Source organism: Ovis aries, chromosome 6 (assembly GCF_016772045.2).
Source record: "Ovis aries strain OAR_USU_Benz2616 breed Rambouillet chromosome 6, ARS-UI_Ramb_v3.0, whole genome shotgun sequence".
Taxonomy (NCBI): domain Eukaryota; kingdom Metazoa; phylum Chordata; class Mammalia; order Artiodactyla; family Bovidae; genus Ovis; species Ovis aries.
In genome coordinates this window covers 54,503,010-54,575,098 of record NC_056059.1, presented here as the reverse complement: position 1 = coordinate 54,575,098, position 72,089 = coordinate 54,503,010, and positions in this window count along the sequence as shown.

Sequence of the window (72,089 nt, the reverse complement as noted above, 5' to 3'; positions counted from 1 at the left end):
TAGGGCAGTGACACAAACTTTCATTCCTGAGATTCTTGTGTTAGTATGTGGATGAAGAGACTTCCCATAACCTTTTACACCACATAAGCAGAATATGAAAGACATAAGAGATTCCTTTTGTTCTATTCATGCTGCTTTCTGTTGCTGTTTTAGTCATTCCCTTCCCTGAGTTCAGTCACTCAGTCCCCTGTGACACTAAGTCACCTCACCCCCTACCTTTATTTATTTATTTTTTTCCTTATGTATATATAAGAGACAAGAAGCCTGAAAGACCTGGGTGGTTCTGTGTGTGCTCAACCACTCAGTTATGTCTACCTCTTTGTGACCCCATGGACTGTAGCCCACCAGGCTCCTCTGTTCATGAAATTTTCCAGGCAAAAATCTTGGAGTGTGTTGCCATTTCCTCCTCCCTTCCAAATTAGTAGGAATAGTATCATCTCTTGTTGGGAACATTCCTTCCTTACTTGCTAAAACATTTAAGTCAATAGCATGCCTGGATACTGGGACAGGAAACAATAATTTTGAAAAAGGATCATTAGAGAAAATCATGTAATATATTAGGCTTCCCTGGTGGCTCTGCATACAATGCAGGAGACATGTGAAGAATTCTCAGGTTCAATCCCTGGGTTGGGAAGATCTCTGGAGAAAGGTAATGGCAGCCCACTCCAGTATTCTTGCATGGAGAATCCCATGGACAGATGAGCCTGGGGGGCTACAGTCTGTGGGGTTGCCAAGAGGTAGACATGACTGAACAACTGAGCATGCATGCATGTAATGTATTAACTATTTAATACATTTCCACCCCTTGTGTTACATACTCAGGTATTTGAGATGTGGGAAAAGTAGCACCAATTTGCCCATAATATCCTGTGGGACAGTATCAAAAACTAACCAGAAACTGTAAGTAGAATATCTTATCTTTTTCATGAGTTAACCTCATTGGATGAATGAAAAGAACGGTACATTCCTTGAAGATGGTAACCAGGTTTACCTGATGTAAGGAAGTGTATGGTTTCTATCTCTTACAAAATGTCCACTTGTATCTTTATAATCACATGTTTATTGACTTCACAGAGCAAAAATTAGATAGCTGTGGAAGAAGGGCAACTCACATCTGTAAAAAGGTCATTTTGTCCTGCTTTATTGGGAATCTTTTATAATCATTCAGATAGACAAATATTCTCATGCTTTGTGAAATGTAAAAAAAAAAACCAACAATTTTCATGCATTTCTCCCCCCCACACCAATTTTAATCAGCTAATTGGCAATCTTCCTCTTGTTCCCTCTTTTATAGACATGAATTTTTGAAGGAACCAGAAAGGAGGAAAAAACTTCTATTTGCTATAGATGACCATTTCAAATATGTACTCAGAAATTATTGAAAAAATATTTGTTGGCATTCTATTAGTCCTAGGTGCCATATTCCTCAGTTTAACCAGTGGAAAGTAGCAAGTAGAAGCCTTTGGATCCCCAGAAATCAATGTCAATTTTCAGGAGAGATCGGAAGATTTTCCATCCATAGTTTATAGTGAAATGGTAAATAACTGTCATTGTTTAGTTGCTAAGTTGTGTCTGACTCTTTTGCAACCCCATTGACTGTAGCCTGCCAGGCTTCTCTATCCATGAGAATTTCCCAGGCAAGAATACTGGAGTGGGTTGCCATTTCTTTCTTCAGGGGATATTTCCAACCCAGGGATTGAACCGGTGTTTCCTGCATTGGCAAGTGAATTTCTTACCACTGAGCCACCTGGGAAGCCCTAAATAACCATAAATTATCATCATTCAAGTTATTTGGGCCCGGTAAACTGGTTGAGATTGGATCTGCACACAGAGTAAGAAGCCATGGTTCTCTGCAACAGTGGTTCAAAGCCATGTCTAATTTCCAAAACTGATTTTTGTTTCTTTTCATAACAAATAAAATAGGAATTTGCTAGATTGTCCTTATATTTTGTTCTAACTGGCTACAAGAGTAAATTTAGTTCAGTTCAGTCGCTCAGTCATGTCCCACTCTTTGTGACCCCATGAATCGCAGCACGCCAGGCCTCCCTGTCCAACATCAACTCCCAGAGTTCACTCGGACTCATGTCCATCGAGTCAGTGATGCCATACAGCCATCTCATCCTCTGTCGTCCCCTCTCACTCCTGCCCCCAATCCCTCCCAGCATCACAGTCTATTCCAATGAGTCAACTCTTTGCATGAGGTGGCCAAAGTACTGGAGTTTCAGCTTTAGCATCATTCCTTCCAAGATCCCAGGACTGATCTCCTTTAGAATGGACTGGTTGGATCTGCTTGCAGTCCAAGGGACTCTCAAGAGCCTTCTCCAACACCACAGTTCAAAAGCATCATTCTTTGGTGCTCAGCCTTCATCACAGTCCAACTCTCACATTCATACAGGACTGCAGGAAAAACCATAGCCATGACTAGACAGACCTTAGTCAGCAAAGTAATGTCTCTGCTTTTGAATATATTACCTAGGTTGGTCATAACTTTTCTTCCAAGGAGTAAGCGTCTTTTAATTTCATGGCTGCAATCACCATCTGCAGTGATTTTGGAGCCCCCAAAAATAAAGTCTGACACTGTTTCCGCTGTTTCCCCATCTGTTTCCCATGAAGTGATGGGACTGGATGCCATGATCTTCGTTTTCTGAATGTTGAGCTTTAAGCCAACTTTTTCACTCTCCTCTTTAACTTTCATCAAGAGGCGTTTTAGTTCCTCTTCACTTTCTGCCATAAGTGTGGTGTCATCTGCATATCCGAGGTTATTGATATTTCTCTCTGCAATCTTGATTCCACCTTGTGTTTCTTCCAGTCCAGCGTTTCTCATTATGTACTCTGCATATAATTTAAATAAGCAGGTTGGCAATATACAGCCTTAACATACCCCTTTTCCTATTTGGAACCCGTCTGTTGTTCCATGTCCAGTTCTAACTGTTGCTTCCTGGCCTGCATACAGATTTCTCAAGAGGCGGTCAGGTGGTCTGGTATTCCCATCTCTTGAAGAATTTTCCAAAGTTGATTGTTATCCACACAGTCAAAGGCTTTGGCATAGTCAATAAAGCAGAAATAGATGTTTTTCTCGAACTCTCTTGCTTTTCCCATGATCCAGCGGATGTTGGCAATTTGATCTCTGGTTCCTCTGCCTTTTCTAAAATCAGCTTGAACATCAGGAAGTTCATGGTTCACGTATTGCTGAAGCCTGGCTTGGAGAATTTTGAGCATTACTTTACTAGCATGTGAGATGAGTGCAATTGTGCCATAGTTTGAGCATTCTTTGGCGTTGCCTTTCTTTGGGATTGGAATGAAAATTGACTTTTTCCAGTCCTGTGGCCACTGCTGAGTTTTCCAAATTTGCTGGCATATTGAGTGCAGCACTCTCACAGCATCATCTTTCAGGATTTGAAACAGCTCAACTGGAATACCATCACCTCCATTAGCTTTGTTAGTAGGGATGCTTTCCAAGGCCCACTTGACTTCAAATTCCAGGATATCTGGCTCTAGGTTAGTGATCACACCATCATGATTATCTGGGTCGTGAAATCTTTTTTGTACTGGTCTTTCATGTATTCTTGCCACCTCTTCTTAATATCTTCTGCTTCTGTTAGGTCCAGACCATTTCTGTCCTTTATCGAGCTCATCTTTGCATGAAATGTTCCCTTCGTATCTCTAATTTTCTTGAAGAGATCTATAGTCTTTCCCATTATGTTCTTTTCCTCTATTTCTTTGCATTGATCACTGAAGAAGGCTTTCTTATCTCTTCTTGCTATTCTCTTGAGCTCTGCATTAAGAGCTGCATTATCTTTCCTTTTCTTCTTTGCTTTTTGCTTCTCTTCTTTTCACAGCTATTTGTATGGCCTCCCCAGATAGCCATTTTGCTTTTTTGCATTTCTTTTCCATGGGGATGGTCTTGATCCCTGTCTCCTGTCCAATGTCATGAACCTCTGTCCATATTTCATCAGGCACTCTATCTATCAGATCTAAGCCCTTAAATCTATTTCTCATTTCCACTGTATAATCAAAAGGGGTTTGATTTAGGTCATACCTGAATGGTCTAGCAGTTTTCTCTACTTTCTTCAATTTGAGTCTGAATTTAATAATAAGGAGTTCATGATCTGAGCCACAGTCAGCTTCTAGTCTTGTTTTTGTTGCCTGTATAGAGCTTCGCCATCTTTGGCTGCAAAGAATATAATCAATCTGATTTTTGTGTTGACCATCTGGTGATGTCCATGTGTAGAGACTTCTCCTCTGTTGTTGGAAGAGGATGTTTGCTATGACCAGTGCATTTTCTTGGCATAACTCTATTAGTCTTTGTCTTGCTTCATTCTGCATTCCAAGGCCAAATTTGCCTGTTACTCCAGGTGTTTCTTGACTTCCTACTTTTGCATTCCAGTCCCCTATAATGAAAAGGACATCTTTTTTGGGTGTTAGTTCTAAAAGGTCTTGTAGGTCTTCATAGAACCGTTCAACTTCAGCTTCTTCAGCATTACTGGTTGGGGCATAGACTTGGATCACTGTGATATTGAATGGTTTGCCTTGGAGACGAACAGAGATCATGCTGTCATTTTTGAGATTGCATCCAAGTACTGCATTTCAGACTCTTTTGTTGACCATGATGGCTACTCCATTTCTGCTAAGGGATTCCTGCCCACAGTAGTAGATATAATGGTCATCTGAGTTAAATTCACCCATTCCAGTCCGTTTTAGTTCGCTGATTCCTAGAATGTCGATGTTCACTCTTGCCGTCTCCTGTTTGACCACTTCCAATTTGCCTTGATTCATGGAATTGACATTCCAGGTTCCTATGCAATATTGCTCTTTACAACATTGGACCTTGCTTCTATCACCAGTCAAATCCACAGCTGGGTATCGTTTTTGCTTTGGCTCCATCCCTTCATTCTTTCTGGAGTTATTTCTCCACTGATCTCCAGTAGCATATTGGGCACCTACTGACCTGTGGAGTTCCTCTTTCGGTATCCTATCATTTTTCCTTTTCATACTGTTCCTGGGGTTCTCAAGGCAAGAATGCTGAAGTGGTTTGCCATTCCCTTCTCCAGTGGAGTAAATACCTCAAACCAAAAATCACTGTGAGTCATAATTTTAGTTTACTCTTCTCTGTCCACTGCCTCTTATGTAATTGTTCAAACCATACCTATAGCAAGCAAGTACCATTATTTTCCTTTTAACATCTAAGAATTTTCTTTCATATCCATTGAAATCCCTGACCTAAAATACTTCTGAAAGTTGTTGCATCCCTTCCCTATGTATTTATTGGGATCTTCACAAGAGATTGTTCACTTTCCCTCTTGTAATTTATCATCATTATCACTTTGAGTACTAGCATGATTATTGCTAACAGTTATATATGACTAAATATGTACCAGGAAATTGTCTCAACTCTTTAATGATATTATTTATTTCTCATAATAATCCTATAAGAAAAGCACTATTAAAATTCCATTTTTCAAAGAGGAAATGCAGTGACTTGCAAAAAGTTACTTATTTGAGGAGTGTTTGGTCATGTAATAAGTGTTAAAATCACTACTGCATTTTCATTTCCATACTCTTTGGAGTCTTTACTAATATCAAGGAATGTTTGGCATCTCAACTTAGTTTACTTGGTGACATGGCCGAAGCTAGGTTTCATTCAACAACCAAGCAAAAAATTAAAATCATTCCCAGATGATTGAATTTGCCTAATAATGGAAACAAAAACAACAACAAACATGAAAGCCTGTCTGAGTCAGTGAATCCCAACCTTGGCTTCACATTACCTGGGGACCTTGTAAATATTATTGATGACAAGGCCCCACCCAAACCAATTAAATTAGCCTCTTGGATAGATACTTAAGCATATTTTTTTAAAGGATTTTCTAGAAAGACGGAAACAGCCTGATCAACTAGATAAAAATGACTGTGTTTAAGGGATAAGAGGATGAGTTGAGTGTGGCTATGCAGTCTTCAGAATCGCTCAGATAATCATTTTGATTTTAAGACTATTTTCCATTCTTCAACAGTGTGTGTCTTGTTACATTAAACATCTGGTTAAGACTGTGAGTTCAACTGATGACATTCATCCATCAGTAGGAAAAAATGATGCATTTGGATTTTGGTTAATCATCCCTGTAGCTGCAAGAGCTAGACTATTTTAGCACAGATATAAAATGTCTCAGAGCCTCAGATAACAATATTTTAAAAGGTGTGTTTATCTTTTAGAAGCAGCCACTCTGACCCGTTGTCTTTGAATTACTGGTATTCTTTATTTTTTATGACAATGATGCCAATAGACACTTGTTCCTCAGAGTTTTGCTGTTAATAGACAGTTCATTTTAGTGTCCATTAGCAATAATTTATTTTGCCATTTCATAACTGTATGCAATGGGATGGCAGTACCTTTTACTACTAATTGATTTCTTATTGCCTTCAACAGCAACTAAGCCAGATAATCAAGCCCAGATCAGTTTTCCCACTTCTTCCTGGGGTTATGTTGACTATAAACCCAATACATTTCAAATCATCATGTTACAAAAATAGAGCTTTTTATTACCTTAAACAAATTGCTGCTCATATATTGTGTCTCCCTAAAGGTTTTTCTTGATAAACTTTCAAATGCAAGTTCTCTATTTTGTCTTCCATAATTATACCCACTTTACATTTATTTGATTCTTTTTTTTTTTTTTTTGTATTATAAACTAACTGTCTCTTCCACTGGATTATTAGTTCATGAGGATAACATAAGTGCCTAATTTTCTCATATCTACATCTCAGATACCTATGAATAGTGTATCATTCTGCTCAATCATGCTTAATATATACAAGCGCACATAACACATGCATATAGATGCATAATTTATTAAGTACCATGGAAAATATGTCCAAAGACAGCCAATAACAACTCTTTTTCATTTTGGTACCTAGATGCTCCTCTTTCCATCAAGAAATGGAGTCCATTTTCTTCCCTTTGAATTTAGACTGGGCTCATGACTTGCTTTGACCTATAGATTGCAAAGAATGTGAAAATTCCACTCTTAGATGTTAAGAGTAATGATACCTCTTTTTCTGTTTTCATGGAACCCAGCTACCATTCTATAGGGAAGTCCAGGATATTCTGCTATATAGAGATGCCACATGATGATAAAAATATAGTTTGTGTGCTATATTGAGAACAAATAGTATTCTTAGTATGCTATAATGTGTTTCCAAAATACTAAATAAGAGTTCAGAAGAGGGAGAGGTAGAAAAAAAGATAAATGTTTACTACAGATATACTATGAACATACATTTTATATTGACCTCATATTTTAGTTAATATTTTAAATATTAAATTTCCAAAACTATATTACAGAAAGCATTTATAAACAAGCTACTGAACATCATTTTCCCATTTTCTGTAGCTGTGTTCTACTCTGAATCGAACTAACTTTTAGGCTAACAAACATTTCATATAGTTTGGGGGTAATTAGGAAGTAGAAAGCAAACATGTTTTCTCTTCTAAAGTTGTTGATATTCTAATATAAAGATAAGCAAGTTATCAGTCTTGGTAGCGCAATGTGATAAAGTTCGTTGATCAGAAACACAGGTACCATGGGACTTCTAGGAAGGGCACCTTGGTAAGGTTTAGGAATTTAGAGAAGGTCACTGAAGGAGAGATCTCAGTGATTAACGAGGGAAAATGTGATGGAGGAGAAAAGTGAAGGAATAAGGCAAGTAAGAATCTCTCCTCGTGGCTCAGATGGTAAAGAATATGCCTGCAATGCAGAAGACCCAGCTTCAATCCCTGGGTCGTGAAGATCCCCTGGAGAAGGAAATGGTGACCCACGCCAGTATTCTTGCCTGGGAAATCCCATGGACAGAGGAGCCTGGAAGGCTACAGTCCATGGGTTCACAAAGACATGATTGAGTTCACTCGGACATGACTGAGTGACTAACAAGTCAAGTAAGGACATACCCATATGTGAAGGCCCAGTATTGAGCAAAATAAAAGAGTCAGGTCATAAGGAAACACCTAAAAATAGTTTTCAGGAATTTTGTGACTGTGATAGGAAATTATTGAGGGTCTTAGATTAAAAAAGAGACATAATTATGTCTACAAATTTTAAAATATAACCTTTCTATAGGGTGGAGTATGAACTGGTGAAAGATAAGACTACAAAACTCTGTTGTATCAGTTCAGACAAGAAAGAGTGTTTGCCTAATATAAAATAGCAGCAGTAAGGATAGACATTCACATGAATAATTATCCTATTTTAAGGAAGTAAAAACCTATCAGTCTTGGTGATTAGATGTAGGAATGAAGGGGATGAAGGGGAAGGATGAACTCAGATTTCTGGCTTGAGTAACGGGGTGTATGATCTTGAATTTAATGATCAAAGAAAACTGACATAAGGAGAGTAATTTCTTTGTAAAGTTTTCTATCTTTATTGAATTTAAATATCTAATTAAATGTATTCCTTTAAACTTACTACTACAGCTTGCATAGATGAGTGACCATCTTCCACACATAAGTAGATCTTTGCATCATGTAGCTTAATATTCACAGAGAAGTTCTGCCTGATTTTTTTTTGTCATACATAATCTCATAATTGAGGGCAAAATTAATTTTTCCTGAGTCTTTGTGAGATCTTAAATTGATTGTCTAAAAGTTTTTCATAGAGGTAAAAATTTTAACTATAAGTGAATAGGGAAAACCCACTTTTGTCTTCTCTTACGTCAACATGAAGTACTGGTTAGTTCTTCACAAACAGACTAAATGAATTGACCTTGTGACATTATCTCCAGTAATCTCTTCATATTTTTATATATCTTGTATGATTTTTTCTTTTACAGTATTGTATTATGACTTTTAATTATTGTATTATATAAAAATATAGACATTAATAGATAAAATTTTATTATTCTAGAGAAAATAATCTATATGAGTGTACTTGAAGTTGGAAACAAACAGAAAAAAATGACATGTACACTATTAATTCTCAAGAAAACTGATAGAGTATATGTTTTATTCTAAAACAAAGAAACTATATGAAACAACCTTAATATTTCATGGCAGTAATCTGTTATTTCCATAACAAATGATTGGTGAAAGCCATTTCCTTTTCTTTTTGAAATACTGTTAAAATAGAGAAAGTTTTTCTACTCTCAGAACTCTTGTAGTACTATTTTAGAAATTATTAATTTGCTTTCACTACTCAAGAGAATTAGTGTACCAATGATGATGACTTCCGGTTTTGTATCTCTAACCAAGATCCCTAATAACTATCAGATTCATACATCCATTTAGACATTCAAATGGATATTTCACAAGAACTTTGACTTTAACAGCATCTCTAAATTTGCAAGGTTGACTATTCCCTATTTCTTTTCCTGGTAAAAACATTCATCTTACACTCAATAACTTTTGAACAGTGGAGACATACTAATTTTTCTTTTGGGACCCATGTCAACAAATTAATATTATCCTAGTTTTCTCTGTCTTAACTCCCTTATAGATCTCATTTACTAAGCATCTTATAATAATGCTCCTACCATTCATCTTTTTTCTTTCTAAATGCTATTTGCCTATTAAGAATTTGTCATTTATCACTTCATCTATTCAAAATTACATCCTTCTTAGTTATCCACTTTTCCCATTTCCAATTTATCCTTTATAATGTTTCCAAAATTATCACTCTCTACAGGGAAAGCTAATCATAGTAAAACTATCCCCAGTCAATAATCTTCATTAGTTTGCAGTTACTTAAAGGCTGAAATCTCAATCCCACTGCAAAATAAAAAGGATCATTTGTTTTTATCCCTTGCCACATTGGTGACAATTTATTAGATGATTATGTTGAACTCTTCATGCCAATGCATTTGTTGCCTTTTCTATCAGAAAGTTCGTACTCCATTAGTTGGTTGAATGCATGGGTGGAAATGCCTATTTATTTATTTAAATTTCAACTCAATACCTTTCTGATTCTCCCTCTTAAAGATCTTTTTAAACCACACATAATTCCTTCAGATTTTCCACTGAATCATTTATTAAATTATTATTTAAATTTTTAAATATATTTTGTCAGAACACATATATGTATGTTCATATATATTATATATACACATGCATATAGACATATTTTGCTATATTACACATATGTCTAAATCTATATATGAATTTTATATAATTATATACATCAAATTTATTGAGTTCAAAATGTAGATTTTGGGAGAATGGGGCAAAAAGTTTGCCATGTCTTATTGTTTGATTTCTTAGAACCCAGGACAATGACTGCCATGAAATATGTATATGGTAAATGTTAACTGAATGAGTAAATCAGTGAATAATTTTAAAATAATAGTAGTCAATAAAGCAGGAACAGATGTTTTTCTGGAACTCTCTTGCTTTTTCCATGACCCAGCAGATGTTGGCAATTTGATCTCTGTTTCCTCTGCCTTTTTTCTAAAACAAGCTTGAACATCTGGAAGTTCACAGTTCACGTATTGCTGAAGCTTGGCTTGGAGAATTTTGAGCATTACTTTACTAGCATGTGAGATGAGTGCAATTGTGCGGTAGTTTGAGCATTCTTTTGCATTGCTTTTCTTTGGGATTGGAATGAAAACAGACCTTTTCCAGTCCTGTGGCCACTGCTGACTTTTCCAAATTTGCTGGCATATTGAGTGCAGCACTTTGACAGCATCATCTTTCAGGATTTGAAATAGCTCAACTGGAATTCTATCATCTCCACTAGCTTTGTTTGTAGTGATGCTTTCTAAGACCCACTTGACTTCACATTCCAAGATGTCTGGCTCTAGATTAGTGATCACATCATCATGATTATCTGGGTCTTGAAGATCTTTTTTGTACAGTTCTTCCATGTATTCTTGCCACTTCTTCTTAATATCTTCTGCTTCTGTTAGGTCCATACCATTTTTGTCCTTTATCGAGCCCATCTTTGCATGAAATGTTCCCTTGGTATCTCAAATTTTCTTGAAGAAATCTCTAGTCTTTCCCATTCTGTTGTTTAAAGCTCAACATTCAGAAAATGAAGATCATGGCATCTGGTCCCATCACTTCATGGGAAATACATGGGGAAACAGTAGAAACAGTGTCAGACTTTATTTTTTTGGTCTCCAAAACCACTGCAGATGGTGACTGCAACCATGAAATTAAAAGACGCTTACTCCTTGGAAGAAAAGCTATGACCAACGTAGATAGTATATTCAAATCAGAGACATTACTTTACCGACTAAGGTCCATCTAGTCAAGGCTATGGTTTTTCCAGTAGTCGTGTATGGATGTGAGAGTTGGACTCTGAAGAAGGCTGAGCGCTGAAGAATTGATGCTTTTGAACTGTGGTGTTGGAGAAGACTCTTAAGAGTCCCTTGAACTGCAAGGAGATCCAACCAGTCCATTCTGAAGGTGATCAGCCCTGGGATTTCTTTGGAAGGATTGCTGCTAAAGCTGAAACTCCAGTACTTGGGCCACCTCATGCGAAGAGTTGACTCATTGGAAAAGACTGTGATGCTGGGAAGGATTGAGGGCAGGAGAAGGGGACGACTGAAGATGTGATGGCTGGATGGCATCACTGACTCGATGGATGTGAGTCCGAGTGAACTCCGGGAGATGGTGATGGACAGGGAGGCCTGGCGTGCTGCGATTCATGGGGTCGCAAAGATTTGGACACGACTGAGCGACTGAACTGAAGTGAACCAAAGTAAATATTTACTAAGCGCTCAATTAACTTCTGCCTGTTTTATGGAGTGATGTGAATCTTAACTATGTAATTTGATTTTAGCTGCCATTTATGCCTCATTCATTTTTAGTTACATTATCTGGGAGAAAAAGCAGTAAACAAAAACAATTCCACAACTAACCAAAATTTAACAAATACTGTTTCTCTACAAATTGTCTCCATAGATTTTAAGGTGAAACCAAGTTACCTTCAGGCTTTGCTGTGCTTAGTCACTCAGTTGTGTCCAGTTCTTTGAGACCCATTGAGTGTTACCCACCAGGCTCCTCTGTCCATAGAATTATTCAGGCAAGAATACTGGAGTGGGCTGCCATTCCATTCTACAGGAGATCTTCCCAAGCCAAGGATAGAACCCAGGTCTCCTGCATTGCAAGCAAATTCTTTACCATCTGAGCCACCAGAGAAGCCCAAGAATATTGGAGTGGGTAGCCTATCTCTTCTTTATCCCCTCTCCAGGAGATCATCCTGACCCAGGAATTGAACTGGAGTCTCTTGCATTGCAGGCAGATTATTTACCAGCTGAGCTCTTGGGAAGCTGAACTTCAGGAATTTGTGTTAAGTCATCCACTGAATTCCAGAGGTGTATAATTACTGCTTCTGAAGTTTTGTATGTTTCTGAACTATAAGCACAAATATATCTACCCTTTCTTTATGTGGCATCACATCATACATCTTCCTCACAAAGGAGTGGTGGGGTAAAGAACAGTAATGGGTTTGTATATGATACCTTAATTTCAAACTAAGAAAGGCTGATAATGATAAATTCTGTTTCACATGTGAAACAAGAATGTTTCATATGTTTCCTCAAGTTGAAACAAGATGGGGATATTTTGTAGTTGTGTCTGTGCTTATTCAAAACTAGGTCAGCTGAGAATGAATAAACATCAGACTCTGTGAAGTAAATAGAAAAATACAATGTCTCATTTGCAAAAGGGAAAAAATTGGACTTTTTACAGAATCAGTAAATGCTAATAGGTTATGTACAGTAATAATAGTGAAACATCCAATTAATTACTTTCTTTCTGTTTCTTCCCTTTGTTTTTCTTTTCTTTCCTAAATATCTCCCTATATATAGTCTTTCTAAATTTTACCCCAAGGATGCATATTTTTTCAGGGGGTGATTAAAAAATAGACCTAAATTTAAATAGTGACATATCCTAAGGAATCTAGAACTAACCTCAGATTCTTTAGAAGAATGGATATTTCTAGGAATGACAGTTTTGGATTAAAAAAAAATTAAATAATTAGTGCTTAGTCTCTTAGTAAGATGCATTCAATATATAAAAGAAATTTGCCTTAATGAATATTGTGCTATTGAAACTGATAGTATTATTAGGACCTATATCTTTGATTAGTAACGTATCTTCACCTGTTTTCAGTTCACACAGCAGACTATAATCACAAGGAGTTGAAAAATTGTCCCTAAATCAGGCAACTGAGAAGTGGCCAGAGGAACACTTGGTAGAAGGTTTTCTGAATCCACATTCACTCTCTGCCTCCATAGTATTGAACTAATCTAAATGGTCAGTTGACCATTTCTCCAGGTACTTGTGAAGATGGCATACAGTTTGAGAATGGTTTCAGGAAAGAGAATAGCTACAAAGTATTGCTGGAGTTCTGTGTCTTGGTTTGTTTATGGAAGAAGAGTAGAAAAAACACTAGTTTTTTTTTTTTTTTCCCCTCCAGTAGAAATAAGTAGGGAGGGGGGGAACAGTTGTACCTTTAGTACATAATAAGATAATAATGTGTTTCATACTTTCTATATTCCTTAGGAATATATAAAACAAAACAAAATCTTTACATAAGACAGGTAGTAAAAAGAAAAGAAAAACTTCGAATTCTTTCCTGCAGCTTTAGTTTATCCCTCCCTCATTTAGTATGTGTTGTCTACGTTATCCTGTTTAATTATTTATTATATTTATTATCTTTCTGTTTTTTTAATTTTAGCCATTTTGTATAATTGATTTTAGAGTGGAGTAAGATATTTGATAATCCTTGCTTTTCATGTTTATAGAAGGAGCTCAATTTGTTTTGTGTCAAGGCCAATTTTTTCCTAGAAACTATTTTGAGGATAATTATGCATGGTAATATTTTGTACTTTATAAAAATTAAATATTTGCTGCATACAATATTCTATACTCAAGTTTTTGAGTGATTTATAAATATTAACACATTACATCTTGATGTACAGTTAACAAGTTTAACATAAATCTGATTTTGTTCCTTTAGAAAGAATCTTCTATTTATATTATTTGGATATTATAAATTTTATCATGTTTTGTACATTTTGAGTCATTTTAATTTGAAATTTTTCATCTTTTATTCTGATGTTTTTATTATTACTTCAAATATTTTATCTCATTTTCAAAGATAATTTTCTTTTATTTGGTCATCTGGGCATAAGTACATGTTCTTCAATGTTTTTTTCTATATTTTCTATTGCTTTATTCTTTTTAGCTATTATTCTCAAAAAGTTCTATGATCTAATCTTTTAAACTGCTCATTTATTTTCGTTATACCCATTCTACAATGTTTCATATATTTCTGTCTCCATCTATTTATCTATATCTATCTATCATCTTTTATGTGACAGTTTAAGACAAACTATGAAAATGAAGTTTTGGCCACAGCAATCAGAGCAGAAAAAGAAATAAAAAGAATCCAAATTGGAAAAGAAGAAGTAAAACTCTCACTGTTTGCAGATGACATGATCCTCTATATGGAAAACCCTAAAGACTCCACCAGAAAATTACTAGAACTAATCAATGAATATAGTAAAGTTGCAGGATATAAAATCAACACACAGAAATCCCTTGCATTCCTATACACGAATAATGAGAAAGTAGAAAAAGAAATTAAGGAAACAATTCCATTCACCATTGCAACGAAAAGAATAAAATACTTAGGAATATATCTACCTAAAGAAACTAAAGACCTATATATAGAAAACTATAAAACACTGATGAAAGAAATCAAAGAGGACACTAATAGATGGAGAAATATACCATGTTCATGGATTGGAAGAATCAATATAGTGAAAATGAGGATACTACCCAAAGCAATTTACAAATTCAATGCAATCCCTATCAAGCTACCAGCCACATTTTTCACAGAACTAGAACAAATAATTTCAAGATTTGTATGGAAATACAAAAACCTTGAATAGCCAAAGCAATCTTGAGAAAGAAGAATGGAACTGGAGGAATCAACTTGCCTGACTTCAGGCTCTACTACAAAGCCACAGTCATCAAGACAGTATGGTACTGGCACAAAGACAGACATATAGATCAATGGAACAAAATAGAAAGCCCAGAGATAAATCCACACACATATGGACACCTTATCTTTGACAAAGGAGGCAAGAATATACAATGGAGTAAAGACAATCTCTTTAACAAGTGGTGCTGGGAAAACTGGTCAACCACTTGTAAAAGAATGAAACTAGATCACTTTCTAACACCGCACACAAAAATAAACTCAAAATGGATTAAAGATCTAAATGTAAGATCAGAAACTATAAAACTCCTAGAGGAGAACATAGGCAAAACACTCTCAGACATAAATCACAGCAGGATCCTCTATGATCCACCTCCCAGAATGCTGGAAATAAAAGCAAAAATAAACAAATGGGATCTAATTAAAATTAAAAGCTTCTGCACAACAAAGGAAAATATAAGCAAGGTGAAAAGACAGCCTTCTGAATGGGAGAAAATAATAGCAAATGAAGCAACTGACAAACAACTAATCTCAAAAATATACAAGCAACTTCTGCAGCTCAACTCCAGAAAATAAACGACCCAATCAAAAAATGGGCCAAAGAACTAAATAGACATTTCTCCAAAGAAGACATACGGATGGCTAACAAACACATGAAAAGATGCTCAACATCACTCATTATTAGAGAAATGCAAATCAAAACCACAATGAGGTACCACTTCACACCAGTCAGAATGGCTGCGATCCAAAAATCTGCAAGCAATAAATGCTGGCGAGGGTGTGGAGAAAGGAACCCTCCTACACTGTTGGTGGGAATGCAAACTAGTACAGCCACTATGGAAAACAGTGTGGAGATTCCTTAAAAATTGCAAATAGAACTACCTTATGACCCAGCAATCCCACTGCTGGGCATACACACCGAGGAAACCAGAATTGAAAGAGACACATGTACCCCAATGTTCATCGCAGCACTGTTTATAATAGCCAGGACATGGAAACAACCTAGATGTCCATCAGCAGATGAATGGATAAGAAAGCTGTGGTACATATACACAATGGAGTATTACTCAGCCGTTAAAAAGAATTCATTTGAATCAGTTCTGATGAGATGGATGAAACTGGAGCCAATTATACAGAGTGAAGTAAGCCAGAAAGAAAAACACCAATACAGTATACTAACACATATATATGGAATTTAGGAAGATGGCAATGACGACCCTGTATGCAAGACAGGGAAAGAGACACAGATGTGTATAATGGACTTTTGGACTCAGAGGGAGAGGGAGAGGGTGGGATGATTTGGGAGAATGACATTCTAACATGTATACTATCATGTGAATTGAATTGCCAGTCTATGTCTGACGCAGGATGCAGCATGCTTGGGGCTGGTGCATGGGGATGACCCAGAAAGATGTTATGGGGAGGGAGGTGGGAGGGGGGTTCATGTTTGGGAATGCATGTAAGAATTAAAGATTTTAAAATTTAAAAAATAAAAAACTAAAATAAATAAATAAATAAATAAATAAATTTGAGTCTATTGGTTTCAGTACTTCTGCTTCAGACGGAATGCATATTACTTTTGTTATCTTTCTTCAGAGCATTTTCTTCTGGCTTTTAGTTATTTTAGTGTGAGCTCATATTGCCCTTGGAGAAATCAGCTATCCTATACACATGGGACATAGTATTAAGCCCGGGTTCCCATCCATGTCTCCTGATGAATTTAAAGATGTGGAAAGTAAAGAGGCATATGCATCATACACATAATACAGAATTTTCGTTGCCATGCTACCAAGTACCTCCTCAGATTAGGTCTTTAAACTTATAGCCATTACACTTAAAATCTATAATTCTTTAGAGATTAGAGATGAAAATTCGGAAGGCAGCTAGATAGGAACACATGTTTTCATTAGTTCTTCTCTCCATAAGAATGCCTGATATATTCAGTTAGCTTACAAATTGGGCTATTGCTGTTGATTTCAGTAGTAAAGGTGTATGCAGTGATTTTCTGAAGACAATGTAAGGCATTATCAAAACTCAACAAGCCTCATCTCAACATATCTAATCCTTGATCCACTTGTTCACCTCTGTACCACATCTTCCAGGTTAACAACAAAATAATTCAGACACCTTTAGAACAGTCACCCTTTCACTTGAGGATACAAGATAAGATAAGAGCTATGGAGAGTCTTTTCACCAAAGTCTAGAGAATAATAATGATGAGAGTGGCTATGTAAGGTTACAGGTGTTTCCTGTACCAGAGTTTAGTTTCAGATTCCAAGTAAAAAGTCACACATTTGTTCTTTATTTATTTATAATGCATTTGTGATATGTGAGGACCTCTAAAGTACTTTGTCTTCTTGTATGAATCTAAAGGGAGTGCTAATTCTTTTTAAATATAAATTTCAAAGTGAAGCATTTGTAGCAATGCTTAGCACATGGTAGTTAATCAACATGTATTGCTGAATAAATGTTATAATCTTAATGTTATTTTAGGTATAATGTCTAATTGATAGGCTCTATTATACCTGTTTCAGATTTTAAATTTTACATTATTAATATTTATGCAATTTGATATTGAGAATTCTTCATGAGTCTCTCACATGTTTGTATCTCTTACAAACCAAAATACTGTCTGTCTTTTCTTATATCTTTTCTGAAATATTTACACAACAAATAGCTTTAGAAAATAGATAATACCTCCCTTTGGAGAAAAAAGTAGGTTTATTTATTCTTCAGTTATCATAAAAATAGCATCTTCTTCTAGAGTAAAGGATAGACATGCTAACTCCTATTATAAAAGATCTCATACCCTAACCTCAATATTTGTTCTTCTGTAATGCAATTTCTTGTATATGTAGATGTCATCCAGCCTTTTTCATCTTTTCCTGTGGGTAATAAATGGTGCATAAAGAAATGACAAATTTTTTTCTCCGTGACCAAACTCTGGTTCAGTTCAGTTCAGTTCAGTCACTCAGTCGTGTCCGACTCTTTGCGACCCCATGAATTGCAGCATGCCAGGCCTCTCAGTCCATCACCATCTCCCAAAATTCACTCAAACTCACGTTCATTGAGTCGGTGATGCCATCCAGCGATCTCATCCTCTGTCGTCCCCTTCTCCTCTTGCCCCCAATCCTTCCCAGCATCAGAGTCTTTTCCAATGAGCCAACTCTTCACCTGAGGTGGCCAAAGTACTGGAGTTTCAGCTTTAGCATCATTCCTTCCAAAAGAACACCCAGGGCTGATCTGCTGTATTTTTTTTTTTCATTCTTTTATTTTTATTTTATTATTTTTTTAATTTTTATTTTTGCTTTATTTTACTTTACAATACTGTATTGGTTTTGCCATACATTGACATGAATCCGCCACGGGTGTACATGAGTTCCCAATCCTGAACCCCCCTCCCACCTTCCACCCCACATCATCTCTCTGGATCATCCCGTGCACTAGCCCCAAGCATCCCGTATCCTGTATCGAACATAGAATGGCGATTCGTTTTTTACATGATAGTATACATGTTTCAATGCCATTCTCCCAAATCATCCCACCCTCTCCCTCTCCCTCTCCCTCAGAGTCCAAAAGTCCATTCTATACATCTGTGTCTCTTTTGCTGTCTTGCATACAGGGTCATCATTACCATCTTTCTAAATTCCATATATATGTGTTAGTATACTGTATTGGTGTTTTTCTTTCTGGCTTACTTCACTCTGTATAATCAGCTCCAGTTTCATCCATCTCATTAGAACTGATTCAAATGTATTCTTTTTAATGGCTGAGTAATACTTCATTGTGTATATGTACCACAGCTTTCTTATCCATTCATCTGCTGATGGACATCTAGGTTGTTTTCATGTCCTGGCTATTATAAACAGTGCTGCAATGAATATTGGGGTACATGTGTTTCTTTCAATTCTGGTTTCCTTGGTGTATATGCCAAGCAGTGGGATTGCTGGGTCATAAGGCAGGTCTATTTGCAATTTTTGAAGGAATCTCCACACTGTTCTCCATAGTGGCTCTACTAGTTTGCATTCCCACCAACAGTGTAAGAGGGTTCCTTTTTCTCCACACCCTTTCCAGCATTTATTGCTTGCGGACTTTTGGATCACAGCTATTCTGACTGGTGTGAAATGGTATTTCATTGTGTTCTTGATTTGCATTTCTCTGATAATGAGTGATGTTGAGCATCTTTTCATGTGTTTGTTAGCCTTCCGTTTGTCTTCTTTGGAGAAATGTCTATTTAGTTATTTGGCCCATTTTTTGATTGGGTCGTTTATTTTTCTGGAATTGAGCTGCATAAGTTGCTTGTATATTTTAGAGATTAGTTGTTTGTCAGTTTAGAATGTACTGGTTGGATCTCCCTGCAGTCCAAGGAACTCTCAAGAGTCTTTTCCAACACCACAGTTCAAAAGCATCAATTCTTCAGTGCTCAGGCTTCCTCACAGTCCAACTCTCACATCCATACATGACCACTGGAAAAACCATAGCCTTGACTAGACAGATCATTGTAGGCAATGTAATGTCTCTGCTTTTCAATATGTTATCTAGGTTGGTCATAACTTTTCTTCCAAAGTTCTTCTAAACTTTCTCCTCAACTAAGCCCTGACTTTTGGATTTCTGTGTTCATTTCTGCATTCTCCAGTTTAGCAAGAATCCTAGCATATTTATTTATTTAATCTAGCTAAAATCCCCCACCCTTGATATCTGATCACTCTCATATTTGATCAGGTACCTAATCCTCCATAATCCCTTAGGTGATGTTTGTCCTCATTCTGGTCTGCCCTCAATAATAATCCTGTTATATAGATTTAAACACAATCCTTCCTTACCTCTGATGTTTCTTCTCCTCAATTGTCTATCCACTGACCGCTCACTGCTTCCCAACTATAAATTCCCACTTTTCTTTGTTGTATTTGGATTTGAGCCTAAGCTTCCTCCATTGCAAAACCCCATTGAAGTGAAGCGCACCTATCACAATAGTCCTGAATAAATTCTTCCTACTGTTCTTTAACAGCTGTCATTGAATGAATAATTTATTCTTTTATAGAACCAGCAGAAATCTGATATCTTTATTACTGCTAATATTGTGAGTAGTAAAGTCCATTGACTCAGATGTCTTTCATGAAACTAGGGCAGGCTAACTTGCTAGCAGGGATGTGGGGTTAGATTACAAAAAAAACCATAATTCCAGATTTTTGGTGGTGAAGATGGATACTGGTAGAGTGATGGCTTTCTGGAAAAGGAAAGGTAAGGGCTTCATAGGCATTTGAGGAAATCATAGGAATCACTATAGAAAATGTGGACAAAATTTTATGCTCAATTGGGCATAAATGGTACTCCACTTGATTGCATGATAAACAGGTGGAATTGAGGAAGGTTTCAGGCTGAGTAATTGGGTAGGTTAAACAACTGACCAAATGTTTCCCTGTATGTTATTAAATCTTAAACAAGTACGAGGATTCCCATGCCAATCTTTTGGTAAGACTAACTCAAGATCCTCAGATATATAATATGAGGAGAAAAGTGTAGAATGTGTGAAAACAGAAAAAAAAAAAAAGAGAGAGAACTAAAACTATCTGTATTTGAAGGCTGTGTCAATATATGTATGATATGATATATAGTATATCCCAAAGAAAATATAAGAAAAGCTCATAGATTTATTGATTAATAAGTAACTTGAGTAAATTAAAAATAAGACTTACAATATGAATCAATCACAGTTCTATAAGAGAAACAGAGCTAGAAGAGAGAGTCTGAAACAGAGACAGAGAGGGAATTGACTTACTGATTGAAGAGCTGGCTAAACAAGTCCAAAATTCATAGGAGCACACTGGAAACTCTCAGGCAGGAGCTTATGTTGTAGCTCAAAATAAACAATCGTTTGTTTTTAAGCCCTTTCAACTGATTGGATCAGATCCACCCAGATTATCCAGGATAATTTCTTTTAGAAAGTCAACTGATTATAGATATTAATCATATCTACAAAATACCAGTATTTTTATGTTTGAACAACTGGATACTAAAGACTCACTGAGTTGACAAAACTATCACACAATATTATCCAAAACTAAATTGAAAGTGTTAGTCACTCAGTCATATCCAACTCTTTGCCACCCAATGGATTGTAGGCTGCCAGGCTCCTCTGTCCATGGAATTTTCCAGGCAAGAATGCTGAAGTGGTTAGCCATTCCCTTCACCAGGGGTTTTCCCATCTCAGGAATTAAACCTGAGTCTCCTACATTGCAGGCAGATCATTTATTGTTTAAACCACCAGGGAAGTTCCCATCCAAGACTAGGTATATATTTAATAAGATATGTGCAAGATCTCTATATAAAGCTATAAAATTTTGCTGACAGATACTGAAGCAGACAGATAATTGAATATATGTATTTTTCCATATTTGAAAGATAATATTTTTAAGACAATAGTTCTTCTAAAATTGATTTATCATATCAGTGTGTCTGCATGAGTGCTCAGTAGTATCTGACTCTTTGAGACCCCACGGACTGTAGCTTCACAGACTCCTCTGTCTGTGGAACTTTACAGCCAAGAATACTAGAGTGGGTTGCCATTTCCTACTCCAGGGGAATCTTCTCAATCCAAGGATGGAACCTGACTCTCTTGCTTCTGCTGCATTGGCAGGCATATCCTTTACCACTGCACCACCTGCAAAGCCTCATATCAGTGTAATTCCAATCAGAATATAAGCATATTGATAGACTGATAGGATGATTACAAAATGTATATGAAAGTGAAAAGTAATTAGATAGACAAAAAATGAGTTTTGGAAAACTCATTTTACTCGCTATCTGACTTGAAGATTTATTTGCTATGTTAATCAAAACAGTGTGGTATTGACATAAAAATAGAAATATGAAACAAAGAAGAGGGTCGGGAAATAGATCTACACACAGGTATTCCATTGATGAAGAACAGTGATGCAAAGATGCTTGAACAACTGTGTATCCATATGGAAAAGCAAAAATTAACACTTACCTGTACCCTCCCCCATGCAACAGAATTCAATTAAAATGGATCTTAAATCTATATATGTGTGTTAAACCTATTAAAATTTTTTAAAAATATATAAAGTTTGTGACCCTGGGGTAGACAAGTTTTCCCAACTAGAAAACAGCTATCTATCTATCTTTAACATAAAAACCCACCAATTCTACTTTTGTTTATTTGCCTAAGAAAATGTAAAAATATGTCCATATAGACTTGTTCAAAATGCAGTCTAGACAAATATAGGTGAATAGATATATGGAGGATAGAAAAGTAGATATAGTGGGTTGGCCAGAAAGTTCATTTGTGTTTTTCCATAATATCCTATGGAAAAATATCAACAAACTTTATGGTGAACCCAATATGTATTTTTCAGTTAGAAAAAGATTCCATATAATCTGTCTCTTAGAACATATTTGTCTATCCTATCTGAAATTTGTCACAAACCTCATGTAGTTTTCAAAATATATGCATATCTTTCAACTCAGTAATAAAAGGACAACCATTTTGATTAAAAACAAGCAAACAGTTGAAGAGATGCTTCACAAAGTAAAATATATTAATGGTCCCAAAGCAACTGAAAAGACATTCAGAAGAACATTAGAAATTAGTAAAGTTCAAATTGAAACTATAACACGGTATGACTATATAGCCAATAGAACGTTTAAATTAAAAGACTGAAAATACCTAGTGTTGACATTTTCATTTGTTGGTGGGAATACAGCTAATTTCTTACTTATATACACTTAACATACAATCCACCAATTCCACTTTTATTCATACACTCAAAAATATGTCCATACAAAAACTTGTACAAAATTGTTTGTGTCAACTTTGTTTATAATACACAGAAATTGGAAACCTCCCAAATGTGCATCAGTAGGTAAAAGAATAAACAGATTGTTTTCATCCAAACTTGGTCGGCTGCCCCAAAATAATTAGGAATGAACTACTGGTTCGCATAACAACATACATGAATCTCAAAAATATGCTGAATGAAAAATGCCAATCACAAATAAGAGCTCCCTGGATGATTCCATTTGTATGATTTTCATGATTATAGGAAAGACAAAGCTAATCTACAGTGACAAAAAATAGATCAGTAGATACCTGGGTGGTCTGAGAATTTACTACAAAAAGACCTACGGGTTTTAGGTTGACATAGATACTCTATATTTTGATTTTCGTGGTGCTGTATATTTGTCAATACTCATTAGACTTTTCTGCTTAAAGCATATATTATTACATTAGATTATACATCAAAATTTTTGTTTTTGAATGAAAATAAATTGAATCAGTTTATGTCAATAAAATGCAAGGTCCAGAAAAGAAATGACAATTAAGGAGGATAGAGTTTCTTTTCAATAATTTGTTTGTAGTCAAAAACAAAAAAATAGACTTTACATTTTATTCTCAACACAAGCAAAATATAATTTAGAAGAAATAAAAGGCTATCATACTTAGCCAAAAGGAAGATCCCTTAAAAAATTATGCAGCACATAGGAAAAATGTTGACATGTAGAAATAATGAAAATACCAAGATTTACATGTTCATATTTTTTTTTTAATTTAATATCTGTTTCCTTCAGTGAGACTACAACTGTCTGAGGTCAGAGAACTTTGTCTCACATTTGTCCCCAGTGCTTGGTACACGACTTAACACGTAGTAGGAAATCAAATAGGATTTGTCACCTGAATGGATATCTCAGTATCTAACTTTACTTCTACTAGAGAAATAGTGTTTCTTGGCATCACAAACAGAGTTTCTTTCTAGACCAATTTTAAGAAACGGTGTCAGTTAAATTGTTCAGATTTACCTTCATTATGTGTAGGCATTCAGCAGCTGCTAAGACCACTTAAAGGTCACTGCAAAAGTTCATAGACACTGACACCTGTCACAGACTTGTGAGTCCATGTGTTTGACCATCAGCCCAACAGAGTTACAAAACAATGGACAGCATCTGCAATAATTGATTCTCAAGTAAGACTTGAACTGAAGATAAAAAATAATATGAAGATCAACAGTTCATAGTGAATATAATTACACTTGCATGTGATGAAAGAAATGGCACAATAGTGAGGTTTTCCATTATCTTTCATCTTGTCTTTATGACGTCAGTGCTCATTTCACTTTTGACAAGTTATAAAATTGACAGAACATTTGCTACGAATTGCATGGCATTTCAGGAGATGCAATTTTTAGATAGTTTTTTTTCTGAGTCCTTGGTTGAGTTACTATAGAAAAAAACATAGGCTAGGTAATATGTTCAGAACTGGCAAATTATCAAAATTACTAAATAGACTTTCACTGTGACTAGAAAGTAGCCTTAAATGATGGGCTAAAATATGTAATGTAGATCGAATGGGAAGAATATATTTTTTTTTTCAGTCAGCTTAAGAAAATAGAGCAAAAGGGAAACCCTTCACTAATATATTTACATACAAAGAAAGATCTACAAAAGCATCTAAAACAAGGATTAGTGCAACTGAAGGGATTCTTCTTGAAACTTAACTGGATTATATTTGTATTATCTCACATTTGGAACTGAACCAGTAAACCAGGTTTCAACAACTCTGATTTAAGGACTCAAATTTGAGAATGTAGCTTCCTGAGATAAAAGTATTCTTTTTCAAACAGCTTTAAGAGGGGAGTGAGACCACTTTTAACAGTGTGGTTTTCATCCATTGTCACATCTTACTTAAATCACTGGAATTCTCTAAACAAGTATTTGAGGTTTATTTTAGAATTTTTCTGAAACACCTCGATTTCCATTGAACTTGTCATCCCTTGTGGGGATGAGAAAGCAGAAAGGGCAAGACAGGCCGCCAGCAAAACTGGAAATGTGTGTCCTTGAGGTCGCCAGTTTGTATGCTTACAGGCTTCATCCCATTAATAACACGTGTTCATCCGTCTCTCTCACTGTCTATCACCCAAAGCTTACTCCACTGATCCTACCTTCAAAACCTGCTATTGTCAAATGATCTGAAGAAACTCATTCACATGTAGGCATGCATGAATACTACATACAGCTCTTTTCAGAATATGTTATTAAGGAATTTAGATTTCAGCTGAATGTATAAAGTGAGAATAGTTTGCTTTCAGATATTAGTGACATGCAAGTTTCTGGTACAATCATAATGTAGCTATTCACTACTACAGAAATGTTGTCTCATGAAAAGGTAGTGTGTCTCATGAAAAGGGGGCCTATCAAGAAAGGATTAGAATTGGATAACTCTCATTCAATGTATATATTTTGGGACAGATGACCCTGGCGTTAACCCTTTTCATTTACACTCCATTTGCTATCCCAAACCGACTTTAACCACAAAAGGGAAGATTTTTATCTTTTGAATATGTCTATAGCAAAAATCTCTAGTCTTTCCCATTCTGTTGTTTTCCTCTATTTCTTTGCACTGATCGCTGAAAAAGGCTTTCTTATCTCTTCTTGCTATTCTTTGGAACTCTGCATTCAGATGTTTGTATCTTTCCTTTTCTCCTTTGCTTTTCACTTCTCTTCTTTTCACAGCTATTTATAAGGCCTCCTCAGACAGCCATTTTGCTTTTTTGCATTTCTTTTCCATGGGGATGGTCTTGATCCCTGTCTCCTGTACAATGTCACGAACCTCCGTCCATAGTTCATCAGGCATTCTATCTATCAGATCAAGTCCCTTAAATCTATTTCTCACTTCCACTGTGTAATCATAAGGGATATGATTTAGGTCATACCTGAATGGTCTAGTGGTTTTCCTACTTTTTTCAATTTAAGTCTGAAGTATTCAATTTAAGTCTAAAGTATTCAATTTAAGTCTGAAGTTTTCAATTTAAGTCTGAAGTCTTCAATTTAAGTCTAACAGAAGAAGAAGATATTAAGAAGAGGTGGCAAGAATGCACAGAAGAACTATACAAAAAGATCTTCACAACCAAGATAATCACGATGGTGTGATCATTCACCTAGAGCCAGACATCTTGGAATGTGAAGTCAAGTGGGCCTTAGAAAGCATCACTACAAACAAAGCAGGTGGAGGTGATGGAATTCCAGTTGAGCTATTTCAAATCCTGAAAGATGGTGCTGTGAAAGTGCTATACTCAATATGCCAGCAAATTTGGAAAACTCAGCAGTGGCCATAGGACTGGAAAAGGTGTGTTTTCATTCCAATCCCAAAGAAAGGCAATGCTGAAGAATGCTCAAACTACCGCACAATTGCACTCATGTCAGATGCTAGTAAAGTAATGCTCAAAATTCTCCAAGCCAGGCTTCAGCAATACATGAACCGTGAACTTCCAGATGTTCAAGCTTGTTTTAGAAAAGGCAGAGGAAGCAGAGATCAAATTGCCAACATCTGCTGGATCATGGAAAAAGCAAGAGAGTTCCAGAAAACATCTATTTCTGCTTTATTGACTATGCCAAAGCCTTTGACTGTGTAGATCACAATAAACTGAGGAAAATGATGAAAGAGATGGGAATACCATACCACCTGACCTGCCTCTTGCGAAACCTATATGCAGGTCAGCAGGCAACAGTTAGAACTGGACATGGAACAACAGACTGGTTCCAAATAGGAAAGGGAATCCATCAAGGCTGTATATTGTCACCCTGCTTATTTAGCTTCTATGCAGAGTACATCATGAGAAACGCTGGGCTGGAAGAAACACAAGCTGAAATCAAGATATCTGGGAGAAATATCAATAACCTCAGATATGCAGATGACACCACCCTTATGGCAGAAAGTGAAGAGGAACAAAAAAGCCTCTTGACGAAAGTGAAAGTGGAGAGTGAAAAAGTTGGCCTAAAGCTCAACATTCAGAAAACGAAAATCATGGCATCCAGTTCCATCACTTCTTGGGAAATACATGGGGAAAGAGTAGAAACAGTGTCAGACCTAATTTTGGGGGGCTCCAAAATCACTGCAGATGGTGATTGCAGCCATGAAATTAAAAGACACTTACTGCTTGGAAGAAAATTTATGACCACCCCAGATAGCATATTCAAAAGCAGAGGCATTACTTTGCCGACTAAGGTCCATCTAGTCAAGGCTATGGTTTTTCCAGTGGTCATGTATGGATGTGAGAGTTGGACTGTGAAGAAGGCTGAGCACCGAAGAATTGATGCTTTTGAACTGTGGTGTTGGAGAAGACTTTTGAGAGTCCCTTGGACTGCAAGGAGATCCAACCAGTCCATTCTGAAGATCAGCCCTTGGATTTCTTTGGAGGGAATGATGCTGAAGCTGAAACTCCAATACTTTGACCACAACATGCAAAGAGTTGACTTATTGGAAAAGACTCTGATACTGGGAGGGATTGGGGGCAGGAGGAGAAGGGGACGACCGAGGATGAGATGGCTGTATGGCATCACTGACTCGATGGACGTGAGTCTGAGTGAACTCTGGGAGTTGGTGATGGACAGGAAAGCCTGGCGTGCTGCGATTCATGGGGTTGCAAATAGTCGGATACGACTGAGGGACTAAACTGAACTGATAGCAAAAATCTCTAAACTTTAAAACAACAGGATTAGGAGAATCACTGAACAACCATTTGAAGGAAGAAATACTGTATTTTTTTTTCTTGAAATATATGAAGATAAAGTATAAATGTGTAGATAAAAAAAGTATAAAAATTTGGACTGCCTCAATATAATCCTGATGGTATGATTATTACTAGTATTGTAACATTGGCTATATTATTACATAAACCACTTGTGTCTCAGGGCCTCATTCTTAAAATTCTTACTTAACTGCTTTAGTAAACTGAGAGTAGCAGTAGAATACACATAATTGAATTTTTGCTGCTGCTGATAAGTCACTTCAGTCGTGCCCAACTCTGTGTGACCCTGTAGACAGCAGCCCACCAGTCTCCCATGTCCCTGGGATTCTCCAGGCAAAAACACTGGAGTGGGTTGCCATTTCCTTCTCCAATGCATGAAAGTGAAAAGTGAAAGTGAAGTCGCTTAGCTGTGTCCGACTCTTCGTGACCCCATGGACTGCAGCCTACCAGGCTCCTCCGTCCATGGGATTTTCCAGGCAAGAGTACTGAGTAGGGTCCATTGCCTTCTCCTAGGAGAATTATATATGTTCAGTTCAGTTCAGTTCAGTCACTCAGTCGTGTCTGACTATTTGTGACCCCGAACTGCAGCACGCCAGGCCTCCCTGCCCATCACCAACTCCCAGGGTCCACCCAAACCCATGTCCGTCGAGTCAGTGGTGCCATCCAACCATCTCATCCTCTGTCGTCTCCTTCTCCTCCTGCCCCAATCCCTCCCAGCATCAGAGTCTTTTCCAGTGAGTCAGCTCTTCGAATGAGGTAGCCAAAGTACCGGAGTTTCAGCTTCAGCATCAGTCCTTCCAATGAACATGTTAATCCATATGAAATGTGTTACAAGTTTCTGAGAGAAACAAAACATTGAATTCATGTTAATTCTTGTCTTTCCTGGTCAGGATTCCTTTAATACTGAGTCGAAGGGGCATAGCTACTAGCTTCCGAAAAACTGAGATGACTGATAAAGTAAACCTACATTAATGGCTAATAAACAGCTGAGTCATGACTTGAACGTTACCATTTCTAGGCTAAGATCTCTTCTTGTGAGTCACAATTGTTGTTTAGTCGCTCAGTCATTTCCGACTCTTTTGCGAACCCATGGACTGTAGCCTGCCAGACTCCTATGTCCATGGGATTTCCCAGGCACAAATACTGGAGTGGGTTGCCATTTCCTTCTCCGGAGGATCTTCCTGACTGAGGGATTGAACCCACATCTCCTGCATTAGCAGGCATATTCTTTACCAGTTTAGCCACCATAGTTGTTACCTTATAAATTTCTACCCTGCAGAACTAGGAATGGAGGGAGAAGTCTTACAAATGGGAGACTCTCTGATGGTATGTCAAGGATTCTAATGTACCAGACACACTAGATTTTACCTAGAGGTGTGCTTATCCTCCAAATCTGATCGAATTCCTGGGGTGATTACTGGCTGAATGTGACCACTAACCTTCAAGACCCATAAGCCAGTTACACACCTTTCTGTGCTCAGCACTCATAAGAATCACATTTAGATTCTAGCTGCAGTCAGAGAAAACTAAGTTAATAAGACAGTACTAAGCTCAAAATGTATCTAAGAAATTGAGTTACACTTTGATGTGAAGGTTAAATTGACCTTCAACAGAACTGTTCTCTAATTTTTCTTCTTTCCCTTTTGTGTGTGTGTGTGTGTGTGTGTGTGTGTGTTGTTTCAATCTACCTTTCTGTTTCTCATTGTCTGAGGGCATTATCTTCATCTTTTTTCTAAGCCTTTCTGTCTTTCACCATCTTTCAACCTAGCCTTCACATATTTTACTTTTCTTTTGAACCTTTATTCTGTGAACTATCCTTCCATATTATATTACACTTTGAGTCTTATATTCCTATTATATTTCACAGCCCTGGGCACTTAGTTAGTTTTAAGGAACACTGGTTTTAAGATTTCATCATTTTAAATCTTGAGAGGTATTTGGAGATTATTTAGTTCATCTTTCTATTTTACCTACTAGGCTGCAAAAGTTGAATAATATTTTTAAGGATAAATACTTGGCAGGAGGTTAATTACCTAATTTACTTATATTTCTATAATCCTATTGATGTGTTGAATTGGATGAATTTCTTCATCATATATACATTCACTTAAACTTGATTTTGGTGTCTGCCTTAGTATCTATTATTATCTACCTTTATTTTTTGTAGTTACATATTTTAAAAATTAGAAATAATCTTAGTGACATACTCCCATGCTGCTCTTTACAAATGAAGTCCTTGTTTTTTTGTTATCCTTCTCAGAGACATGGTCAATGGTTTTAAAGTAAAGAACTTTACTTTTTAGAGTAGTTTTCGGTTCTCCACAAAATTGAGCAGAAAGTACAAAGAGTTCTTATATAACCCTATGTCCACATATTCATACTCTCCCCCAGTGCACACAGAGTGGTATATTTGTTACAATTGATGAGAGTATTTTGACACATCATTATCATCTAAAGTTCATAGTTTACATTAGAGTTCATTCTTGGTATTGTGCAGTCTGTGGATTTGGACAGATGTGAAATGATACATATCCATCATCAGAGTATCACACAGAGTATTTTAACAGCCCTGAAAAATCCTCCGATATTGTTCATGTCCATCTCTTCCTTCCCCTTTACCCCTGGTACCCACTTGATTTTTTGTTGTCTCAGTGATTTTGCCATTTTCAAAATGTCATATGGTGGGGCTTGTGTAGTATGCAGACTTTTCAGATAGATTTCTTTCACTTAGTAATATACATTTAAGCTTCTTCCATATTTTTCATGGCTTAATAGCTCATTTCTTTTTAGTCTTTAATAATACTATACTGTATGGATGTATTGTATTTTTCACCTCACCTACTAAAGGACATCTCAGGTGCTTCCAAGTTTTGGCAATTATGAATAAAGCTTAGTAGGAGAGTTTCAAGTTTTCCACCATTAATGATGACGTTAGCTGTAAGTTTCTTACAGATATTCTTCATTAAGTTGAGAAAGTTGTCTTCTTTTCCTAGATTCTTGAGATTTTTTAAAAATGGGTGTTGGATTTTGCCAAATGATTTTTCTGCATCTGTTGTAACATCATGTGATTTAACTGCTGTAGTCTGTTTCTGTGATGGATTGCATTAATTGGTATTCAAATGTTGTAACAGCCTTGTATCACTGGGATAAATCCCACTTGGTCTTGATATATAATTTTTTAATGTATTGTTGGATATGGTTTGCTAATATTTTGCAAAGGAATTTTTCACATATGTTTATGAGACATATAAGTCTGTAGTTTTTTCTAATGACTGTTTTTTTCTAATGTCTTTGGCCAGAGTAATGCTGACCTCATGAGTTAGGAAATACAGCCTCAGTTTCTATCTTCTGAAAGAGGCGATGTAAGTAATTGGTTTAAATTTTTCCTTAAACGCTTGGTAGAGTTCACCATCCATTTGTGACTGGTGCTTTATATTTTGGAAAATGGCTAATAATTTATTCTATCTTGTAAAGGGGGCAGGAGAGCCATTCAGATTGTCTTATTTCTTCCTGTCTGAGCAGTCATCAGTTTTTATACATGCTTTTTTTCTTTCATATATGTAGATACATATATATATATATTCTCTATTCTCATTATATTCATTTGCTGATAAATCTATAGAAAACATGGTATACAAAGTAAAGACCTAAATATATGTACAAGTTTCACATACTTCTATGTTTGATGAAGGCAAAAATATATCATGCAGTTTCCTGTCTTAACATAGAAAAATAGTTTTGTGGGAGAATATAACAGAAGAAATTTAGTAATGATAGTGATGGTGGTGGCTGTGGTTATATGTGTTGGAATATCAAAAACTAAAAGGAGACCTGTGAGTAAATGTTAATTATATAGGTTAAGAGTGAAGGGAAAATGATAGAAAATTCAACAATTCAAGTGTAAGAGACAAATAGTACATATAAGGTCTTGAATTTTGCAAACATTAAAGACTGCTATAGCTTTTATTCTTAGAGGACATAATGCTAAAAGTAAAAATCTAAAATATTTAAGTATGGGAAGATTATTCTAGCCCACCATCTATTTAAGGATTTTTCAGTACATTACAAACTGAATTAGAGGTCATTTTAAAGAATTTTGATTGGGGGAGTGAATGGATTTGATTTAGTCATAAAAAAAAAAAAGATTACTCTAGGTGCTATTTGAAAATGGACATAGAGGAAGGGAGCAGGAAAGGCACAAGAGAGTTTGAATTTCTTTTCATGACTAAAAGCTAAATAATTTGCCAGAAGAAAGGTGTTTCCTGCAGAGATTTTTTTCGTTGTTCTTTAGAAAACAGCATTTTGTTATTAGCAGAGTTCTATTACTGCAAACAGTAAATAACAATGCAAATAAAATTTATAAAAGTAAAATATTTACAAATTGAATGTATTAGGAATTGAAAATTAGAATTCAGTGAAGTCTAGTATCACTAAAATATGAAATTTTATCTGATGAGTAAGTAAATACTGCAACTGTCAAATTTTAAAACCTATTTAAATTTCAAGAATGATATTTAGTAAATTAATCTTCTGTGCCACTAAATATGCATTAGCTCAATGAATATATTATGATCTCACTGGAAGGACTGTTCTCCGTGAATGCAAAAACTAACAATAAAAAATGATTTTAAATACTGGAAGGGGTTCAAATTACAGTTTTAGAGATGGAAAGCACATTTGACAGTGTTATAAACCATTCCAGGCAGCCATATTTGACTTAATGTAAGGCATGGATAAAATTAGCATTTGATATCTGCAAGTATCATTAATACGATGGTTTATTTATCTGTTTACTTTGTTAGCAAGATGAAGACATCTCAAGTATATATTATTATTATTCATTTATTTCCAACAATAAAGTCTCTGTCTTGGACTAGGGGAAGTGATGAAGCAAGTACTTAAATTATTGCAGAGTATGTCTCAGTAAGGAATCTGGTTCCAGTGACTAGTAATTCTGGCAGGTATTCTCTAAGGTAATTAATCATCATCCCTTATTTTTAGTAGTAACTAATTTACATTGTCAGAGATGGACTGTGGTTTGGCATGTGATAAAGTGATTTTAAACTATTCTTCCTGATACTGCAGACAAGTTCAAGTAATTATGACATGTTTTGTGAGTCTAATTTTTAGAGAATATGAAAGGCATGGCCTGTACAAGCATGAGGGACTGCCTTATTTTCTTGTCATTTAAGAAAATATTATATTATATTGTTTTTATTAATGCTACTTCTGAAATTGCTAAATTAAATTGTATTCTAAGAACTATAGCAGTGACTGTTTTCCTGCATGTTATGTTTTAAATTTTTAATGTAGTGTGGCTAATTTAAGTTTATTATAAAATGAAAAAAAAACCCGACAAGTTAAAAAATAACAAAGTAACTCACCAATAAAATATTAAGTGAGAGCTCATGTTTATAAATGAAATTTTCTGTTGAATTTTTCTTTTAACTCAAGTATCTTCAATTCTATTTTCATTATATAACCTCTAGTTTAGTAACAGGCACCTCAAAAATGACTGTGTTTTTTTTTTGTTTTTTTTTTGCTTGTTTTTTTTAAGAAGGAAGAAAATGGCATAATGGCATTGTTTTACAGTTGAATGCAAATTCATTTCCAAGTACATTAATCTTTTGCTTTTAATTTAGTGGAATTTTTCCTCTGAGGCATTTTCAGTTTGTCAGTTCTTCACTAAAGCAGATATATGTTGTGCAATGTAATATGATTTCCTGACTGGATTTCAAATTAACCTTTTTCTAAAATGCAATACTTGACCACTAAAGGTATTGTTAACACCTCACAAGTTCAGGGTGTTATTAAACTTAAGTAAATCAACGAAATTCATATTAAGATCAGATTAAAGATTTACATTTGGTAAAAGGTTAAGCAAATCTCCATGCATTTTGATATTTTTAATTTGCATCTTTAATAAGCTGTAGCACAACAGAGTTGCTGGTCTCACTTCTTACATATTTCATAAGAGGAAAAATTGTTCTTTTCCCACAATGTCAAATTATTCTATGTTGGACATCAAAAGTCTTCAGCATATCAACATGTTTAAGCCACCAAAGCTTAATGCTTTAAAGTGCTTCAGCCTTGAGGATGGTGCTGAGAGATCCCATCATTGTGATCATCATCTCTCCTTATCTAATGCCTCTGCACTCACTGTTACTGGTGGATTTTATGCCTTCTGACCTGGAAGCAGAAGCCCCTACTAAACTCCTTACTCTAAAGAAAGTGACTCGCCTTTAGCAGAAACTTCAACATTAATTCCATCAGGCCTCTAGAGAATCTCTCCATACATTTTTCTACTTAGTTAACACAGCTTTCAAAATTGTCATTTTCCCCTTGAGGATAATTTAGACAACAGAGCAGTCTGTGATTTAAATTTTCTTCAGTAGCTAAATTACCCCTTCCCACCCTAGGTGTTCAAAGATGCACTTCAACATGGACTGCTTGGGATCACTAGGGCATCCTAGAACCAATTTGCAGTGGGAAGGTGTTAGAGTATATTAACTTTTCAGTTTATTAGGGTGCCTTTCATATGTACAACCCAACATGCTCTCCAAAATACCTAATTTTCCACCAGAAAATTTTGCAGTCTAGCTGGGATAAAGAGTTAAGTGAGTGTTTCACTTTTTAAAGACTCTGTTCTAAAGTGACAAAGATGTGATTTCAAAGAAGTATTTATGGGTGTGTGTGGTGGGTTGAAGGGTAAACTGAGGGGTTTTATGCATATTCATGATTTTTGTGTTTGTGGAAATTATAGGTTCTTCATATTCATTATTAGATTTCTAGTTTCTAGGACTGTTGTAATATTCATTTGGAGCAAAACATTTAGATGGAATCTGTAACTGTAAATTAAAGACAAAGGAAAACATTATGATCAAATTGTTTCTTGGAGACACTATTCTGTTAAGTTCAGTTCAGTTGAGGCACTCAGGTGTGTCCTACTCTTTGTGACCTCATGAATCACAGCACGACAGACCTCCCTGTCGATCACCATCTCCTGGAATTCACTCAGACTCACGTCCATCAAGTCAGTGATGCCATCCAGCCATCTCATCCTCTGTTGTCCCCTTTTCCTCCTGCCCCTAAACCTTCCCAGCATCAGAGTCTTTGCCAATGAGTTGACTCTTCATATGTGGTGGCCAAAGTACTGGAAGTCCAACTTTAGCATCATTCCTCCAAAGAAATCCCAGGGCTGATCTCCTTCGGAATGGACTGGTTGGATCTCCATGCAGTCCAAGGGACTCTCAAAAGTCTTCTCCAACACCACAGTTCAACAGCATCAATTCTTCAGTGCTGAGCCTTCTTCACAGTCCAACTCTCACATCCATACATGACCACTGGAAAAACCATAGCCTTGACTAGACGGACCTTTGTTGGCAAAGTAATGTCTCTGATTTGAATATACTATCTAAGTTGGTCATAACTTTTCTTCCAAGGAGTAAGTGTCTTTTAATTTCATGGCTGTGATCACCATCTGCAGTGATTTTGGAGACCAAAAAAATAAAGTCTGACACTGTTTTCACTGTTTCCCCATCTATTTCCTGTGAAGTGATGGGACCAGGTGCCATGATCTTCATTTTCTGAACGTTGAACTTTAAGCTAACTTTTTCGCTCTCCTCTTTCACTTTCATCAAGAGGCTTTTTATCTCCTCTTCACTTTCTGCCATAAGGGTGGTGTTATCTGCATATCTGAGGTGATTGATACTTCTCCTGGCAATCTTGATTCCAGCTTGTGTTTCTTCCAGCCCAGTGTTTCTCATGATGTACTCTGCATTTAAGTTAAATAAGCAGGGTGACAATATACTGCCTTGATAGACTCCTTTTCCTATTTGGAACCAGTCTGTTGTTCCATGTCCAGTTCTAACTGTTGCTTCCTGCCCTTCATATAGGTTTCTCAAGAGGCAGGTCAGGTGGTCTGGTATGCCCATCTCTTTCAGAATTTTCCACAATTTATTGTGATCTACACAGTCAAAGGCTTTGGCATAGTCAATAAAGCAGAAATAGATGTTTTTCTGGAACTTTCTTGCTTTTCCATGATCCAGCGGATGTTCATAATTTGATCTCTGGTTCCTCTGTCTTTTCTAAAACAAGCTTGAACATCTGGAAGTTCATGGTTCACGTATTGCTGAAGCCTGGCTTGGAGAATTTTGAGCATTACTTTACTAGCATGTGAGATGAGTGCAATTGTGTGGTAATTTGAGCATTCTTTGGCATTGCCTTTCTTTGGGATTAGAATGAAAACTGACCTTTTTCAGTCAAGCTGATAATTAAATACTAACTGTAGCAATTGAAGGCAAGTGTACCAGTAACAAGTAATCAACGAATGCAGTCCTCCTCTGCATCCATTTACAACAGTAGGCACAATAGGGTAGCATCACCTATTTTGAAAACCAAGTATTAACTGAACAGTTCAGTTCAGTTCAGTTACTCAGTCTGTCCGACTCTTTGCGACCCCATGAATTGCAGCACGCCAGGCCTCCCTGTCCATCACCAACTCCCAGAGTTCACTCAGACTCACATCCATCGAGTCAGTGATGCCATACAGCCATCTCATCCTCTGTCGTCCCCTTTTACTCCTGCAGCCAATCCCTCCCAGCATGAGTCTTTTCCAAAGAGTCAACTCTTCACATGAGTTGGCCAAAGTACTGGAGTTTTGGCTTCAGCATCATTCCCTCCAAAGTAATCCCAGGGTCGATCTCCTTCAGAATGTACTGACTGGATCTCCTTGCAGTCCAAAGGACTCTCAAGAGTCTTCTCCAACATCACAGTTCAAAAGCATCAATTCTTCAGTGCTCAGCTTTCTTCACAGTCCAATTCTCACATCCATTCATGACCACTGGAAAACACCAAGAGGCTAAATATTTTCTTGAATTTGAATAATATATTGAAAGATGAAAGACCATGGATTTTCTAACTTCATGTTTGTTTGTTTTTTAATAGATAAAACAATAAAAATTTAACATTGTTCAAAATGACTATATCTGTCTAGTGACTGCCTTAATATTGTATATGCATGGGAGTGAAAAAAACATTGTGCAGGGTGAAAGAGATGTTCATGTGACTTTTTCATTTCTCTTTATAATCTCACTATTTTTTATCTCTAAGAATAATTCAGTTTCAATTGCTTCCTTAACCTCTGAAGATCTTTCACAAAGGGATCCCTAAAAAATTCCCTCTATATACATTTCTGTGTACCATGTTCCTTTGAAGACAAACCTAAGCAGCTATTTGAAGACAAACCTAAGGAAGCAATGACAAACCTGAGCAGCATATTAAAAAGCTGAGATATCATTTTGCCAACAAAAGTCCTTATAGACAAAGCTCCGGTTTTTCCAGTAGTCATGTAAGGATGTGAGAGTTGGACTGTATAGAAGACTGAGCACCGAAGAACTGATGCTTTCAAACTGTGTTGCTGGAGAAGACACTTGAGAATGCCTTAGACAGCAAGACGATCAAGCTGGTCAAACCTAAAGGAAATCAACCTTGTATATTCATTGGTAGGACTGATGCTGAAGTTGAAGCTGAAACTCCAATACTTTGGCCACCTGATGCAAAGAACTGACTCACTGGAAAAGACCCTGATGATGGGAAAGACTAAGGCAGGAAGAAAAACAGGTGACAGAGGATGATATGGTTGCATGGCATCATCAACTCAATGGACATGAGTCTGAGAAAACTCCAGTGAAATTGTGAAGAATAAGAAAGCCTAGTGTGCTACAGTCCATGGGGTAGCAGTGTTGGATGAGGCTGAGTGACTGAACAATATGTATCTTTCAGTATTCAAAGTAATCACATTTACTGGATGACAAAGGCATTCTCAAATTAGAAGCTATTATGGAGGTAATACTAAATTGGGTTGTTGGCATGTCTAATGTGAGGGCTTCCCTGGTGGTTCAGTGGTAAAGAATCTGCTTGCCAATACCTGAGATGTGGGTTTGATCACTGGGTCAAGAAGATCCCCTGGAGAAGAAAATGGCAACCTACTCCATTTTCTTGCCTGGAAAATCCCATAGACAGAGGAACCTGGCAGGCTACAGTCTATGAGGTCACAAAAATTTGGACACGACTTAGTGACTAAGTAACAACAATGTCTAATGCGGGATATGGGTATGAGTGCTTTTGGTTAAAGCTTTAACCTCTTAAACTAAACAACAGGATTCAAAACCACTTCAGTGACTTGGTAGCCAAATGACTTAGTCATCAACTATTAATATCTCCTTTATGCTTGTTTTCTCATTTGCCAAATGATGGTCCAATCCCTGAGTCAGGAAAATCCCATGGAGGAAGAAATGGCGACCCACTCCGGTATACTTGCCTGGAGAATCCCGTGGACAGAGGAGCCTAGCAGACTACAGTTCTCAGGGTTACAAAACAGTCAGATATGACTGAACAGGAACACATAAGGATAATACTCTAGGGGTTGAATAGCCTTGCAGTATTGCTGTGAGAATTAAATGAGTTAATGCTTGTAAAACATTTATGTCTGACCCATAAAAATCAGAGTTATTAAGTTATGGTGTCCAACTCTTTGCAACCCCATGGATGTAGCCCACCAAGCTCCTCTGTGCATTTGATTTCCCAGGCAAGAATACTGGAATGCATTGCCATTTGTTTCTCCAGGGGATCTTCCCAACCCAATGACTGAACTTGGGTCTCCTACATTGCAGGCTGTTTCCTGCATTGCAGGCAGAGTCTTTACTGATTGAGCTACCGGGAAAGCCCCTTATTAAGATATGAAAAATGATCGATAAATATTAGTACAAATTCTAAATACTTCTCTATATTTTGTTATTCCCTGATTCTTTTCATTTCAATGGCATTCTCAGATTTTAATTGAAAAAAAAAAGAAACATAATCTGTTGCCTCTATTTGATATTACATCATAGACAAATGGGATTGCCAGTGGCTCAGACGGTAAAGAATCTGCCTGCAATGGGGAAGACCTGGGTTTGATCCCTGGGTTGGGAAAATCCCCTGGAGGAAGACATGGCAAATCACTCCAGTATTCTTACCTGGAGAATCCCCATAGACAGAGGATCCTGGCAAGCTACAGTCCATAGGGTCTCAAAGAGTAGACACAAGAAAGCAACTAAGCAGAGCAGAGAAGAGCTCAGATTTTATTATACAGCTCAGGTAACATATTGTAGCCCATAAAAAGCCTTCCTTATTTTTTCCAACCAAGTTAAATTTTCTTTCACAGACTGGATCCAAATAGGAAAAGGAGTACGTCAAGGCTGTATATTGTCACCCTGCTTATTTAACTTATATGCAGAGTACATCATGAGAAACACTGGGCTGGAAGAAACACAAGCTGGAATCAAGATTGCCAGGAGAAATATCAATCATCTCAGATATGCAGATGACACCACCCTTATGGCAGAAAGTAAAGAGGAACTAAAAAGCCTTTTGATGAAGGTAAAAGAGGAGAGTGAAAAAGTTGGCTTAAAGCTCAACATTCAGAAAATGAAGATCATGGCATCTGGTCCCATCACTTCACGGGAAATAGATGGGGAAACAGTGAAAACAGTGTCAGACTTTATATTTTTGGTCTCCAAAATCACTGCAGATGGTGACTGCAGCCATGAAATCAAAAGATGCTTACTCCTTGGAAGAAAAGTTATGACCAAGCTAGATAGTATATTCAAAAGCAGAGACAATACTTTGCCGACTAAGGTCTGTCTAGTCAAGGCTATGGTTTTTCCAGTGGTCATGTGTGGATGTGAGAGTTGGACTGCAAAGAAGGCTGAGCACCAAAGAATTGATGCTTTTGAACTGTGGTGTTGGAGAAGACTGTTGAGAGACCATTGGCTTGCAAGGAGATCCAAAGAGTCCATTCTGAAGGAGATCAGCCCTGGGATTTCTTTGGAAGGAATGATGCTAAAGCTGAAACTCCAGTACGTTGGCCACCTCATTCGAAGAGTTGACTCATTGGAAAAGACTGTGATGCTGGGAGGGATTGGGGGCAGGAGGAGAATGGGACAACAGAGGATGAGATGGCTGGATGGCATCACTGACTCGATGGACAAGAGTCTGCATGAACTCCAGGAATTGGTGATGGACAGGGAAACCTAGCATGCTGTAATTCATGGGGTTGCAAAGAGTCGGACATGACTGAGGGACTGAACTGAACTGAACTGAAACTTCTGGTTGTAGGTGGTCTACACCATGCTTAGTTACACAATGTCCCTTGCAACATATATCAAGTTGTAATACATGCTATCAGTTCATTTTGTCTTAGATGAAAACTTAGTCCCTCTGCGCACCAGTGGAATTCTTTTTCTTCTTACCCTGAACTTTGTGAAAGTGATGAGCAGGACACAATCAATCCATATAATTATATACTTGAAACTTGAAGTCAAATCCCTTGCAGTTTCATTTTTGGTACCTTAACTACAACACCATAAAACGTGTACTGGCAAGGCTATTTTTCCAGAATTTTTACTATTTTCTGCAAACCCCATACACCCCATTTCACTCTTGACATGCCCTCATCCTATTCTCTGGTTTTCTCAAAACACAGCTTACTTTCCTCCTCTCCCAGTATTGGCATAAACCATAAAGGATTGATTTGTTCTACACAGAGCAGCACCTGCATTACTTTCCTGTCCAGAATCAGTAGCTTACCTGAATTGTCTGTGTCTATACAAAGAAATTACAGTATCACTTCTTTCATTCATTACTAGCTCTCAGAGTAACTTAGTACTTTTTTTTTTTTTCAAGAAAGTTCCATTTAAAATTTGCATCCTGATAAGGAGGACCACCTGTTCTTTTAGCTGATCAATATTCAGAAAAATATTCTGAAAAGCATTTAAACTTTCTTCCTTAGGAGTATTCTGTGGCTATTACCGAAGGCAATTGAGCATTATAGCAAATGATAACCCCAATTGATAGTACATTTCATCATTTATACAATATGTCTAGCATCCATAGTCCAACCCGCTCCTCTAAAACCAGTCACAAGATAATGTGTACTTAAGATTTTGTTTACTTAAGTGAACACTTTGACTACTGTATTGGGAGGAAAGAAACCTTTTCCTCTACCTCCTAAATTCTATAACTGTGGTCCTTTTAATTAAACTGACGAAAGACAAGTAAGCAAGACAGAAAAACCCAGAGTTTATTAACATGTGCAGCATGAATACCCATGAGAGAAACTCTACTAGTATCCCAAAGGAATGATTAGAACTTGGGGTTTATAGGTTTATGAAAGTGAAAGTGAATTTCATTCAGTCATGTCCAACTCTTTGTGACCCTGTACAGTCCATGGAATTCTCCGGGCCAGAATACTGGAGTGGATATCCATTCCCTTCTCCAGGGGATCTTCCCAACCCAGGGGTAGAACCCAGGTCTCCTTCATTGCAGGCAGATTCTTTACCAGCTGAGTCACCAGGGAAGTCCAAGAATACTGGAGTGGGTAGCCTATCCCTTCTCCAGCAGATCATCCTGACCCAGGAATCAAACCAGGGTCTCCTGCATTGCATGCAGATTCTTTACCAGCTGAGCTTTATAGGTTTATATAGCATCTTAATAATGAACAATGAATTTGTAGAAAAATGCTAAGACTGAGGGAAAGAGGTGTAGGTTTTTAAGGCTAGCTGGAAATGGGACAGTAAATATAGGGGAGAAATTAATGCAAGGAAAGCATTATTTTAGTAAGATTTGCTATTTAGATTCCTTTCTGTTCTGCATCTGGGCTGATAAGAGTTGCTCCAGGTAATTAAGAGTCTAAGCCTCTTTTTAGGGAAATAGGATATGAGGGGGCTTCTTTTTCCATATCTCCTGCTCCTCAGTTGTGTTCAGCTTAAAGTAATCCTGTGTCAAATCATCATATTTTGGGATGTCATATTCTGTTCCCTTATAATTCATTCTATCTGTAGATATTTCATTGATGTTAATAAATATAATATTTTAATTGATACACTGGCAAATCTACGTTAAGCAAAATTATAAAACCTAGTTTTGGCACCCTCTGATGTATTGATTTTTTTCCAGTGTGTCATCTAAACAATTATACAAGCACTAGGCCTCACATTCCTCATGTAAGTGCAGGATGGTAATAAGACTTAGTTTGTAAGTTATGGCCGACTAAGGCCCTTAGGCCCAAAATATGAATGAATGACCCCAGTTCAGTTCTTTGGTTAGATCACAGTAGCTACTCTTGACAGCTGTTAACTTCTCTGAATGTAGGGACATAATTAAAAGTAGGATTTCTTAGAATAGTTGCATAAATATCAGCTTCAGAAAATGAGAAGGAAGCTTTGAGTTCAGACAAAAGAAAACAATTGAAAAGGTCTCAGTTAAGATAAATAGGAAAATAAATGCTTAATAAATGGTAGGTAGTAATATTTTTGTAATTATTGCTGGAATTATTGGGTTCCTGCTTGTATTAAAGGTCAAGCAAATATTTTAATCTATAGACTCCTGAGGTTGGAAGAAACTCAAATTTTAAAATAATCTTATCTATAATCTGTGGGTAATCTTTCTGTTTCCTAACTATGACTAAAGGAAACACCTAGAATAAAGAACACCTAGTTATATTTTAATTATTGTCCTTATGCTTACCTTGAGTTGGTACTCCATCAACATTCACAGTGTAGTTGCATTTATAACGAAGTTCTAGAAAAGGGGGCAAATGTATCTCTGAAGATTGGGGTCTTAATCTTAAAATTAAGATTTAGAAATGTACTGACTAGTAAGTGCTTCTTGCTTCAACACCTTCCAACAAGGTCAGGAGACAGAATCCACTCTAGTTAAACTAACAGAAAATGTAATTTAAAGAATTTGTAACTAAGTATTAGAGAGCTGAAAAGTCAGAAAGGACACACTATACTGTTACAGAGATAGTAATTGCAGGAAATAGGACTGAAGAAAATAAGGGAAGAGGTTTGGATTATTAAAGTTTGCAGGAGGAATCCTGCAAAATCAGGATCTAGTCCTCTCTGAGGAGGAGTGTAGGGTAACTGAGGCTCCAGACTCAGATGCTTGAACTTCAAGGGCTCAGATCAGAGGTCTGTGGTCCTCAGGACTCAATCAGACCTCTGAGAAGGAGGAGCTAGCCAGCTGGTAGCTGTCAGAAAGAGGTGAGTATAATTATATATTTACCTTTGCATAATGAAAAGCTCTTGGAATATAGAAATTCATATATGTAGTTCATAACTGACAATAAGTGAAAATGAATTGAAAATTTGCAACTATCTTTGTGATGGCATCAGAATCTAAATCAGTTCAATTCCAGCATATTTATAAAGAAACATTATTAAATTTTAATCTTACTGGAAAACTATGAGTAAGTTATGTTTCAAGCATTGCACCTAAAATGATTTAAAATTTGTATATCCCCATCTGCTGTATATTAAAATTGACTTAATGTGCACTGCTGCATTTCATTACATTTGATACCAATCCTTTTCCCCATCTCAGATGAATACCAGTTTCTAAACATTTTAAACAGAAAAAAAAATTTTTCCCCAAGAGTGAACATTCCTCATTACCCATTGCAGTCTTTCAGATCACTGAGAAAAGGAATGGGTTTACTAACATTCTGGAGTAGGTACCCAAATAAACCTGAAAGTTTATTTTTAAGGGAAAAAATAGTTGCAAGAAAAGATTTTATTAGAAGTTGTACAGAATGAATATGCTATCATCTAAATTCTGCTAGACCCCACACAAGTGCGAGAACAGCACGAGAGATTAATAACATGTACACCAGCATATTTTATTCATGGTCATAGCCACTACACTTTCAAAATCTGAAATTCAGAGGCTATAAATCTTTAAAGAAATGATAAATGCAAAAGGTTGAGAAAATGGACCAGAGTTCTAGAATGGTGTCTTGACATTCATACATGCTACATTGGCATCCATTAGCCATATGTCATCTTCCCTTTTGAGAGTGAAGACTTCTTTCACCTTATAATTATTTACATATGTTAAATAAATAATATCCTCTTCTGCCTTCAAACTGATGTTCCTCTTCTTCTTTAAAATGGGGAGTTTCAGAATGGCACACTAAGATCCTCACACAGCTTACTATGGGCAGGGGAAAAATATTATTTCCTCCTCCACAAAAGGGTCATGGCCAAGTTTTAACCCCATAAGTTCCCATGCAGATGTTGTTCACAAGCAAGCAGGACTAAGCCTAAGGGAGATGATGCCTCACCCCAGTAAGAGTAGAGATGCACTGTTCTCTTGACCGCAGGGCTTGCTTCTCTGTGCCTCCCTCCTGGGAACGCTCTACCCAGCTAATCCTGCTCATTTATTAGGGTTTTAAAGTGAACTTTTTATTTGAGTTTTTCCTTTTAGGGTATAAAGCAGACTCAAGCAGATAGAAATAGTGATCAGGAAAATAAATTATCCTTCATTATAACTAAGGTGGATATTCCATTTAAAAGTCAGAGACTGCATTTAACCCCAATCAGTCTCCAACGTGGAACATATTTCATTATGCATACCTATCTACCATGTAGGATACTCACTGAGCCCACTTTAAGGCATGAGTGTGAGAGTTGGGAATACCAGTTCAAGTTACAGGAAATCTACTGTTCACTGTTCTTTCATTTTATTTCAGTGTGCTTTTCTGTGTTTGGCAGTAAACTGACTGTCAGGTTATCCTGGATGACCTTTGCTGGGAAAACTGGGGAAAGTCAATTTGCTTGTATCTCAGCCTGAAAAGCATACTAAGTAGTTAGCCCTGTCCTAGTAGTTATGGTGAGGAACAGGAGTGAGCACACCAAATTTTGCAACAGGGAAAGCACAAACACAGGTACAGTTAAGCAGAAATACATGTCATGTATTCTAACACCTCTTTTGAGCAAAATAAATCACATGGCTAGGCCCATTGTCAGATTGTGAAATGAAGTGAAAGTCTCTCAGTTGTATCCGACTCTACGACCCCATGGACTCTACAGTCCATGGAATTCTCCAGCAGGCCAGAATACTGGAGTGGGTAGCCTTTCCCTTCTTCAGGAGATCTTCCTAACCTAAGGATCAAACCCAGGTCTCCTGCATTGCAGGCAGATTTTTTACCAGGTGAGCCAGAAGGGAAGCCCAAGAACAATGAAGTAGGTAGCTTATCCTTTCTCCAGGGAGATCTTTCTGAACCAGGAATTGAACAGGGATCTCCCGCATTGCAGGCAGATTATTTACCAACTGAGCTATCGGGGATGCCCTAGTGTCAGATTGAGAGGGCTTAAAGTATTTTTAGGACAAAGGGAACAGATACAGGGAAGTAATTAATTAGGGTCATTCATTCAATTATTCTACCACTATCAGTAATTCTGATTTTTATACATAGGTAAAATACTTATCACTTGAGACTCTTATAGAATAGGGACTTTCCTGGTGGCTCAGTGGTAAACAATCCTTCTGCCAATGCCAGAGATGCAGCTGACACACATTCTACCCTTGGGTCAGGAAGATCCCCTGGAGGAGGAAATGGCAACCCACTCTAGTATTCTTACCTGGGAAATCCCATGGATAGAGGAACTTGGTGGGCTACAGTCCACGGGGTTTGCAAAGAATCAGACATGACTGATCATGTACACACACTCATAGAATATGCCTTCCCTCTCTACTATTTCTGTCTTTTCCATATGAAAATAGTACCTGGAGATAACACAGTAAAAGTATTCTGGTTGTCATATTAAGACTATGAAAACGTTAATTTGCTTTCCTACAGATTGAAATTAGCTTCTCAGCTTCCTAGGCATGAAGAGGACATGCACCCCTTGCAGCAAAAGTTAACTTTCTTGACCTTCTTCCTATTCATGTCAAATGTGGTCCGTTTACTGGAAGACTGAAAATCTGCAGCTATTTTGTGTAATGAAGGACATGCTTTGGTTAAGCATTTATAATAAGAATTGAATTTACTAGGACTTCCCTGGTAGCTTAGACCATAAAGAATCTGCCTGTTAAGGCAGGAGACTCTTGTTTGATCTCTGAGTCCAGAAATCCCCTGGAGAATGGAATGGCAACCCATTTCAGAATTTTTGCCTGGAGAATTCCATGGACAGAGCAGCCTGGGGAGCTACAGTCTATGGGGTCACAAAGAGAACTTACTCAGCATCCTATCTCACCACAATCTGGAATATATAATAGATACATAAATTACTTTAAATGAATAAATACAGTTTTTAAGCTTTGAAAGTGAAAGTGAAGTCGCTCAGTCATGTCTGACTCTTTGTGACCCCATGGACTGTAGCCTACCAGGCTTCTCAGTCCATGGGATTTTCCAGGCAACAGTACTGGAGTGGGTTGCCATTTCCTTCTCCAGGGTATTTTCCCGACCCAGGGATAGAACCCAGGTCTCCCACATTGTAAGCAGACACTTTATCCTCTAAGCCACCAAGGAAGCCCAGTAGCTTAAAGATGTATAATTATAAGTAAACATATTTAATATATTTGGGATAATTGAGGGTTTCTAAAACCCAGTATAAATTGAGAAGAATAGAATGCTGTAAACATGTTACTGGTTCTGTGATCAAAGTAGGAAACAGAGAGGTGATATATGTGTTGAAAAGAGGTTGTTTGAACAAAAGAGCTTCTTGTTATATGTTCTTAAGTTTAAAAACAATAGAAAGTGGGTTGGTGCCTCAGTTGGTAAACAATTTGACTGCATTGGAGGAGATGCAGGTTCAGTCCCTGGGTGGGAAAGATCCCTTGGAGAAGAAAATGGCAAACCACTTCAGTATTCTTTCCTGGGAAATCCCATTGACAGAGGAGCCTGGTGGGCTATAGTCCATGCAGTTGCAAAGAGTCAGACATGACTAAGTGACTAAACCACTAGGGAAAAGAAGTAAAAGATGTTTGTTTCATGTAAGTAATTAGGTGACTTTCTTGTTGGCTCCCTAAGCCTCTGCTCTAGATGGAAGGTTTGTTTTATCCAAAATTCATGTGTTGAAATCTAACACCCAGGAAAATGGTACTTGGTGGGGCCTCTGAGCAAGCTCTCATGAAGGGGAATACTGCCCTTGAAAAAGAGACCATAGAGAACTCCCTCAACCCTTCTGCCTTGTGGGGACACAGTGAGAAGTTGGCTGTCTTTAGGCCAGGAATCAGGCCCTCACCAAAGACCAAATCTGCTGATGCCTTGATCTTGGATTTTGAACTGTAAGAAACAGATTTCTGTTGTTTATAAGTCACCCAGTCCAAAGTTTTCTGTTACAGGAGCCTGAAAGGACTAAGACAACCTCCTAAACTTTGTTCATCAGCATTTCTCAAGCCATCCTGAAATTTCCTTTTCAGTGCTCCGTAGGGTAAACAAGGCCTTAAATGTTTGCATACTAAACCTGTGTATTTTCTGCTCAGGCCATATCCCTTGTATTTGGTATATAGTATAGATGATATGAAATTAATGATTTTTTCAAACTGTTGAAAAGAAGACAATTAGGATTGATCAGGTTATAAATAATATATTTGAAAGACAAAATAAAGATCAGTGTTAGTACTGTAGTAGCAATGTCTGTGTTGGAGTTGGTAATTTGTGTGTAGAAAAAAAATTGCAATTGAATCAAATATCACTTTGAACCCATTGGGTGGGAAAGTTGAGAAGGCACACATTCAGTACCCATTACAGTTGAGAAGATCATCTGGTTCCCTGTAAACAGAGAGATTTGAGATGTTCATACCTTAAAAAAAAAATACAGTGTTCAAGTATGTTGACAATCAAAGTAGTCATCTTTGATTGTTGACAATTAAAGATGTTGTTCAGCAATGAAAACAGGTAACATACACTACACTCCTTCAGTGCCAGACCACTAATTATTTTCATAAAAATGCTCTGAAATCTTAACATTATTCTCATTTAAAAATATAGAAATTTAATTTGAAAGAATAATTTACACAAGGTTACACAGCTCCCAATGTTACACAGCTCCCAACGTTGCACAGTTAGTAAGCAGCAGAGCAAAACCATGAATTCAGGTAGTCTGGTTATACATCTGAGCTCTTAACTTTCTTACCTCTCTCTAAATTATTTGACACAAACTATGTTCCTCAATATATTTAAAAACTATAAAGATACAATATGAGGTAAAAAATCATTAGTTTTATTTGATACCATCTATAATCATGTTATCTAATGTAGTAATCATAGCTCATGTGTGACTATGGAGCACATGAAATATGACTCATCTGAATTTAGACACTGGATTTTTAAACTTTTCAATTGAAAATAACGTAAATATCTCAATGTTTTTTATGTTGGTCACACGATAAAATTGTAGTATTTTGGATATATCTGTTAAATAATATATATTATTAATCAGTTTATTTCTGTCCATATTTTTAATGCTGCTACTAATAAAATAGTAGCACTCCATAGGGTGCTGCCTTAGTGGCAGGCACTTGAGAATGAATAGACAACACCCAGACAGAGGTCAGGCTCTGTGATTGGCATTTCACATTAGCTAGCTCCTTTCAGACTTTCATGCATTACAGAAGGAAATGGCAACCTACTCCAGTGTTCTTGCCTGGACCATCCCAGGGATAGGTGAGCCTGGTGGGCTGCAGTCTATGGGGTTTCACAGAGTCAGACACGACTGAAGCAACTTAGCAGCAGCAGCAGTAGCAGCTCCTTTCAGAAGCAAGGCTGAGAGGAGCTATCCCATGTCCAAGGTCAGGGGTGGTGGCCGAGAGGAGTAACCCCACATCCAAGATAAGAGAAACCCAAGTAAGATGGTAGGTGTTGCGAGAAATCATCAGAGGTCAGACACACTGAAACCATAATCACAGAAAAATAGCCAATCTGATCACAAGGACCACAGCCTTGTTTAACTCAATGAAACAAACCCATGCCTTGTGGGGTCACCCAAGATGAACAGGTCATGGTGGAGAGGTCTGACAAAATGTAGTCCACTGGAGAAGAGAATGGAAAACCACTTCAGTATGCTTACCTTGAGAATCCCATGAACTATATGAAAAGAAAAAATGATAGGATACTGAAAGAGGAACTCCCCAGGAGGGTAAGTGCCCAATATGCTACTGGAGGTCAGTGGAGAAATAAGTCCAGAATGAATGAAGGGATGGAGCCAAAGCAAAACAATACCCAGTTGTGGATGTGACTGGTGAAAGAAGCAAGGTCTGATGCTGTAAAGAGCAATATTGCATAGGAACTTGGAATTTTAGGTCCATGAATCAAGGCAAATTAGAAGTGGTCAAACAGGAGATGGCAAGAGTGAGCATCGACAATCTAGGAATCAGCAAACTAAAATGGACTGGAGTGGGGGAATTTAACTCAGATGACCATTATATCTACTACTGTGGGCAGGAATCCCTTAGCAGAAATGGAGTAGCCATCATGGTCAACAAAAGAGTCCGAAATGAAGTACTTGGGTGCAGTCTCAAAAAATGACAAAATGATCTCTGTTCGTTTCCAAGGAAAACCATTCAATATTACAGTAATCCAAGCCTATGCCCCAACCAGTAATGCTGAAGAAGCTGAAGTTGAACAGTTCTATGAATACTTACAAGACCTTTTAGAACTAACACCCCCAAAAGATGTCCTTTTCATTATAGGGGACTGGAATGCAAAAGTAGGAAGCCAAGATTCACCTGGAGTAATAGGCAAATTTACCTTGGAGTACAGAATGATGCAGGGCAAAACCTAATAGAGTTTTGCCAAGAAAATGTGCTGGTCATAACAAACACCATCTTCCAGCAACACAAGAGAAGACTCTACACATGGACGTCACCAGATGGTCACACCAAAATCAGGCTAATTATATTCTTTGCAGCCAAAGATGGAGAAGTTCTATACAGTCAGCCAAAACAAGACAGGGAACAGACCATGGCTCAGATCATGAACTCCTGATTGAAAAATTGAGATTTAAGTTGAAGAAAGTAGGGAAAACCACTAGACCATTCAGGTACGACCTAAATCAAATCCCTTATGATTATACAGTGGAAGTGAGAAATAGATTTAAGGGACTTGATCTGATAGAGTGCCTGATGAACTATGGATGGAGGTTTGTGACATTGTACAGGAGATAGGGATCAAGAACATCCCCATGGAAATGAAAAGCAAAAAGGCAAAATGGCTGTCTGAGGAGACCTTACAAATAGCTGTGAAAAGAAGAGAAGTGAAAAGCAAAGGAGAAAAGGAAAGATATAAGCATCTGAATTCAGAGTTCCAAAGAATAGCAAGGAGAGGTAAGAAAGCCTTCCTCAGTGATCAATGCAAAGAAATAGAGGACAAGAACAGAATGGGAAAGACTAGAGATCTCTTCAAGAAAATGAGAGATACCAAGGGAACATTTAATGCACAGATGGGCTCAATAAAGGACAGAAATGGTATGGACTTAACAGAAGATATTAAGATATTAAGAACAGGTGGCAAAAATACACAGAACAGTACAAAAAAGATCTTCATGACCAAGATAATCATGATGGTGTGATCACTCACCTATAGCCAGATATCCTGGAATGTGAAATCAAGTGGGCCTTAGAAAGCATCACTACGAACAAAGCTAGTGGAGGTGATGGAATTCCAGTTGAGCTATCTCAAATCCAGAAAAAATGACACTGTGAAAGCGCTGACTCAATATGCCAGCAAATCTGGAAAATTCATCAGTGCCCACAGGACTGGAAAAGATCACTTTTCATTCCAATCCCAAAGAAAGGCAATGCCAAAGAATGCTCAATTGCACTCATCTCACATGCTAGTAAAGTAATGCTCAAAGTTCTCCAAGCCAGGCTTCAGCAATATGTGAACCATGAACTTCCAGATGTGCAAGCTGGTTTTAGAAAAGGCAAAGGAATCAGAGATCAAATTGCCAGCATCCACTGGATCATCAAAAGAGCAAGAGAGTTCGAGAAAGCCTTTGACTGTTTGGATCACAATAAACTGTGGAAAATTCTGAAAGAGATGGGAATACCAGAAAACCTGACCTGCCTCTTGAGAAAGTATATGCAGGTCAAGAAGCAACAGTTAGAACTTGGCATGGAACAACAGACTGGTTCCAAAAAGAAAAAGGAGCACGTCAAAGCTGCATATTGTCACCCTGCTTATTTAACTTATATGCAGAGTACATCATGAGAAACGCTGGGATGGAAGAAGCACAAGCTGGAATCAAGATTGCTGGGAGAAATATCAATAACCTCGGGTATGCAGATGACACCACCCTTACGGCAGAAAGTGAAGAGGAACTAAAAGCCTCTTAATGAAAGTGAAAGAAGGGAGTGAAAAAATTGGCTTAAAGCTCAACATTCAGAAAACAAAGATCATGACATCTGGTCCCATCACTTCATGGCAAATAGATGGGGAAACAGTGGAAACAGTGTCAGACTTTATTTTTTTGGTCTCCAAAATCACTGCAGATGGTGATTGCAGCCATGAGATTAAAAGACACTTACTCCTTGGAAGGAAAGTTATGACCAACCTAGATAGCATATTCAAAAGCAGAGACATTACTTTGCCAACAAAGGTTCGTCTAGTCAAGGTTAGTTGTTTTTTTTTTTTTTTTTCCAGTGGTCATTTATGGATGTGAGAGTTGGACTGTGAAGACAGCTGAGCGCCGAAGAATTGATGCTTTTCAACTGTGGTGTTGGAGAAGACAGTTGAGAGTTCCTTGGACTGAAAAGAGATCCAACCAGTCAATCCTACAGGAGATCAGTCCTGGGTATTCATTGGAAGGACTGATGCTGAGGCTGAAACTCCAGTACTTTGGCCACCTCATGTGAAGAGTTGACTCATTGGAAAGGACTCTGATGCTGGAAGGGATTGGGGGCAGGAGGAGAAGGGGACGACAGAGGATGAGATGGCTGGATGGCATCACTGACTCAATGAACATGAGTTTGGGTAAATTCCGGGAGTTGGTGATGGACAGGGAGGCCTGGCGTGCTGTGATTCATGGGGTCACAAAGAGTAGGACACGACTGAGCATCTGAACTGAACTGAACAAATAAAATTTTAACTTACATTCTTGACTATCTTGGAGAAGGAATTGGCAACCCACTCCAGTGTTGTTGCCTGGAGAATCCCAGGGACAGGGGAGCCTGGTGGGCTGCTGTCTCTGGGGTCGCACAGAGTCAGACATGACTGAAGCAACTTAGTAGTAGTAGTAACTTACATTCTTGACTATCTTAGTTTGGTCTTCTGTCACAAAGTTCCATAGACTGTGAGTGGCTTATAAATAGAAATTTATTTTTCACCTTCTGAATACGAAATTCCATGATCCAGGTAACAGAGTTGTTGGTCCTGGTGAAAGCCCTTTTCCAGGTTGTAGACTGCTGTCTGCTTGTGCAAGAGTATCCTCGTATGGCTAAAATGAACAAGCTTTAACTCCTGCCTCTTCTTAGAAGGGCATGAATCTCATGCATAAAAGCTCCATCTTCATGGCATAATTACCTCTCATAGCCTCTACCCCCAAATACCATTTCATTGAGGATTAGGTTTCCAAATATAAAATTCAGGTACACAGACATTCAGTTCATAACAGTGGCTTATTGAACAGAGCTGGCATATGTGTTGTAAAGGTTTTTTTTTTTTTAATTGGTTTTTATGATTAAGTGTCTTTGCTATACTTTAAATGAGCTTAGCTCTTTCCCTCTTTACAAGAGTATAGAATGAAATCTGTCCCTATCACCTTTAATTAGTGCCTCATCTATACTAGCTACCACAGAATACCATAAGAGGAGGACTATTTAAGAAGAGGAATCTTCAGTCATATTTCTAAACAAATTGAACACATTTGGTAAATCATCTGTAATCAATCAGTACAAGCTGGTTTAATGTACATTCAATAGATCTATTATTTGGCAAAATTTAATAATACTGGGGATATTTTGAATATATATAAAATGAATCAAATTTCAAGTCACTCTGTACCAGCTTAGAAGATGAATTTGTATTCTATAGAGGAGAATGCAAGTATTTTAAAGTGGGCTGGGAACCATGTACACTATGCTTCTATTGCTACTGTAAAAAAGTATCACAAATTTTGCAGCTTAAAACCATACACTTTTATTATTTTACAGTTCTATAGCTCACAAATCTGAAATCAGAGTGAGCTAAATCAGTGTTGGCAGGGCTTTTCTTCTTTCTAAGGGCTTTAGCATAGAAATGGTTTCTTTGAACTTTTTAGCATCTAGAAGTCACCTACATTCCTTGGCTCATGGCTCGTTTCTTCCATCTTCAAAGCTTGCAACATTGGTCCAAGCATGTCTCATACTACCCTCTCTCTGGTTCTGTTTTCTAATTCACTTTCCACTTTTAAGAATCCAGATAATCCAGGGTAAATTTCTTATCTCAAGTCAGCTGATTAGCAATCTTAATTCCATCTGGAACCTCAATTCTCTTTTGCTGCGTAATCTAACATTTTCACAGGTTCCAGTAATTAAGGTATAGACAAATTTGGGTGGTCATTTTCCTACCTCTCGCATCATGATTATTAATTTTATAAATTTATATCAAGAGGAATACATAAGCAAAAGACATAGAATGTATTTATCTTATCATTCCAAAAATAATTCTATTCAAAATTCAATTGTATTGAAATAATGTATGACAGATATCCTACCATAGTGCTGAAGAGTGTGTATGTAAGATGTGTAGTGGCCTGAGAGAACAAGATACTATGTCTGTTAACATGAATCAGAATTGGTTGTGCCAAGAAAGACATTAGGGGTCTTGATCTTTAAGAATAAACTAGCTCATGAAGTGATACCTTTATGCTACCTTTTATACATATGAGACCTCTTTATAAATTGTTTTTTTTTTCTGTTTTATATACTATATTATTTTCAGAAATATGTTCTTCATCTGAGTGTTTAGTAGGATGCTCTCTCGCATTGCCCTTATATTGTTTCTTCAAATTGGTTAATTCATAATTTTAAAGACCTACCACCTGTTCTTACCTATTAGAATAATGGATGCTAGCCATACAGTACTGAATCAACAGGCCAAGCTCTCTGCCACGAAAAATTGGAAAACCCTTTTCATATTTAATCTATTTCATATAACTTTCTATACAAATTTCACATTTTATGATGTATATAAAGAGTTATTTGCACTTTTTTGGCTTCCTGTTCACTTTCATAACATCATCTCATTGTTAAAGTCATATTGCAAGTACTTCTTACTTCATAAGAAGCAAAGTTGGAAAATTGAACTATAAAAACATAACAAGTGTTAATATCTGTAGAAAGCTATGCAGTTTAAACTCATATGGGGACATTTAACCCTTCTTGTTTTCATAAAAACCATTTTTTACTAAATAATAATAATAGTCTAATAAAATCATGATTATTATTAGACTATTTAGTAATAATAAAGATAGCAAAAATTTGTTTAGCTTTTACATGGGCTGTGAACTTCATGTGGATTATTTCAATTTTTGCATAATTTGTAAAATAAATGTTTAACACTTAAACGTTAAGCAACTGTTCTATAATCTCAGTCTAAGTAACTGATAGAACCAAGATTTGATTAAGACAGTATGACTTATAAGTAAACATTCTTAGCAAATACACCATACTAAAAGTAGCGTTATGGTATATAAAATTTCTAGGCTGACAAAGCAAAGTATCACAGACTAGGCAGCTTAAAACGCAGAACTTTATTTTCTTATTTTGTTCTAGAAGTCCCAAGTCAAAATTTCAGCAGAGTTCATTTTATTCTGATATTGTTCTTCTTTGCTTTTACATGGCCATCTTTTCCCTTTGTCTTTACATGATCTTTGTTTTGTGTGTTTCTGTGCCCTAATTAACTCATAAACATATCAGTCACACTGGATTAGGGCACATTCACATGACTTTATTTTAATCTAATTACCTCTTTAAAACTTCCATCTCCAAACACAGTCACATTCTGAAGTACTAGGAGGATTAGAACGTTAATATATGTATTTTGAGAGGACAGAATTTACCATACAAGATATAGTTTCTCAGACAAGAGGGGAAAAAATAGATTCATTATTGTCCAGTGACAGAAAAACATGAAATTACTCCAACTGAGATCATGAAATGTGCTTCTTACTTCTACAACAGCATACTCTGCTAAGTTACACTTGGAAAGAAATAGTGAATAGCAAGGATTGGGAGGCTAAGAAGCATAATCAAAATCCTTAGAGACAAATGAATATACTGGATGTCAAAATCTCTGTGCAAATAAAGCATGAAATCCATCCATTGTGCTGGAAGTTTAGAAACTTGCTGATAATGGGATTTTCTATTGTACTACTGGCTATACTACCACGTGGGAAAAATTTTTACTGAACTAAGAGGTAGAGAAGCAATTTACTCGAAGGAGTCCAGTCTAAAGTTTAGTTTGTTCAGAAACACTCAGCAGAGCATGAACAGGAACTGAGGAGGTGGACAGCAGGGGTGAGTGCTGTCAGTTGCACTTGGAATGTTAAAACAAAGAAGAATGTGGAGGCAGAGGCAGAGGTCAGTCTCCTGCTGATGTACAGAGCTTTCTTTTCACCTCTCCCAGGGACAGCAAAGGGCTGGTGTCTGTGTGGTCCACTTGCACAAAATCCTCAGAGTGAGACTTTGTTCTGCTGGTTTTTCCTCCTACCTATCTTTTCAAGAACACATATAAGCTTCTCACTCCTTGATAAGTGTCCTATGTGTCTGATCTAAACTTTCCCTGTTTATTACTATTTTAATAACTTTGTAGCACTGTATCTCCTAAGGATGGTTATGCTGAAGAGTCGCTTTTATTGCAGATTCCCTTTTTCCAACCTCTTGCCTTTCAAATAACACTTATTCAGGGACTGAGCTGTACTGAAACATCCCTTTTCAAAGACTCAATTGATAAAACAAGGGACTGATGCAACACTAACACATCTAAATATCTAGAATAAAATCATTAATTATGATTAGGTATTGGACATTTTGGGCTTCCATGGTGGCTCAGACAGCAAAGAATCTGCCTGCAATACAGGAGACATGTGTTAGTCCCTGTGTCAAGAGGATCCCCTGGAGAAGGGAATGGCAACCCATTCCAGTATTCTTGTTTGGAGAACTCCATGAACAAAGGAGCCTGGCAGACTACAGTCCATAGGGTCACATATAATCTCTTTCTGGGCTTTTGTGACCTAGGCATGTTATTAGTTATTGAATAAAAAGCAGTCCAAATAGGGATATAGATCAAGTGCAAACTTCTATATACTGAAACTATTATAGAACCTCTTTGGAACTCTCATCTCCTTGAGGAAACTGTCGCTTACCACATTAAAGATGTGTTTTCAATTTGGGAATCCATGCTTGTAAGGAATGCCCTAGGTATTTTGTCCTATTTCAGCTTTTTATTTACCTAAATATCCTGCCTAGATGACTTCATGTAATCTCTTGGCTACAATATCATGTCTATGTTGATAACTCAAATATTGTACTGCATCTCTGTCTCTTCCCCATAAATGGAGATTTACATATCCACTTGTCCATTTGATATAAATAGTTGGAAGGCTAATAAATATCTCAATATTAAAATAGGCAAAGTAGAACTGCTAATTATCTGTCAAAACTTACTCCTCAAGCTTTATTCTTTATAGTAAATGAATAGCCATTCACTCAACTGTGCCATTTAGCAACCTAGGTTAAAACTTTTATTCCTTTCTGTGATTCACTCCGTATGTAATTTATTGACAGTTCTTAACTCTAAACAGTAATCCAAGTTTCATCTTGTCTCTTCATCTATACTGTAGAAAGAAATAGGGTTGGACCAGTTAAACAAACAGAAAAAAAAAATTATTCAAAAACTATTGCAATAAGGGTCAAAACTGTTGAAATGGGGGGAGAGAAATTGCATTCAACTCTTCTGAAGCAAAGAGCAGGACGATTTTTACATGCTGGGATGAACTAATGAAAAAGTCCTAAAGGACATTAGTGGAGAAATTGCTCAATGTAATTGTCATTGGGCCATTTGTATTCTTGAATTGTAGCTTATCAAAGGACTAGGTTCTTACCCTTCCACAGAGACTGAAAGATCAGGACATTATCTTTTTTGTTGATTACATTTCAAATGGATAGTTTCCAGTTCCTTGAGAGACATTCTTTCTCATAGAGAAAACAATGAGACCTTAGAAACCAAGCAGAAATTCATAATGGCGAGTTTTCAAAAGTAAATATTCTAAGAAAGGGGAGGTCATGATCTATAGATTGAAAGAGAACTGTCTAAAATTTATCTGAACTGAGGAGAATTTAAGGCCATTAGGTCAATAATATGATTATTCTAACTAAAGATATAGTCCCTCTTTGCCTGAACTACTGAAATGTGTTTCTAAATGGCCTTCTTTTTCCTCTTTTGCCTTCCTTTTGATCCACTGTGGATGAATGCAAAGACTTTTTTTTTTTTCCATTTAGAATTTATTTCTGATAACATAGAGAATATTTAAAGTGAATATTCACTTTTATTCACTATACTGTTGACAAAGTGAAATTATAAACATATAAGTACATTATGTCAATCCATGCTTAAAGTCTTTCTAATACTTCTCATAACATTTAAAATAAAATAAGATTCTTTAGGCATATTTACTATCTCCTAGGTGATCTGTTTCTCTGTTTCTTGATCACTTATTATACACACTTCTTTCTTTACCTTAAAACATGCCAGTGTATATTCATGGTTGAGCCTTTAAATTAGTTTCTTCCTTGGCTTCAGGTATGTGATGGTTAATTTAATTTATCAATTTAACTGGGGTAAGGGATGCCCAGGTAGCTTAATTTCAAGTGTGATTATGAGGATGTTTCTGGAAGAGATTAGTGTTTGAATTAGTAGACTGATTAAGAGACACATCCTCACCACTATAAATGAACATCACCCAATCCATTGGGGCCAAATAGAACAAAATGGCAAAGGAAAGGTGAATTCTCTCTCTTCTTTAGGTAGAGCATCCATCTGTTTCTGCCGTCAGGCAATGCAGCTCCTGGTTCTTGAGTCTTTGGCTTCAGACTGATAATTATTCCACTGGCTCCATGGTTTCTCCTGCCTTTGGACTCAGGCTAAATTATATCACTGGCTTTCCTGGTTCTCCAGCTTGCAGATGGACAATTATGAGAGTCCATGAGTACGTCAAGGCTGTATATTGTCACCCTGCTTATTTAACTTATATGCAGAGTACATCATGAGAAACGCTGGACTGGAAGAAACACAAGCTGGAATCAAGATTGCCGGGAGAAATATCAATAACCTCAGATATGCAGATGACACCACCCTTATGGCAGAAAGTAAAGAGGAACTAACAAACCTCTTGATGAAAGTGAAAATGGAGAGTGAAATAGTTGTCTTAAAGCTCAATATTCAGAAAAAAAAAATCATGGGATCCGGTCCCATTACTTCACAGGAAATAGATGGGGAAACAGTGAAAACAGTGGCAGACTTTATTTTTTGGGGGCTCCAAAATCACTGCAGATGGTGACTGCAGCCATGAATTTAAAAGACACTTACTCCTTGGAAGAAAAGTTATGACCAACCCAGATAGCATATTCAAAAGCAGAGACATTACTTTGCCGACTAAGGTCTGTCTAGTCAAGGCTATGGTTTTTCCTGTGGTCATGTATGGATGTGAGAGTTGGACTGTGAAGAAGGCTGAGCACCGAAGAACTGATGCTTTTGAACTGTGGTGTTGGAGAAGACTCTTGAGAGTCCCTTGGACTGTAAGGAGATCCAACCAGTCCATTCTGAAGAAGATCAGCCCTGGGATTTCTTTGGAAGGAATGATTCTGAAGCTGAAACTCCAGTACTTTGGTCACCTCATGCGAAGAGTTGACTCATTGGAAAAGACTTTAATGCTGGGAGGGATTGGAGGCAGGAGGAGAAGGGGACGACAGAGGATGAGATGGCTGGATGGCATCACTGAGTCGATGGACGTGAATCTGAGTGAACTCTGGGAGTTGGTGATGGACAGGGAGGCCTGGAGTGCTGTGCTTCATGGGGTTGCAAAGAGTCGGACACGACTGAGCGACTGAACTGAACTGAACTGAACTGATGGCCTCCAAAAGTTCATGAACCAATTCTCATTATACAAACCAGTTCATATAATTTACATAACAAAAAATATCTTATGAAGAACCCAGACTAATTCAATGTACTCTTCCACCTTTTGCCAGTTACTAAGCTATTGTTTATTCCTTTACATTGACCCTTCTGTATCCTGTTATGTAATGCTGGACCTAGGCAACTGTAAGCTAAATTTCTTTTTTGCCAAATGAGTCCCTATTATACTTTTGACAATGGCAAATACTTTGGATACTAGAATGTCAGAGAAGATACACCTCTTTTACCATTCCTTCCTATATTTGCTAGTTATTGCCTCAGAATGGCCCTTAAACCTGGTAGGAAAATTGTTTTAATTGCAATTTCATTTGGTTTTCCCCTCCAATTCTTCATACCTCTAAGTCCAGCCTCTCCCCTCTCTGTGGGATGCAGAAGTTCTAGGAATGGTCTCTGCTGTGTGTTGAGTGATCACCAGAAAGACATTTTGGAGTCCTAACCTCTCATACCTGTGTAATGTAGACTTATTAGTAGAGTCTTAGCAGATTTAATTAATATACAAATTAAGATGAGGGCCTCCCTGATAGGTCAGTTGGATAGACACCCATAGAGAGGAGACTGCATTTGAAGACATTGACATTCAGTGGGAAGATGGTCATATGATGAATTGGAGTTATGCACCCGTAAACCAAGCAACACCAAGGATTTCCAGGAGCACCAAAAAATAACAGAAAGCCATGAACAGACTCTTCCTCTGAGCCTTCTTGAAGGAATCAATCTTGCCAGCACCTCCAATTTGGACTTCTAGCCTTGTGAATTCTGAGAGAATGAATTGCTGTTGTTCTAAATAGCCCAGTTTGGGGTACTTTGTTACACAGTAATTAGGAATTCCCAAGATTCTCCACTCCTACATTCACAAGGTCCTGAAGCTCCTGTGGTTGTGTTATGCTACTTAGCACAGTTGACTTTCAATACAGTATACTAACACATATATATGGAATTTAGGAAGATGGCAATGACGACCCTGTATGCAAGACAGGGAAAGAGACACAGATGTGTATAACGGACTTTTGGACTCAGAGGGAGAGGGAGAGGGTGGGATGATTTGGGAGAATGACATTCTAACATGTATACTATCATGTGAATTGAATCGCCAGTCTACGTCTGACGCAGGATGGAGCATGCTTGGGGCTGGTGCATGGGGATGACCCAGAAAGATGTTATGGGGAGGGAGGTGGGAGGGGGGTTCATGTTTGGGAATGCATGTAAGAATTAAAGATTTTAAAATTTAAAAAATAAAAAACTAAAATTTAAAAAAAAATAAAAAAAATAAAATGGTGAGATTATCTGGGTGGGCCTAATCTAATGACAGGATTCCTTAAAAGCAGAGCAGAGAATTTTGAATATTGAGATGGACAAGAAATGAGGAATGCAGAAGGCATCAAAGGGTAAAAGCAATTGTATGACAGCCAGCAAGGAAGTGGGGACCTCAGACCCATAGGCACAGGAATTGGGATCTATCAATAACTTGGATGATCTTGGAAATGATTCTTTCCTAGCACCTCCAGATAAGAGCAAACCTGGACAGTATTTTGATTTTTTCTTTGTGAGAAAGAAGATGCAGCTCAGCCTTCCCAGATTTTTGACTTGAAGAATTGTGATTTAAAAGAGCTGTTTCAAGCCACTTTGTTTGTGGTGGTTTGTTATACAGAAAGAGAGAACTCTGTCCTTGGGGATATCAACAGCAACATAACAACAACCCCTCCTTAAAGGTCTGAGTCCCAGATCTGAAAGTCCCTTCCTTTAAGTTTCCTTGGTACCAGAAGAAGCTATACAGTGTTTCCTTCTCAGTAAACTGTCAACCTTCCCAGTTTCCCTTCTCCAGGTTTCCAGATTCTGAGTGTCCTAATTTTCTTCTTGTTTCCATTAACCTTAAGTATGTAAATTGCTTTCTGAAATTATATTCTCTTAGCTCAGTGTTCCCTTTGTGATTTTACCATTCATCAATGCTTGTTAAACAATTCCTTGTATTAAATTCCTTCTGTTAAAGTAACTGCTGTGGTTTCTATGTGCCTTGAGGCAGTTTAATTGATACACCTGATTCTCAAATTATCCCCTAAGAGAAGAGTGACACCTAATATAAACTAACAACTCAGACACTCTGTGCCACAGCACCTATATTAGTTACCTTTATAGCTTACTTGTAGTAGTTTTTGTTTCTTTGTGCACCTGATTAATTGGTTTTATCAACTTTGTCTACTCAAAAGAATGAAGGCTATGTTCTGAGCCAAAAGGTGGCTTGAATGTGGTTGCTTGTGTCTGCACATGTTCTAGTCAATGGCAGTAGGAGCAAGGGGTTGTCATTTATTTCAAAATTTCAACAATTTAGGGCAAACTGGAATCAGCTTTCCCAACAGTTAGCAGTCTACTGAAAGATGGACTTAAATCCTAGGGCAGACTAATAAATGAGGCCAAATAGAGAATACCAAATTACTCTAGCTTAGCATTTACCAATATATGTTTTATTGAATTATGATTTAGGAAACTAATGCTTTTCTGTGAAAGCGAAAGTCACTCAGTCGTGTCTGACTATTTGTGACCCCATGGACTATACAGTCCATCAAATTCTCTAGGCCAGAATATTGAAGTGAGTAGACTTTCCCTTCTCCAGGGGATATTTCCAACCCAGGGATCCAACCCAAGTCTCCTGCATTTCAGGTGGATTCTTTACCAACTGAGCCATAAGGGAAGCCCAAGAATACTGGAGTGAGCAGCCTATCCCTTCTCCGGCAGATCTTCCTGACCCAGAAATTGAACTGGCATCTCCTGCGTTGCAGGTGGGTTCTTTACCAACTGAGACATCAGGGAAGCCATATTTTTATGTAGTCATTTGGAAACTCAGAATGTATGCTGTTTATCCTATAATAAATGATATGACATATTATCAATTTTGTAATTAAAATGCTTTTGTATCTTCAAAAAATGTTAAAAATGCAACACCTTCTAAAAAGTAAACCTCTATACATATTTTGGAATAAATAGAACATATATTGATTTAGGTGACTGCCCACCACTCTACTCTGCTCATTCTACTCTTCTCATCTCCAGCATAGGAACACTTATGCTTCTCATTGCCTGATCTCATAATTTATTGCCTTGGTGAAAATTGATAAATATTCCTAGAATTGGTTGATGTCTGCCTCAAATAATTAGTTATTTGAATTCAAAATGTGTGACTCTATAGACCTAAGTTAGTGTTATTGACACTCTGGCCCAAGAAAATAAGGGAAATTTTCTATAAATAATGTTAAAAAGAGTACTGGTTTATATTATCAATGTGTGTGTGTGTGTGTGTGTGTGTGTGTGTGTGTGTGTGTGTGTAAAAGTTGCTCAGTCTTGTCTGACTCTTTGTGACCCCAAGGACTTCAGCCTGCCAGGCTCCTCTGTCCATGGAATTCTCCAGGCCAGAATACGAGAATGGGTAGCTGTTCCCTTTTCTCAGGGATCTTCCCAACTGAGATATCTAACCCAGGTCTCCTACATTGCAGGCAGATTCTTTACCATCTGAGCCACCAGGGAAGCCCATTATTAATTAGGCATACCAACCGAGTATATATTTATTAATATATCAATTTTCATTAATATTTTTTGAACACTAGAAAACATTCCTTTCTAAAGTGCTGTGTTATTGTCCCTTTCTACAGTGCCTTGACTTTTGTTATTATTCAAATTTTTTGTTTTTCAGTCACTGAGTCATATCTGACTCTTTACAACCACATGAACTGCAGCATACCAAGCTTCCCTGCCCTTCACTGTCTCCCGGAATTTGCTCAAACTCATGTCCATTGGGTCAGTGATGCCATCCAACCCTCTCATCCTCTGTGGCCCTCTTCTCCTTCTGCCCTCAATATTTCCCAGCACATTAATCTAAAATAATAATAAGCTAATTACATGCAGGGGCTTTTTCAGTTTTGTTTATGTATATTCTAATATTTCAAACAGGGCCAGTATGTATTATCCACTCAGTATCTATTCTTTGATGAATTAATGTAATAATATGTAACTAAATTTCCAGATATTATTCTTATCTGTCCTAAATCAGAAGCAGTGTTAGTTAAGTCAGTAGCCTCCCCCAATTTTTTATATGTAGATACAAGATTGATTAGCAGAGCACAATGCATAATAAAACATGGATCAGATAAACTAGATAATTTCTAAAAGAAAATTCTATGCAAAGCAAATTTAATTTGGATTTCCTTTATTCCTCACATCAATCTAATAAGCTTGGTAAGTGTAGAATCTTCATTTGTCTTTGGATTGCATAGACACAGCCTTAACTGACTCTTTATATAATCATCACGAAGTAATTGTATTCCAGCTGGATGCTTTGTGACTCTCCTTTGACCACAAATTAGTTTGCACAAAGTGACACAAGCCATATTGTGTGGCATCTTTTATTACTGCCAGTCACTGACATGTAGCTGAGAACAATGAATATGTTTTGAACAAGAATCACATTGTTCTCTGGAAGGCCAAATTAGAACCTGCACTACCACAGATGTCTAAATAATTATTTTAGACGTTGTTTTCTGCCTTCCCCACCCTGTCTATAATAATGTAATTAATTACTGTTGGTGCTTTTATATGTATTACAAGTTCCTAAGATATTTGTCTTTTCGGTACCTCCCTCCACTGAAGTAGAAATAAAGTATTAACAATTAAATGAATAGCTTTGGGCTGGAGATGATCATAGTGGGCCTTTTCCCTCCCTTAGATGGCATGAGACTAACTCTAGTACTTTACAAGGCAACAGAGAATAAAGAAAGCAACTAATGCTCCTGGAGATTATCAAAGCCAAAAAGGTACACAAACATCCACTCAGTTTTTCACAACCCTATTCTTCTTGTATAAAAAAAAAGAAATTCAGTTAGCAATAATTTCATAAATGCAAATTGTCAATTAGATGTGGTATATAAACACCTATATATGTATATGGGAATCCCTGGTGGCTCAGATGGAAAAGAATCTGCCTGCAATGCAAGAGACCTGAGTTAAACCCCTGGGTCAGGAATATTCCCTGGAGACGGGAATGTATAATTCATTTCCTTATAATGTAATTTCCTTAATAATGTATCCAGTATTCTTGCCTGGAGAATTCCATGGATGGAGGGCTACAGTCCCTGGAGTTGCCAAGAGTTGGACACAATTGAACAACTAACAGTTTCACTTCATTTCATATATATACATATAGACATAAACACACAAACATACACACACTATACCATCTTCCAAGTAATTGTGTTAAATATCACCTCATTGAAAAAAGGAAATTAGAGTAAATTTTATTTCTAAATATTTATTAAAATTGAAAAATTAATAAGTAAACCAAAGAGACAAGTGACAAAGATTTAGGTATAAGCCCACAGGAGTCACTAACCATAGAGAAACTAAATAAGACAATTAAATGCACAACAAGGAGGGGAAATTTTTCCCTGCTCTTCTGGGTTCTTTTAGCCAGTCTAATAATTAAGTTGGCATAAGGCATATTAATGGAAGAAAATCAAATTTAATTTTGTACATATGGAGGTCTCATATATATGGTACCAAAGAAATGACCAAAGCAGGCAGTTTTTGTACATTCTAGACAGAGAAAAAGTAAATTGGTAAAGAATTGACAAAACAAAGAAACTTGGGCTTGGGTGCTAATTAATGAAGAATGTAAGCATAGTTTTTAATACAATTTTCTCAGCCCTGCATTCCCTAACTGTGGCAAGTCTGTCTATCTCCTGGTTGCAGGAAAGTTAACTTTTACATGGGAATTTTTTTCTTGATTTCAGGAGAGGAGTAGAGTATTCTTTTACTGGCTGTTTCTCAGGTAAGTTTAATTCAAAATAATCAATTTGTCACTTTGGTATATTTTAGGGTGAAGTGCCCTGAGCTCCAGCAATATTTTAGAATTATTATACTGGATTTAGATGGAAAACTTTGCGTCAGTTATCTTACTGTGTGAAAGTATTGCATGAAGACATAGAACTGTTTTTTGTTTGTTTAAATGTATGTTCAGTTAAACATAACATTGGGAAAAAAAAGGGATAGAAATGAGGATATTCAAAATAAAAAAGCAAATTAAGCAGTGCCAAATATTAACTATGCACCTTAAAAAACTTTATAAGCAAACTTTAAAATCATGTACTCATGACATCAATTTTTACACATTGTGTTAAAAATGAAATATTACTGAGCCTAAGATGAAGATTCACACTAGCGTTATTTTTGTTAATATATACTTTTAGAAATTAAAAATTATAAAAAGTAAGTGCAATATGGAGCCAGAAGAATTTTCTTGTTGTAATAGGGGGTAAGAGTTAATTATTGTTCTCTATTTCCTCAAAATCAAAACATAAAGATTATCCTGTTTATCCAGACTTCGCTAAACTGAAGCTCACAAATACTGGTGAATCTTTTCTAAATATATAGTAAGTATATTTTAAATGTATATGAAATGGCATACCTTAAATACCTTGTGCATTTACTCTAATATCTCTTCATATTTCTTACAAAGTATTATTTTTCAAATCTAATTCTAGTATAACAAAATATGCTGAAGAAGACTAGATTTCATGTTTATCTTTTCAAGATAAAGTTTCTCTTTTATTTCTTGTACAGAACTGTGTACATGCATGTCTCTCATAATCTTTTACACTTTCCTTTCTTTCCTTTTCTTATTTTTTATATTTATTCATTTCATTCCGTGATGCTGTGACTCTCCTATACTCTTTCAATCTCTTGAACTTTCCTCTTAATTTCCTTGCAAAAGAATTTGCACCTTTAAGTTATATAATGAGATAATTTTAATTTCAAGTTTTGTCACTGAATTAATAAGAGGATACAAGCAAAAGAATGCTGTGTTTTCATGCTCTAGAATTAGAAAAAGTGCTATTCTTTTCTACAACATTTTGGACCCCCTGATGCTCAGAGAGTAAGAATTTAGAAAGATAATAAAGGAGTTAATTGCAATAGTCAAGATGGAAAGTGATTAAAGCATTTAATGGAAGCATTTCTATGATTATATTCATTGTCACAGTACTGCTAAGTCTTACTAGGATCACAGAAGCACATAATGAATGAACAGTAAAAATGTATGGGTCAATATTTTATTTTTAATTGCTTCCAATTTTAATTTCCTAAAATATAACCACATGATGATTATTAAAGTCCAGCATACATAGTATATGAATAGTAAAGATTTTTCACTTGTCTTCAGAAATACCTCCCCAGTGATTACTGATTCTTTCCAGTTGTACAGGTGTGTTGAAATGAATTATATCAGGAACTGGAATGCACAGGGAAAAGGAAACAAAAAGGAACCATTGGATATATTTTCTGGGTCAGAGATTTGTTACTATTTCATAGTACAGAGGTATGCTACCCGTACTCACCCCCAGGCTGCATCCTTTATGTGTCATGATAAGAGCTGATGAGAAATTTTCCTATGAGTATCCAGACACTGTAGAGGTGAGAATCAAGGCTATATATATATATATATATATAATCTCTCTTCTTATAATAAGAAAAATACATCTGTCTAACTCTGCTCTTGAAAGGGTTTCCTTCTTTCTCCAACCTTCTCCTGAAGACTTTTCTGACATGAAGTTATTTTCAAATCTGAGGGCTTCATTTCTTTGGCATGTAAATTCTTTGGGAGGTAACTATTCTCAGAGGTACCTTGGGGCTTAACCTAGAACCAAGTTCAAGCTCTAGCCCTTCGACTTTTAGGGGATGCAAGAAATTTTTATTAGCCTTTTGGATCAGAGCAGTTAACTAGAAAAATAGCCACAGATGTAATTCTCATGGTGTCTGAAATGTTTATAAGAGAATTGAAAACATACATTCTCTACATTTACAGTGTTTATGTTTCAGTGGGTTAAAAAGGTAAAGCTTTTTATAGGAAGATTGAGGAAAAAAAAAAAAAAGTTTTATTCTCCAAAGATGGCCAGTCCAATTCAAAGCAAAACTATGATCAAATTCCCATTAGAGCTGCTATGGCCAATTTTCAGGGACATATAATACAATGCTTGCCTTCAAGAAGTTTATAATTTCATAGTGTCATTGAAGCCGAAAGACAAACAGACAACTTTTTTTTTTTTTTCAGACAACTCTTAACATAAGACTAGGGGCTTCCCAGGTGTTGCTAGTGATAAAGAACCTACCTGTCAATGCAGGAGACATAAGAGAAGAGTATTCGATCCCTGGGCCTGGATCAGGAAAATCCCCTGGAGGAGGGCATGGCAGCCACTCCAGTATTCTCGCCTGGGGAATCCCAGGGACAGAGGAGCCTGGTGGACTGCAGTCCATAGGGTCGCAAAAGAGTTGGAGAAAATTGAAAGGACTTATTTAGCATTCACAGTATAAGACTGAATATATATACTTCAGCAGGAAAACGTTTATAGCACCTTTGTGTGTTATTAGGAAGATATAATATCAATTTATAATAATTCTACAATATTTCATAAAAAATGATAATTGAGGTGAATCTTAAAGATTGTATAATGCTTAAAAGGCAACATTTCCAAAAAGAGTACTTTCTGGACACAGTAAACTACATAGATAAATTAATTAGATACAGTATTATAGTATAAGACTACATTACCTGAGGTTGACCCCCATTTATGGTTCAATTGACCACTTATTTTGTACTCAACATTTTTTTTTTAATATGTACCATAAAACAAAGATCATTCTTGGTAATTACAAAAAATGGAAAATAATTCTGTTAAAATTTCATTAAGCTAACTAATTATTTACTTACTATACATATTATGTGGATACATATTATGCAATAAAACAAAGTAAGATAAATGAATATAGACACTGGAGTGATATATTCTGATGATTAGAAGGGCATTTCTGCTAGAGTAACATTGATCATTTGATGAAAAGCTTAATTGAAATAATTGCAAAAATCATGCATGTGTAGGGGAGGAATAAAAACCTTTTTCTTCGATCCATTTTAGGTTCCCTCTGGACTGTATAAATTAGGCTAACAAAGGAGATATTAACATGAAAAAAATGAATGTATTAGTATGTGTATCTTGGAGTACAAAAAGAAGCAGGGCAAAAGCTAATAGAGTTTCGTCAAGAGACACACTGGCCATAGCAAATATCGTTTTCCAACAATAAAAGAGACGACCTCTACATGTGAACATGGCCAAATAGTCAATACCAAAATCGATTGATTATATTCTTTGCAGCTAAAGATGGAGAAGCTCTATACAATCAGAAAAAAAGGCTTGGAACTGACTGTGGCTCAGATCATGAGCTGCTTATTGCAAAATTCAGGCTTAAATTGAAGAAAATAGGGAAAACCACTTGACCATTCTGGTATGACTTAAATCAAATCCCTTATGATTATACAGTGGAGATGATGAATAGATTCAAAGGACTAGATCTAGTAGACAGAATGCCTGAATAACTATCGACAGAAGTTCCTAATATTGTACAAGAGGTAGTGACCAAAACCATTTCAAAGAAACACAAATGCAAGAAAAGAAAGTGGTCATCTGAGAAGGCTTGGCCAATAGCTGATGAAAGAAGAGAAGCAAAAAGCAAGGAAGAAAGAGAAAGATATACCCAACTGAATGCAGAGTTCCAGAGAATAGCAAGGAAAGATAAGAAGGCTTTCTTCAATGAACAATACAAAGAAGTAGTACAAAATAGAATGGGAAAGACTAGAGATCCTTTCAAGAAAGTTGGAGATATCAGGGGAACATTTCATGAAAGGATGGACATGATAAAGGACAGAAACAGTAAGGACCTAACAGAAGCAGAAGATATTAAGAATAGGTGGTAAGAATACACAAAAGAACTATACAAGAAAGGTCTTTATGACCAAGATAACCACAATGGTGTAATCACTCACCCAGCACCAGACACCCTGGAGTGAGTGTAAAGTGAAGTGAGTCTTAGGAAGCATCACTGTAAACAAAGCTATTGGAGGTGATGGAATTCCAGGTGACCTATTTCAAATCCTAAAAGAGGATGCTGTTAAAATGCTGCACTCAATATGTCAGTGAATTTGGAAAACTCAGCAGTGGCCACAAGACTGCAAAATAGTTTTCATTCCAATCACAACTAAGTGCCATAGAATGTTCAAACTTCCATACGATTGCTCTCATTTCCCATGCTAACAAGGTTATGTTCAAAATCCTTCAAGCTACATTTCAGCAGTACATAGAACGAGAACTTCCCGATGCACATGCTGGGCTTAGAAAAGGCAGAGATCAAATTGCCAGCGTTTGTTGGATCCAAGAAAGCAAGAGACTCCAGAAAAACATCTACTTCTGCTTCATTGACTACATGAAAACCTTTGTGTGAGTCACAACAAAATGGGGAAAGTTCTTAAAAAGATGCAAATACCAGACCACATCACCTGTCTCCTGAGAAACCTGTATGCAGGTCAAGAAGCAATAGTTAGAATTGGCGATGGAACAATGGATTGATTCAAAATTGGGAAAGGAGTATGTCAAAGTAGTCTATTGTCATCCTGTTTATTTAACTTGCATGCAGAGTATATGATCCGAAATGTTACTCTGGATGAAGCACAAGCTGGGAGAAATATCAACAACCTCAGGTATGCAGGTGATACCACTCTAATGGCAGAAACTGAAGAAGAACTAAAAAACCTCTTGATGAGTGTGAAAGAAGAGAATAAAATCTCTGCCTTAAAATTGAACATTGGAAAACTAAGATCATGGCATCTGGTCCATCACTTCATGCAAATAGAAGCGGGGAAAGAGGAAGCAGTGACAGATTTTACTTTCTTCAGCTCCAAAGTCACTCCAGGTGGTGACTGCAGCCATGAAATTAAAAGACACTTACTCCTTGGGGAAAAAAAAAAAAAAAAAGCTATGACAAACCCAGACAACATGTTAAAAAGCAGAGACATCACTTTGCTTTGCTGGCAGAGGTTCATACAGTCAAAGCTATGGTTTTTCCAGCAGTCATGTAATGATGTGAGTGTTGGACTAAAGAAAGTTGAGTGCCGAGAAATTGATATTTTTCAACTGTGGTGTGGGAGAAGACTCTTGAGTGTCCTTTGGACTGAAAGGAGATCAAACTGCTGCTGCTGCTGCTGCTAAGTCGCTTCAGTTGTGTCCAACTCTGTGCGACCCCATAGACGGCAGCCCACCAGTCTCCCCTGTCCCTGGGATCCTCCAGGCAAGAACACTGGTTGCCATTTCCTTCTCCAGTGCATGAAAGTGAAAAGTGAAAGTGAAGTTGCTCAGTCGTGTCTGACTCTTCGCGACCCCATGGACTGCAACATACCAGGCTCCTCTGCCCATGGGATTTTCCAGGCAAGAGTACTGGAGCGGGTTACCATTGCCTTCTCCATTCATTGGAAGGATTGATGCTAAAGCTTCAATACTTTGGCCACCTGACGCGAAGAGCTGACTCATTGGAAAAGACCCTGATGTTTGCAAAGATTGAAAGAAAAGGGAGAAGAGGGTGGCAGAGGACGAGGTTGTTAGATAACATCACTGATTCAATGGACATGAGTTTGAGTAAACTCTAGGAGATAGTGAAGGACAGGGAAGCCTGGTGTGCTGCAGTCCATGGGGTTGCAAAGAGTCGGGCATTACTCTGTAACTAAACAACAACATACATACACACGGGAGCACTCAGATATGAGTGACTCAAAAAAAGTTAGAAATTGGAGTCTATATATCTTATTTAAAAGAAAGGGATGGGATATTAGGGCACTTATGGAAAACAAATGACTGTTTGGAAAGATAAATGGGATCTTATTAGAATAGATGGAAGATGTAAATAATAATAATAATAATAAAGAGAAACCTCAATTAAATAGAGTCGAGAGACCAGAATGGGGAACTTTAATTCCCTACTAGAGTTCAAAATAAAGAAGTCCCCTCTGCCTTTCTGGCAAGGACTCAGCCAATGAAATACCATGGAACCCTTGTTAACTGTAGCCCTCCCAACTTCCTTTTCCTCTGTAAAAGTGTTCTTTCCTTGCCGTGTAGGGACATTCATATGGCTCTTCATGGTTGCAGACCCTAAATTACAATTCTCTGTTGATTCTGAACAAACTCATTTTTTGCTTGAGAAATAGCTGTTAGTCTGTTTGTTTTAGGTCAATATTTTGGTGACCTCTGAGACCAAGGAAGACCCCTGGAGGGCTCTCGAACTGGTGAACAAGCTTGTGGGTTCTACAATTGAGCCCGCTGTGCTTAATGCTTTTCATGACAGTCTTGCACATTGAAGGTTTTTTCCTCTCCTGGATCTAAGATTACACTACCTTTGCATGTGAAGTTCTACAGGCTTTATTTTTTTTTAATTTTTATTTTTACTTTATTTTACTTTACAATACTGTGTTGGTTTTGCCATACATTGACATGAATCCACCACAGGTGTACATGCGTTCCCAAACATGAACCCCTCCCTCCCACCTCCCTCCCCATAATATCTCTCTGGGTCGTCCCCGTGCACCAGCCCCAAGCATGCTGTATCCTGCATCAGACATAGACTGGCGATTCGATTCTTACATGATAGTATACATGTTTCAATGTCATTCTCTGAAATCATCCCACCCTCTCCCTCTCCCTCTGAGTCCAAAAGTCCACTATACACATCTGTGTCTTTTTAAGGTTTTATTCCATATGGTTAAGGTCTTAATCTATATGTGAATGATCATTTGGCACTTTAGTCTGATTTTGGTATTAAACAGTTCCAATCCAAGCTGACTTATAAAACTGTCAGCCCATTCCTTTGGGAACAGAGACCACTTCACTGAAAATGTGCTATTGGTCCATTCCTGTGGAATAGAGGCTGGTCTTGGGAAAGAAGCTAAAATTTTGACTGCTTCTCTGGGGAGAAATTGCTTGATGCAATACATTTACCTTCTGCTTTGGCAATTATTATGATTCCAGGTCATTCTAAACTTTTCTGGAATCTAAGGAAGATCACCGAGCTTATATTTCCACAAGGAATGCTGCCCTTAAAGAAAGCAATTGCAGCCATGCTATTTCATGGTCCAAAGGAATATTTCCCCAAATAATAAATCATAAAAACTTACTAGAGAAGCCTAACAATTGACCTTAGGTGAAACAAACAAAACAAACAAACAAAAAAAAGAAACACGACATTGGAGATTTAATAATTATTGATTTTATATAAAGAGAAAACTTTGATTTGGGCCAAATAACAATCCAGTCTTACTCAGTTCAGTTCAGTCGCTCAGTCATGTCTTACTCTTTGAGACCCCATGAATCGCAGCACGCCAGGCCTCCCTGTCCATCACCACCTCCCGGAGTTCACTCAGACTCAACCTCCATTGACTGAGTGATGCCATCAAGCCATCTCATCCTCTGTCATCTCCTTCTCCTCCTGCCCCCAATCTCTCCCAGAATCAGAATCTTTTCCAATGAGTCAACTCTTCGCATTAGGTGGCCAAAGTATTGGAGTTTCAGCTTTAGCATCATTCCTTCCAAAGAAATCTCAGGGCTGATCTCCTTCAGAATGGACTGGCTGGATCTCCTTGCAGTCCAAGGGACTCTCAAGAGTCTTCTCCAACACCACAGTTCAAAAGCATCAATTCTTCAGCACTCAGCCTTCTTCACAGTCCAACTCTCATATCCATACATGACCACAGGAAGA